Source organism: Saccostrea cucullata, unplaced genomic scaffold (assembly GCF_032062105.1).
Source record: "Saccostrea cucullata isolate Sc308-1 unplaced genomic scaffold, CSIRO_AGI_Scuc_v1 ctg3757, whole genome shotgun sequence".
In the NCBI taxonomy this organism is placed as follows: Eukaryota; Metazoa; Mollusca; class Bivalvia; order Ostreida; family Ostreidae; genus Saccostrea; species Saccostrea cuccullata.
Window position 1 is genome coordinate 1 of NW_026919926.1, and position 72089 is coordinate 72089.

The window sequence follows — 72089 nt, forward strand, 5'->3', positions numbered from 1 at the left end:
CAACGAATTCATGAAATATAATCCATATAATCCAATTAAAACACAAATGATTTTAACTGACCACACTGCATCGTCAGCATACATGTGCTAAATAATCTCATTCGACAAACCTTTGCTGATTCCATTGCCAGTATGAATTGGCCGAGGTGTGCCGAGAGGTGATATCTATAAATATGATAATGGGTGACGCAAACCCAATGTGAATGTAAAAAAATAAAACTGTTTAGTACAAGAACAAATTTCAAACTATCATAATAAACTAAACTATGTCTTTTAAAAAAAGTGACAGTGAGAGAGAGAGAGAGTGTGTGTGTGGGGGGGGGGGGGGAGATAGGCATTGACAAATTAATCGGGTTGTATTTTCAATGGGTTTTTTCCCACCAAATACTAAAATCAGTTTGCACATTTTGATAAATTCATCAAAAACGCTTTGTACTAAAATAATATTTTATGTCGTTGAGACAGTAAATTTAAAAAGTTCCAAATTATGGGAAAATTATTTTATTTGAATCTAATTAAGTAATTTACTTCAATCATTAATTAAATTCTGTTATTTCAGACTGGTTATGAATTAAGTATTTTAAAATACATATGTGAGGCTCAGAGTTGATATGGTCATCTGAAAATTTTATGTTCAATTTGACGAATACATGTACGGTGATAATTATAGAATTATTTTGACTTCTTCCTTGGAAAGTCCAATATGAATGAGTGTATATTTAGAGGTAAACACCATAGTGCGGGTATTACTGTCTCATGACAGCATCTAGTTTTTATGGCGGACAAAACAGACGATGATTATCGGCGGCAGTTGTCCTCAAAGCAAATTCAGAAAGAGAAAAGTAAGCCTGGAGATGTTTCCAACAAAAGCAGAACACATTCGAGACCAAAGAAAGGTAAAAAGAACAGGGACTCATTTGACAAAAGAACTTACAATTTAGACCAAAAACCTTAAGATGATTGTAAAATTTTGTAAAAAATATTATTCTGTTCAAAATTGCTAGATTAAACGTGTTATCAAATCATTTGTAAAAGAATTTTTTTAGAATCATTGTAAGAGGAGTTGTATGAACAGAATTTTGTATTTAGACGAAGTTCTTCTGTAAAACGGGCCCCAGGTCCTCTGACGATTCTAGTTCCAGCTCCTATGGTTCTAGTTCCTCCAGCTCATCCTCAAGCTCTAGTTCTGGGTCAGATTCTGGTCTTTTTGAGTTCTGCTGATACCACTAAATATAAACCATAAATCTCAACAACAAAAAATTTGTAAGCAAGTACACAACAAATTTATTAAATAAAATGAAAAGGCAAAATATTGCAAAGATTTGTCCTATACCTAATTTAAAAAAAAGCCTCAGGGTTTGTCTTTAGAAAGATTTAAAAAAAAAAATATTATTAAGGGGGAAAAATGACGCCAAATTAGAGAAAATGTATACAATACACAGTTGAAAATTTTGATGCTTTAGGGCCACTTTCTATTTTATGGAGCTAGGCATAGTGAATGAGCAAAACGGGTAAGGGTATTGGCACTTCTGATGTTATTCAATTTGTTCAGCGTATGGAATTGAGAGCTGAAACCCGCCCTCACCCGAACATGATAGTTAAATTAGATGCAAGTCTTTAAGGATGGTGTGGAATAACATTTACCCGGGTAGATGAATTTTAAAGGCAGACTGGGAGAGTCGTCATTTCAGGGACACGAGTTCCTTGAAATTAGATCCATAGATATTCAGTTAACTAAGAAGATGATAGGTCTTTGTTCAATAGACCCACCGCAACCTATATACGAGTATGTTTTTCCTTGGATATGAATGTTGTTCTCAAAAAGCTGTCTAATATACCTAGTGATGACGACCTTTTTATCTTACAACTTAGCAAAAAAGAGGTGCATGGGCCACATCCCTCACCTGAGTAACTTGGGTGATGCAGTTCTTTACAAGATTTTCTCTCTTGTTAAACCTCTCGTGTCCCCCTACCCCCTCCCCTTCATGATTTTAATACTTAAATACATATAATAATCTACACTATCAAAGAATGCTTCAACATAAGTTTCAGCATGCCTGACCCAGTGGTTTTTGAGAAGAAGATTTTAAAAGATTTTTCCTAAATAATTTTATGTAAAACAAAAATGAGGGTCATGATTTTAACAATTTAAAATTAACCCTTCACCAATATGCTTCCAAGAGGAAGATTTTTTTTATTTTTTTTCATTTTCTATGATAAACTTGGATTTTTTATTATGACCCCGCCCTACCCCCGGGGGTCATGATTTTAACAATTTAAAATCTACACTACCGAGAATGCTTCAACATAAGTATAAGCTTTTCTGGCCTAGTGGTTTCTGAGAAGATTTTTACACGTTTATTGTATATATTTCTATGTAAGACTTTGATTCCCTATTGTGACCCTGCCCAACCCCGGGGTCATCTACGCTACCTATGAATGCTTCCACGAAGGATTCAGCTTTCCGGGCCAAGTGGTTTTTGAGAATAAGAATTTTGAATGACCCCACTTTATTGTTCGTCTTTTGATTATTATCTTCCCTTGTAAGGGAACTTTGCCCTTCATTTTAACAATTTAAACTTCCCTTTACCAAAAATTGCTTTCTACCAAGTTTTGCTTAAATTAACCTATTGGTTCTTGAGGAGACGTCGAAAATTTGAAAAGTTGACGGACGGACGGACAATTGACCGACAAAATGTGATCAGAAAAGCACAATTGAGCCTTCGGCTCAGGTGAGCTAGAATCATTTTACTCGCTCTAGGGGCTTCAAATAGGGTTTCTGAGATTGGTATATTTGATCGATTTGTGGAAAAAAGGCGATAGTATTGTTTTATCTTTATAAGGTTTATCAAAATCTTAGACGAACGTGTCATGTAGACATGTTCGATAATGAAAATACATATCATCAATTACATCTTATTTATTTCATACGTGTGGATGATACAGCCCGTTGGATGAACCATTGCTTTATCAATAGCACTTCCGGTTTTTGACGAGATCCTTCGCTTCAACTGAAACTTTTATTTGTAAAACTTCTTGCCCTTGTAAAATGAATAGTAAAGAACAATAATGAAGTTCAAAGCAAGAAAAAGAGTATGTCAAAGAAGTGTCTTATTTTATCAAGCAGGGACGTAGCAACAGGGGGGTGCCCCCCCACTCCCACTTTTTTCCCCATCATTACCTTTACTATAGAATATGTTAATTGAAAAGAGGGATGGGGCCCGGTTGTCCCCTGTCCCCCACATTTTACCATAGTATAGTGATGAAAAAAATTGGTATTGAAATGATCTTGGCTTTCGAAAAGAGAAAAGATGGCCACTACCCCCTCGGCAAGCTTTGCGAATATATACACCATTTCAACTCGTTGGATAAAGCCAATATCAATTCACATGATCTAGAGATTTCAATTTGGGCCAACATAGAATCTTCAATTCTTACAAAGATACATATAATTTATTAATTTCACTTTCAGAAATTATATTTTATGAGGAATTTGCCTTCATTGAACTTATGGCGAGAGATACTGCAGAGGAAATACGATTATTCCTATGGAAATTGAATGCATTCAAAACTAAAGCTATACATGAGAAACAAACATCACACGCTGACGCATGTAGCCTAAAGTCATCGACTGGAACGGGTAACGATAAGTTTTTTCTAAAGACTGAATCAATATCTGTCCTATAGGTCAAAGCCTATTTGACCTAAAAGTGTTGATTTATGTCAGACCAAGAAAACTCAAGGTTTGCAGCTATATCTGTTTATACATCCTTTAGTATTTGAAAACAACAAAATATATTTTGAGTTTACAGTTTATTTACAACACTGCACAGCATAAGCAAAAATCACTGAATGTTAAACATACAAAAGTAATCTATAATGTCGTATTATCGAGTAGAGAATTCACAACTTTTTCAACCAATACGTTTTACTGTTTATATGTAATTTAATAAAAATATCCCCTCCTTTCCATTTTTTCTAATATAGTGTAACCCCCAACCCATATTCTCTTGCCATTCTTTCAAATTTCAAGCTTTTTAAAAGTTCAGAACTGAATCTTTTCCTCTAATTTATTGATATTGGACAATTTCCATTTTTTTCATAAAGGCGTCTTCATATTTTTTTTTGGCCATTCAGTCAATATCTGTCCAACTCCACATCCTACTTTCAAAATGCATACTACGTGTCTGTCAAATTCAAACCAAAGTTAAAGGAAGGCAGTGATTAACACAAAGGGAAAAGTGCATCTTCTAGAAGAACCGTGTCCTCAATCGTTCACGGGGCCCCAAAATATGGGTTTCTTGAATCCGAATTTGCTGAGCATGAACAAACTAAAAAATAAAAATTTATACATTTTAGAAAAAAAAATTAATCATTAAGAAACATAATTATTTTTCATCCTTTTAAAAGTGGTATGAAATTCCAAGCTCACAAAATGATATTTAATGTTAAATGACATCATTTAAATGTAGATAAGTACTTAATACAAATAAATTATGCATAACTAAGGAATATATGAATAATATGAATATAAATACTCTACTTACATGTATAAATAATATAAATACTGTACTTATAAATAATTAATTCTATACTTAGTAATATTATAAATACTGGGATGAATTTCAAAACGGTAGGACACGGAAAAAGGTCGGGGGTCTTACGGTTGCATAGAAGCCCCTAGTGGTTCCAGGGCAAAGCCTGAGTGGGGATCCGGGACAAACCTCTTTAAAATGGGGGAAATTCTAACAAATAATTTTCCTTTCGGTTTGGGATAGTACAAACAAAATTTCAAATAAGAAATTCAAAAAAGGGGGGGGGGGTGTTGGCCCTGGATCCGCCTTTGCTGTACTTATAAATACTGTACTTATAAACAATCAATGTTGTTTAATGTTTACCTAGTGACGTTTTATCAGCATCATCGTCCCTGCCACAGATGTCCCAGATGTTACTAGAGGATACCATGGGTCCGACCAGCCTGTCACAGACCAGAGACCGTTGAGACAGGCGTCAAAACAGCAATTCATCCACCATCCTAATTTCCAGTAAGAAGCACAGTCATACACACATTTGTCATTTTTTCTGTCTGGGGTGCTGAAAGCCATCCCTGACAGATCAGCGGAAGACCTCCTCGTTTTATACATTGAGTCCCCTGAAGAATAAAAAATTGAGGTACTGTGAGCCTCACCTAATGATACTTGGTACCCACGACTCCCATAAGATTGATTGATTGATTGTATATTGTTTAACGTCCCTCTTGACAGTTTTTCACTCATATGGAGACGTCACCGATGCCGGTGAAGGGCTTCAAATTTAGACTTTTACTCGGCACTCAGGGCCATTGAGCAGTGAGGGTTCTGTATCGTGCCAACGCCTACCGTGACACGGGACCTACGTTTTTAAGGTCATATCCGAAAGACCCGTGGCTTTCACTTCTAGTGCCGAGCGCTTGGCGAAGGAACAGTCACTACCTTTGTTTACATCTTAGGTATGATGCGGCGCTGCGATAGAGAATCGAACCCGGGCCTCCCGATCACGAAGCGAAGGCTCTACCACTTGGCTACCGTGACCGGTGACTCCCATAAGATAATCATGACAAAATGCATGTTTTGCTCATACAGGTAAACAAGTCGGACGGAAAAAGAAAAGTACATTGTAACTCTAAAATAAAAAAAAATTGAAATATTAATAATATGTTCTACAGTGCGACCATTGGGGCGAGCGCAGTTATTTACTATCAAAAACCTATAATACATACTTCGTCTAGTAGCTTTTACTTGCACTGCCTATTCTCAGTTCAAAAAAAAGAAGAAAGGAATTTAAAACAAGAGGCCCAAGGGCCATAAATCGCCGTAATGATAAATTGTACAACCTATCACTTGTATTTGAAGCTTGTAACCCTAAGTATCCTAAGACCCAAGTTGTATCAACTGATTGATGATTCTTAGCCAATTAGGACTGAAGATATTTAATTAAAGATATTAAAATTAAACCATGAGTAGGTCATGGTGACCTATTTTAAGATTGAAGTTTTCTGAGGACTCAAGTGCATTAATAGACAAACTAAGATTGAATATTCTAAGCCAATATGTATTTGAGATACTCAAAAGTAGATCACCTTGACCTACTTTTTGGTCTACATTCTTGGAAAACCCAAGATGCATCAACTGACAAAATTGATTATTCTAAGCCAATAAATACCTGAGATATTCAAACGTATGTCACCGTGACCTACTTTTGGTCGACATTCTCTGAAAACCCAAGAGGCATAAGCTCACGAAGATTTATGATTCTAAGCCAATAAGTACCGGAGATACTTAAATATAGCCATAAAAATGTCAAAAGTATGTCATCGTGACCTACTTTTTGGTCGACATTCTCCTAAAACCAAAGATGCATCAAATGACAAAGTTTGATGATTCTGAGCCGATAAGTACTGGAGATACTGAAATATAGCCATTAAATGTCAAATGTAGGTCAACGTGACCTACATTTTTGTTGCATTTATCAGAGGCCTAAGATGCCTAAGATGCATCTGCTGACCAAGTTTGATAATTCTAAGCCAATAAATACCTGATATATTCAAAAGAAGGTCACTGTGTCCTACTTTTTGGTCGACATTCTCAGAAAACCCAAGAGGCATAAACTAACAAAGTTTGATGATTCTAAACCAGTTAAACCAGAAATACGTAAATATAGCCATTAAATGTAAAAAGTAGGTCACAGTGACCTACGTTTTGGTCGACATTCTCCAAAAACTCCAAAAATCCAAGATGCATCAACTGACAAAGATTGATGATTCTAAACCAATAAGTACCGGAGATACTAAAATATAGCCATAAAATGTCAAAAGTAGGTCATCGTGACCTACTTTTTGGTTGACATTCTCCAAAAAAACCCAAGATGCATCAACTGACAAAGTTTAATGATTGTAAGGCGATAAGTACTGGAGATACATAAATATAGCCATAAAATATTGAAAGTAGGTCACCGTGACCTAATTTTTGGTTGCCACTCTCCGAAAACCCAAGATGCATCAACTCACAAAGTTTGATGATTTTAAGCCAAGAAATACCTAAGATACTGAAATATAGCCATAAAATACCGAAAGTAGGTCACAGTGACCTACATTTTGGTCGACATTTTTCAAGGTGCAAAGATGCATCAGCTGACCAAGATTGATGATCAATGGTCTGAAGGTAATCAAAAAATGCCTTTTAAATAATTTGAAAACAAATGCCTGCAAAATTCTAAAAGTAGGTCACAGTGACTTACTTTTATTTAAATATGTTTAAAGGTTCTAAGATGCAGCAACTTACAAGATTTGATGATTCTAACCCTCTCACTTTCTGAAATAATGAGATGAAATGATTTAAAAAGGATAAGTCATAAAGTTCAAAAAGTAGGTCACGGTGACCTACTTTTAAGTTGACGTTGTTCAAGGACCCAAGATGCATCAACTGTTTGATGCTCATAGTCCCTAAAGTGTCCAAAATACGCCTTCAAATCAATTTGAGAACAAATGCCCGAATTTTTTTTTTTAAAGTAGGTCAACGTGACCTACTTTTGAGTTTAACATGATGTTAAGTCCTAAGATGCATCTACTTACAAGATTTGATGATCCTAGTCCTTATAGTAAGCAAAATATAGACATTTTCATTAATTGTAAATTAATTGTAAATTTAGGTCAACTTTCAAGTGACCTTGAGACCACGCCCTTGCCCCAGGGTCATGCCTTGAACAATTTTTAATCTTTCACATACCGATCCTGATTATTGTATATAAGTTTGGTGAAAATCTGTCTAGTGGTTCTGGAGAAGAAAAATTTTTTGCAACCAGAACTTTTGGTTTTGTTTTCCTGATTATCTCCCCTTGTTTTAGGGCCCTAACCCTTATTTTAGTATAAATGGTAGCCCTTGGACCAAGGATACCCTGTGACAAATTTGACACTGATTGGCCAAGGGGTTCTTGAGTTATGACCCATATTCTAAAAAGTTAACGCACAACGCAAGACGCACACTGCACACCGCACGAATGGCCATAGCATTAGCTCTTTTGAGCCCAGACATCGGGATCGAGATTCCGAACTTTTCGGAAGTTTCCAACAAATTCGGCAATACCCGAGCTTTTAAGTGACGCAAGTATGACGTCAAATAAAAAGTCCTGTTGAGTTAGAACGCAAGTTGTTGCTATATGTTTTAGCCACCATGTTGCTATGCACCGCAAAGAATTATTGGGAGATTTGAATTTTTTCACGCAGTGAGGTAAAACTATCTTGGAACAATGTGCAGATTTCAACTAGAATTTCCTCCGTTCGTTCACGTAAGTCTATTTAGCACGCTACGCGATGGCGCTTCGCGCCGCCTCACTGCGCTCACTATGATAATTAATAATAATTGAATATTCATTACTTATTATTGATTATAAATAACATTTTTAATTCATATAGGGGAAACCCAAAAATATGTGTCTTCAAAAGTAAAATAGGAGGTGCCCAATGGCAATATGTAGTTATGATTCTGTGAAATTTTCACAAAATTTCATTCGGTGGTATAAGAGAAGCTGCGGATTAGAAATGGGTACCTCAAAGCTTTACAAACACACAGTCATCCCGACTAATACTGTGAAACAATTTTTATTCACGTGCAAGAAATATCCTTGCGTGCCGAGATCTACTTAAATTCGCGAATATTAAACGCTGCAAACCATTCCTTTTGCTAAGGATTTGTAGAAAATGTTTGCTCATTCGCAGAAATTCAATCGTTGCGAATTGATTTTTAACTGACGAATCGCGAATAAAATATGACCCGAATAATAATGTATGCAGGGGAAAATTTTTGCTCCCGTTTTATTTTCACCCCTTTCGTTCTCTCCTTGATTGGGCGAATTTAAAACGGGGCAAAATTGTTCACAAGTTCAAAAAGGCGAAAATAACACGGAGTGAAAATAACCCTGTATACAGTAGTTGGTTTACAGTATATATATACACTGCCGCTTTTCAGGCGGGGGTATAAACAACATTCCTAAAAAAATCTTTTAAGCAAAAAACTTAAAAACCACGTGTTTTATTTATTTTATCATGAGTTTGTCTAAAAGGTGTTATCTGATTGGTCAGAAGGACTAGGGCCTTGTTTATTCTGTGTATTAATAGCAATTCACGGTTATCGTTCTTCACTTCCATATTTAGAAATCGTCCAGACCTGTTTAAGACAATGTGGAATGTATAGCGGTATTCATATAGACCAGTGTTTGTATTTATTTTCAATTCTCTTTCCTCTCTCTCTCTCTCTCTCTCTCTCTCTCTCTCTCTTTCTCTTTCTCTCTTTCTCTCTCTTTCTCTCTCTCTCTCTCTCTCTCTCTCTCTCTCTCTCTCTCTCTCTCTGGTTTGTAAAGTACACGTCCCACTTTTCACTTACCTAAAGTTCCCGTGGTTGGTCCTGCCAGAAATAGTTGATACTTGTCTGCCTCATCAGATATGGAGAATTGATTGTACAACTGGTACAGTGTTGTACCGTTCACAAGTGTGATGGAGATGTAGAGGGAGGAGTTCTTTCCCTTTGTTAGCTGATGGATGGCGTCATTTCCTGTATAAATTGAATTTTATAATTGTTAAATTGTCGAGAGAAGTATGTAATACTCGAACGTTTTATGATCGATAAATTATCCTTTACAACGTTTCATATGTAGATATTGAATTGTTATATCAAAAAAAATTAGTCTTTTAAAGTTAGCATTTGTTCTTTTATTAAATTTGTTGTAAAGTTACAAGCGGTTAATGAGTATTGTTGAATTTGTATAATCTTGTTTAAAAATTAGATCAAACTTTGATGTCAAATCTGAAAATACAGTACAAATTTCATTTATAAAAATCTGCAGCGCATAAAAGATTCGAATTTACCTATCCAAACATTCCGTTCAGGTACACCGAAACCATGCATCCTTATAGTCAGCCCAATTCTTTTCAAAGGACACAGACCCGTCTATTCGTTTTTGAATGGTCTTTAAAAGATAAACAAAAACAATACGAGTCCTAAAAGGATTTGTCCATATCGTTTAATAATCAGTCTATCTGTCTTTACGTCCGTCTGTCATTCTTCCGTCAACAACATTTCTCCTTTTTAGGACCCCCTAGTTGCTTTTTCCTAATTTTAGCTCTGTTGGTCAGAGACCAGAAGAGCGGATGCGATAGTAATGTGCCGTCTGTCTGTCTGTCTGGAGACATTCTTTTTTCAAAATGCTACTCCTTTTACAGTTTCTGTCTGATTTCAATATAACTTGGTACACAAGTAAACTAAAAAAGACAAAATATACTGTACATCTTTTTTTTTTAATTTCTATCCAAAAATAGTTTTCGTCTGATTATAATGCAATAAGGCTGAAACGCGGGTAGACTACACTAAGATACATTACTATCTTTTAAAATTTATTTTTGAATGATGTTGCCATGGTGACTCGCATTGATTATTCTGTAAATTTTTATTAAAAGCCACTCCTACATTACAGTTGTGGTCTTATTGCTATATTGCCACAAAAAGTGACTTAATCAAGGCTCGACATTCTTTTTATTGCTGTTTTAAATTTTTCTTCTCTTCCTTTGTTATAAGTATCAATCAGTAGAGATACAGTCTCGACAGAGACTTTTGCTGCAGTTTTTACAATCTGACATATTATTAAATTCACATTTCCTAAGCTGCATTCTTAGATTTTAACCCCTGAGCATGGCCCTTACTGACTAGTCAGTTACATAATTACTGTATGAGTACGTTATTACGAGTATTCAAAATTTAGTGTTACAACTGAGTATAGAGTTGTTTGCGTAATCATAAATTAGGGTTTTGTGTATTATATATATACAAATGATTTCTTAGCGGTCTTCAGGCATTAGCACATTGTTGTCTCCGCTAAAATATGAAGCCCGCTTTTTAAAGTACAAAAAAGTAATTTTCCAATTACTGTGTAGAACATTTGCTTGAAATATATGCATTTGAACAGGTAACACACTTAGCTACTGGACAACAAGCATCACACTAAGCTATGGACCACAGGTATCACAGTTACATTTACCTATTGGACTCTGCTATCACACTTTGCTATTGGATTAAAGGTTTCACACTCAGCTATTAGACCACAGGTATCACACTTAGCTATTTGATCACAGGTTTCACACTCAGCTATTAGACCACAGGTATCACACTTAGCTATTGGAGCAAAGGTTTAACACTTAGCTATTGGACCACAGGTATCACACTTAGCTATTAGACCAAAGGTTTCAAACTTGGCTATTGGACCACAGGTTTCACACTTAGCTATTGGACCACAGGTTTCACACTTAGCTATTGGACCACAGGTATCACACTTAGCTATTGGACCACAGGTATCACACTTAGCTATTAGACCAAAGGTTTCACACTTGGCTATTGGACCACAGGTTTCACACTTAGCTATTGGACCACAGGTTTCACACTTAGCTATTGGACCACAGGTTTCATACTTAGCTTTTGGACCACAGGTATCACACTTAGCTATTGGACCACAAGACCACACTTAATTATTGCACCACAGGTTTCACACTTAGCTATTAGACCACAATAACACTTAGCTATTGGACCAAAGGTTTCACACTTAGTTATTGGACCACAGGTTTCACGCTTAGCTATTGGACCACAATAAAACTAAGCTATTGGACCACAGGTTTCACGCTTAGCTATTGGATCACAATAACACTAAGCTATTGGACCAAAGGTTTCACACTTAGCTATTGGACCACGGGTATCACACGTAGCTATTGGACCACAGGTTTCACACGTAGCTATTGGACCATAGGTATCACACTTAAGTATTGGACCACAGGTTTCACACTTAGCTATTTGACGAAAAGGTTTCACACTTAGCTATTGGACCAAAGGTTTCACACTTAGCTATTGGACCACAGGTATCACACGTAGCTATTGGACCAAAGGTTTCACACTTAGCTATTGGACCATAGGTATCACACTTAAGTATTGGATCACAGGTTTAACGCTTAGCTATTGGACCAAAGGTATCACACTTAGCTATTGGACCACAGGTTTAACACTTAGCTATTGGAGCACAGGTTTCACACTTAGCTATTGGACTACAGGTTTCACATCTAGGTATTGGACCACAGGTTTAACAATTAGCTATTGGACCACAGGTTTCACACTTAGTTATTGGACCACAGGTTTCACATCTAGGTATTGGACCACAGGTTTAACAATTAGCTATTGGACCACAGGTTTCACACTTAGCTATTGGACCACAGGTATCACACTTAGCAATTGGACCACAGGTTTAACACTTAGCTATTGGAGCACAGGTTTCACACTAAGCTATTGGACCACAGGTTTCACACTCAGCTGTTCGACCACAAAATCAATGAATCTAGTAAATAGTTTCTAAATGAACTACATACCGTCCATCCTCCGCCCCGAGTTGTCACGTCGCAGTACACACGGACAGGGCGACAGTTCACACCAAAGGGATATATTACGTAAACTCCTGAACCATGGTGACCATTATGACGAATGTCCTCACAATCCACGGGAAGATCTGAAACGGAAAAAAATCTGCCGACATTCATTTTTATGTGTGTAATTACACATCATAAAAATATATAGTAGATACACAGGTGTATACAGGAACAAAGAAGTAGTTACACAGGTAAATACAGGAACTAAGGAGTAGATACACAGGTGTATACAGGAACAAAAAAGTAGATACACAGGTGAATACAGTAACAAATAAGTAAATACAAGGTAAATACAGGAACTTAGGAGTAGATACACAGGTGTTACAGGAACTGGGTACATCCCACTAATTATTTTTAGAATCGGTAGGAGAAGAAAGTAGTGCAGAAAAATTTCCAAGTTCCTTAATTTGCAGACTTGCATAAAATAAATTGGCCAGATGTACTAAACTGAGCCTCACACTTGTTGATAAGGAGTATCTTTCCTACCAAAAAAGCTTGGAAAATGTAATTTATCAAGAAGATCAGCCGAATTATTTTGTGTATTATAACGCCAGTTACAATTCTGAAATTCCCCTACTTTCACTTTCATTTTTAGAGGTTCCCGCAGACAGACGCATTTTGCCGGAAAATGAATCTGACATGCCACCTCGAGATTTTAACCAAGGAAAGACAAGTTGATGTGCTTTGATTTGAGGGGTCACTCACTTCTGAACGAAAATTAGGGACATCGCTATGAGAAGAAACGTTAACATTGTCGCCTATGGGAAAACAATTAGTGGACTGTACCCATATTAGGAAGCCTATAAGTAAGTGAAAGATGTCATAAATCTTGAATTTATTTTTTCAAAGTTGGTGTTTTCTATTATTTTCAATTGTTCAAATTTATGAAAAACAATTCTTGAATTGTTGATACACATTTTTAAGCAAATTGATTCATAAATAAAGTGTCTAGACCTCCCCCCCCCCCCCCCCCCCCTGAAACAGACATCATACTCATACATGTATCACCCATTGTTTACCCATGTATCATGTAGATTAAATGTATCGATTTATAAAATTTATTCAGAATCATAAATGTATAATTTGATTAAGAAGCAATTATATAGAAGTATATGCTCCACTGTGGTTTATTTTCAATACACAAAAATTCACAAATATGTTCGGGATCGGTATTCAATCGGGGTCAAGGTCGAAGTGAAAGTAGACTTAGCAGAAAGTTGTCAAAACTGTTCAGTGCATTGTTTAGCAGTATATAGGTGATGGGAATTTGTATGTTACACAGGAGGCAAGAGGTATACCTTAGTACAATATTTGTAAATAACAATTTAATGTTTTTTGGAACATGTCGATGATCGGCACGTCACATACATGACATACATCATTTCAGATCAGTTGCGCGGTGAAGCTGGTTACAGTTGTTTGGGAGTTAAACGATGTGTGTGAACATGCACATTAACTGGTTTCTCTCATATTTTTTAGCAATTGCATTACATGTATTTGTTGAATGTACAATTATTGTCAGTAAAACATGATTTTTACCTATTCTGTTGAATTAACTTAATTACCTATATATGTTAACAGTGTGATTTCAGGTGGAAGCCAATTAATCATTTTTTAATTAATTTTAAATTAATTAATTTCAAGTAATGGGCATAAAAGGAATATGGTAAAATTGTACGTGTTGAATGTCTGTGTTTCTGTCTGTCTGCAAATGTGATATTGTGCCATTTATTGTATTGAATTTTTTTTTAGGTTCATGGTGATTGGTTCAGGAAAAACATGAGGTCCATGCAGATGGTGTTTAAAACTATTGGCCAGCAAATGCACGCCCATTTGAATACATCTTGAAACAGCACCAGCAAAGTGTGACAGTCGGCAAAATGTGTAAGTTAAAGTTTTCTAAAAAAGAAATTCATTGAAGTGGGGGATGGGGTGGGGGTGAGGAAATTTACATATTAAATAGGTGATTAGAATGTGAAAGTATTAATCTGTAACTAATCTGTACATGCACTGCTATATACATTTTGCAGCTCATATACAATTTATTTTTTTATTTAAGAATTTCAAATTAATTAGATCTACATCTTTGTTTTGTAAATTATGCATTATTAAGATTACACGGATATAAGAATTGAAATTTCATGAATATTTGACAGTCAAAATTATGCGATTTGTCAGGAAATTCAAAATTTTGTCTCATTTTCCTACAAATTACAAAATGGTTACCATGGAAACAAAACAACTTTAGTGGATTATTTATTTAATCTGCAAAACCATATATTTTCATTTTTTTAAAGTTAATAATAGTATATAAGCACTGATTTTGTCTTAAATAAAAAGTACAGGAAAAGTAATGATACACATGCATTGAGGTATCCATTATTATGATGTCATTGTGACGTCATACATGTAGATGAGTAAATTTGCATTGGTATAAAAATTCCTTTGAAACAAATGATTCTATATAGGATTATAAAGGCTTATAACTTTTTTATTCATAGACCAAATTTCATGAATGATACCTCAATGAACAGGAAATAATCAGTACTTTTTTTATTTTACTACTTTCGGGGTATTTGTTAACTTCATTTTTTTGTCATTTCTGGAGAAACTATGAATTAGAGGGTGAAAAGTGGTCATATTTTGTGCGGAAATACATTAATTTTTTAAAATAAGTGAAATTGACCCAATTAAAGGCTTGATTATGATTTGACTATATGTATTTAAAGTTATGAAGGTGATTAAGAATGATATAAATGTGTTAAAAGGCTAAAATTTGACTTAAAACTTGGGTGCAGTTTTGGCTAGATTGGAGCAGTTTTTAAGGATATTACACATAGAACTGTAAATGCTGTAAAATCTTAATTAATTGTTGAATTTTCATGAAACTTGGCCTGATCTCTCTACTTATGCTCTAGATTGACAAACAGTGTGAAATATTGTAAAATCAAAGAAATGCTTTTCCATATTGGGTACATCCCACTAATTATTTTTAGAATCGGTAGGAGAAGAAAGTAGTGCAGAAAAATTTCCAAGTTCCTTAATTTGCAGACTTGCATAAAAAAAATTGGCCAGATGTACTAAACTGAGCCTCACACTTGTTGATAAGGAGTATCTTTCCTACCAAAAAAGCTTGGAAAATGTAATTTATCAAGAAGATCAGCCGAATTATTTTGTGTATTATAACGCCAGTTACAATTCTGAAATTCCCCTACTTTCACTTTCATTTTTAGAGGTTCCCGCAGACAGACGCATTTTGCCGGAAAACGAATCTGACATGCCACCTCGAGATTTTAACCAAGGAAAGACAAGTTGATGTGCTTTGATTTGAGGGGTCACTCACTTCTGAACGAAAATTAGGGACATCGCTATGAGAAGAAACGTTAACATTGTCGCCTATGGGAAAACAATTAGTGGACTGTACCCAACTAAGGAGTAGATACACAGGTGTAAACAGGAACAAAGGAGAAGATACACAGGTGTATACAGGAACAAAGAAGTAGATACACAGGTGTATACAGGAACAAAGAAGTAGTTACACAGGTGTATACAGGAACTAAGGAGTAGATACACAGGTGTATACAGAAACTAAGGAGTAGATACACAGGTGTATACAGGAACAAAGAAGAAGATACACAGGTTAATACAGTAACAAAAAAGTAGATACAAGGTAAATACAGGAACTAAGAAGTAGATACTCAGGTGTATACAGGAACTAAGGAGTAGATACACAGGTGAATACAGGAACAAAGAAGTAAATACAAGGTAAATACAGGAACTAAGGAGTAGATACACAGGTGTAAACTTGATAAATTAGATTCGAGAAATAGAAAGATATGTGAAAAAAATATCCAATAAGCCCTGATGTTGAATATCGGGAGGGGTTTTCCTGTCGACAAGTATATGTGGTGCCCTGTTTACAAAAAGTGTGTACGCTTTATGAGTGTGTTCGACTTGCTAAACTCTGTACACAACACTAAAGTTGGATTGGTTGTATGTTGTTTAACGTCACTCTCGAGCATTTTTCACTCATATGGAGACGCCACCACTTGTCGGTGGAGGGCTACAAATTTTGTGTTATGCTCGGCACTCAGGGCCTTTAAGCAGTGAGGGATCTTTTTCCTGCCAGCACCTACTGCGACACGGGGCCTCGGTTTATACGGTCTCATCCAAAGGACCGGTCTACACGTCCAACGCTAGGATTCGAACCTGCGACGTAAGGATTGAATCCTTACTTCGCGATTCTAGAGCAGACGTTCTAACCACTGCGCCACGCGGGCGACTCACTAAGGTTGGAATGACGATAATTGTGAAGGGGTTTTGCTCTACTCTTTAAAAATCTTCTTCTTTACTTCTGGACATCAATCAGCCAAACTTGTGAAATTCATGGCCCAATGCAAGGGTAAGGGGTTCTTGTGTGAGGTGTGGGCTAAAACGAATTATAGTGAAAATGCATTATTTCTTCGAAAATCTTCTTCTTTGCTCCTGAGTAATAAATAAACTAACTAAATACATAGTTATGATGAGCAAGAGTGCCTGAACCAAAATTGTGAATTTTATGGCCCCAGGGTCAGAAGTTTTGGTGTAAGGGCTGGGCTTTCTATTGATTATATAGTGAAATACATGAATTCTTTGAAACTCTTACTCTCTGCTCTTTGGGTATTAAATAAACTAATTAAGTACATATTTTTGATGACCAAAAGGGCCTCTTCAAAAATTGTCAATTTCAAGGCCTCAGGGTGAGGGGGTCTGATGTGAGGGTTGGGCTCTATTGATTATATTGTGAAAATACACGAATTCTTTCAAAATCTTCTCCTCTGCTCCAGTGTAATAAATAAAGTAACTAAGTATATAGTTATGTGGAGCAAGTTTGCCTCTACCAAATTGTGAATTTTATGGCCCCAGGGTCAGGGGTTCTGGTGTTAGGGTGGGACTCTCAATTGATTATATAGTGAAAATACATGAATATTTGATATTCTCTGCTCCTGGGTATTAGATAAACTATTTAAGTACATAGTTATCATGATAAAGAGTGCTTCTTCCAGAATTTTGAATTTGAAGGCCCCAGGGTCAGGGGTTTTGGTGTTAGGATGGTGCTGTATTGATTATATTGTGAAAATACATGTACATGAATTCTTTGAAAATGTTCTTCTCTGCTCCAGGTTATTAAGATAATGAACTTCTTATATAGAAACGATGAGCAAGAGCCCTTCTCCCGGAATTGTGAATTTCAAGGCCCCATGGTCAGGGGTACAATGGGGGGGGGCTAGCTTCTACTCTTATATACAGAAAATGAATTGTTTTAAATCTGCTAGTTTGTATTAATCAAGTATTTTTTATAAGCAGTGGTGTCTTTAAAAAAAAAATGTGCAATTTGTGGACCCATGGTCAGGAATTCATGTGGGGTAGAGCAATTACTGATTATTGCTTAATATTACTGATAAGTTGAAATGCATTTTTTGTACCCCTGCATTGCCTATGGGTATTAAGTAATCAAACTAAGCAATTTGTTAAGTATATATTTATCATTAGCAATGGTTCTTCTTTCAAAATTGTGAATGCCATAGCATCTTGTTTAAAATATGAACCAAATTCAATCACTGGAAAGTTGTTGCATGATACTCAGGTGACCTATAAGGCCCACTAGCCTCTTGTATCATACATTTTATTTCATCATAAAAAGTTAATTAATACTAAAGAGCAGTTTTCAAAGCATTAATTTTTTTTCAAACTATGTACTCCCCCAAATACCCCTGACCAAGGGGGTATGAAATTAACCATTTTGCTAGATCCACCTTTTCCCCATCAGAATTATATATATTTAGATCATCATCAGGAAATCGGAGAAATGAATAATAATTATACGAATCCGTTTAAAACTACAAATATTCCAACCGCTAAGATTTCGAGTAATCTAAGCAATATTACAGTACCAATGCTGAACGAGAAGGACAAATTTACGTTAGATGAATTACCTACACTTGATGAATGCAAAAATGCCGTACTTGAAATGAAAGGAGAAAATCAGAGAAGAAGGACGGCATATTATTAGTCTCCTGGCTTAGATGGTATACAATGTGGATTCTACCAATGTTTTTGGAGCTATATATATTATTGGGCCCATTTTTTTTGACGCACTAAAAGAAATCTTCAACAAAAAGAAATGTCTGAATCTCAAAAGCTGTCTGTGATATCTGTAATACATAAGAAAAGCAAAAAACAATTGTTAAAAAATTATAGTAAAATCAATTAGCTTAACAAACACAGATTTTAAAACCAAAGCTTTTGTTTTAACTAAAAAGTTACAACATATATTATCATATAAAATCGATAAAAATCAAACGGCTTATGTTAAAGGCAGATACATTGGTGAAAATGCTCGACTTATTTTTTAATATTGTAATCAGAGAAGAAAGACGGCATATTATTATTTCTCGACTTTGAAAAAGCTTTCGATTCTGTAAAATGGAACTTTCTTCTTGAAACATTAAAAAAATTTAATATTGACGATCAATTTATTACATGGGTGAAGATTTTATATAAAGGAAAACCCTAATTCAAAATGAAAAATAACGGATGGTATGACAAGAGGGATCCGACAGGGATGTCCAATATCAGCTTTACTATACACTCAAGTTGCGTCCCTTTTCTATGACGTCATACGAGGAAGCCCTAATCACATAGTTTACGTATAGTTATCACTACCACAGACACCTATCTTTACTTATTTTTCTTTTAATTAAAAATAATATAGCCCTTACCTTGTGTTTATATTAATAGGTAGGGGTGTATTATTTCTTATTAAAAGAAAGATAAGCAACTTAGTAACGTTAAAAAATTACGCACTTTGAAAAAAAAATTCAAAAGTGCGTTAAATTTAGGACCAACTCAACGCACTTTGAAAAAAAATTCAAAGTGCGTTAAGAGTCTACATCAATATATTTTACCATGGAGACACTTAACGCACTTTTGAAAAAAAATCATATTTTAGCCATTGAAAGATTTTAACGCACTTTTGAAAAAAAATCATATTTTAGCCATTGAAAGATTTTTTTGTTATTTATCTTTCAAAAAACTAAGCCTAACCCTAACCACAAATTGAATTGATTTTACTCCTGTCGAAAAGAGGAGAAGACGGGTATAAGATCCCTAAGTCCAAATCTTTATCTTTCCAATACATAGGTGTCGGAAACAAACGAGGGAGGGGAGCAATAAACCTAAGAAGGGTACGCTGCATTTTCAATGCTTATACGATGTATATATCTTCGCCCAGTCTCAATGCCTATGCTATACTCATCGCATTCATATAATTATGTATTTACCTAAATGGTGTGACGTTGAAAACTTTCCATAATAAATGAGTTAAATAAAACAGATGAAAACTAGAAAATTTTACGTACATTAAAATGTATGAGAGAGAAGGAATTTTCATAGTTTTGAACAATCAAATTGGCCCCTTTTTATTATGATAAAGGCTAAGTTGCTTGAAGCTTTCCTCTGTTAGTACCCCCTATACACCTTTACATCTCCTTATCAAAGACTAGAATTAAAAAAAAAAGGAGAAAGGAATAAAGGAACTTAAACAATCGTCACTCTTTTTTTTCAAGACCCTTTTATTTTATCAAAACTTTAAATATATAAAACGTCAATATCTCAGGTCCTACAGTGACTTTATCAAAAAAAAACTTATCAAACCAGGATCTTTTATTTATCATACCGATTATTTGAAGGAATATTGATAAATCTTTACATTTTTTTTCAAAGTGCGTCAAAATGGTCGATATTAACGCACTTTGAAAAAAATTTTTTTTTTCAAAGTGCGTTAGCTTGGTCCCAAATTTTAACGCACTTTGAAAAAGTTTTTCAAAGTGCGTAATTTTTCAAAGTGCGTTGTAACACTGGTGTCTGTGATCGTTATCACATGTTCATGATGTTGTGTTCATCTTCACATGATTGCGGTACATGTATATTGTTATTGATGCTTTTAACATAATTTAAAAATACAATTAACCCCAATGACATGTATGAATTGGCGGAAACTTTGGTAAGTGCTGGTACACAGAATCATTTACTTTCGCATACATTTGTATATATAATATATAAACACCCCCCTTAAAAAAAAATAATTAAAAAAAATGGAATTAAACAAAAATAAAGTGCCCTTCCACAGCATGATACGCCCGTCAAATATTGTTCAATAATCATAAATTGGTTAGGATGCAAGAAAATCAGGTAGGCTTGATCAACAGATTGACATAGATTTCATTGATTTCATTTCCATTTCTTATCATACATCTCTAAGAGACTTGCAATGTAGGGATTGATTATAACAAATACTCATATAACTCTAAACTGGTTGCGTTAGAGCATAACAAATATCCATCTGCAGCTTACTTTAACTTAAATTGTTTATTGCATATTTCATGAAATAATAGAAATGCAACAGTTTAATAAGAAAAATCAAACATAAATTATAATTTCTTCAGACTATAAAATTCTAAGTGAGACATGACTTCAATTTGTTGCAAATAGATCTATATAAAAATTGAAATATATATATTTTTTCAATGAACACATGTATAATTAGTTTTAATTATATTATACAATACTAATTTATTTTTAATCATACACTTAAACACAAATTTGTTTTAATTCGCTGCATTTCATTTCTGGAAATCTGCATAGCATTTCCGACATTTTTTTATTTCATTTCCGACATTTTTTGTTTTCATTTCCGACATAATTTTGTTTTCATTTCCGGAATTTACCTGTGCGGCAATTTAATGTTTTCCTCGTCAGTGAAAATTAAATTTTAAAAGTATTTATTGCAAAATATGGAATGAAAATATATCTTTAAAAATCTATTAATATTATATACATGTATGCATACATGTAGCTAGAAGTCTAGATTAAAGAATTCAATTAACATAAAAAAACATTTTTTACCTCATTTAATGTGCACTAAAATAAATGTAAGTGACAGCACCAAACTTATGTCCAAGACACTTAATGTACTCTAATCTAGTTTTTACTCCAGCTGATAACGCATTTATTACACTGCTCTACACAGAACTTTTTTTTCGCTAATTACATCTGCTCATGCAGAGTACTTCAGTAAACATTGAGTAAATCTCTCAAACTATAATTCACCCATACCAAAATAAAGTACAAAATAGTATACTTTTATGCTACTTTTTTTGTAATAAATTTGTGCTTTTTAGAAATAGGTCAGAAAAAGTATACATTTGTTGTACTTGGCCAGAGAGCCTCTGAAAGCTGATGTACTTTTTTCGTACTTTATTTGGACTTAGTTTTTTTCCACAGTACTTTTTTGTACTTTATAGGAGTTAGTTTTTTTCCAATGTACTTTTTTTGTACCTGATTTAGATTTTTTTTTCACTGTACTAAAAATGTACTTTTATGGGACTTAAACTTTTTTGGCAAAATTAGAAAAATAAGCAGGTACTTTTTATGTAATTAATTTGAACTTAGTTTTTTTCCCATTGTGTTAGAATTAATTTTAAAATTTTATATAATTTTTTTTTCAAATCTTATCAGTAAGCAATTTTTTCAAATAAAAATAATTATTAAAGTATTTTCATAATTTAGGAAAGTTTTATTCTAATTTGAGCATTCATAATTCAACTATAGTGTTAGCATGAGAGTATGACTATATTTGTTGCAGGGAAAGGGAGGGGGGTGTCTTATAAACATATGTATCTGTATTTCTATCAAACTGTGTCTGTTTTATGTTTAACAGAATTAAGTCTTTAGCACACTATAATCATCAAGATTAAGTAAACCTGGTGAAAATTACATCGTAGATCTGAACAGAAATACCCCCCCCCTCTCTCTATCTCTCTGTGAAAATAAATTATTTAAAGGTAAAATTTCTGCAAAGACAGTTATGTATATTAACATGAACAAAGTGTTCCCTTTATATTTTACATCTCTCTCTCTCTCTCTCTCTCTCTCTCTCTCTCTCTCTCTCTCTCTCTCTCTCTCTCTCTCTCTCTCTCTCTCTCTCTGCAAACGATGTTTATTTCAAGTGACACGGGGTTTATTGTGTAGACGGTGCGGTGTAAACTTGCACATTTCACAGAAAGTTTCTGTGAAAACGAAATCACTCGTGATGATTTTGGCTATCATGGTAAACAAAATGGATCAACACTGTTTAATGAGAAATCCAGGTTCAATTAATAAGAGTGAAATATAGTTGATAAACATATAGTTGATAAGTGTCACGTAAGTGTAAAAATGAACAGAAATAGCAAGGTACGAATATAAATACAAAAGCCTCCAAGATGCACCATGCCTATCGTTTTATTTATCACAAAAAACTTTCATCATGTTTACAGGTATAAAAAACGTACGATTTATAAGCAGTTTGTGCAAAAGTCCATGCTGTATAAAAGATATTTCTACATAGAGATTGAAGACGGAAAATTTGATTAGGATTTAAGCAGTTAACAAGGCATTCAGAATTTCTTGTGGCTTTACAAATTAAGGACGCGATTGTAATACGGCGTTGAAATCAAAACAAAAACAAAAAGAATGTTTGCTGTACACAATATGGCGGTCACGGTATGTTAAAGCGTCATATGTTTGCGCTCATGACAAAAGGGGTTTATTTTTCTGAACTAGAGAAAGTATTAAAGATTTTACAATGCACTGAGAGTGTTGGTGAAAGTTGATCATATTTTTTTTATCTACGTGCATGTTTTACGATTTGAAACGTCTATCTATGGTATATCTCTGAACCTTGAAATCTATTTCATTAAAAATCAATTTGATTTATATCTTGAGGTTTATACATTTAAAAATAAGAATTTTATTTAAAATTGTTGTTAATCATAGGATCTACATCTATATATAGATAATTTCCGATAAGAGATTCAGACAGCGTGATTTACTAGATACATGTATAAATATTGATGAACGAAGGCGATTTTGATAAACGTGTTACGGTAAAGACCACTTATGCCTAGAAGACATATCTTTCAAAAATATCGCAGAGGATTTTCTTTTCTCCTATAAGATCTTTAGCATTTTCAGCAGTGACATCGACGGTGTAAACATTCAATCATCGTCGCACATATATTGTAAACGATGTTTTGTAAAATGTTTTATGCGTATTAAACACAACACATATATCTGAAAGAATACCGGGGAAGATATGTACATAAATAAATAAAAAAAAATAATCATGCTTATGGAAATACATTTGAAAAAGTTTTAAATCACATGAACATTAACATAGATGTTTCACTCCAGCGTATATTATAAAGCGACGGAAAGTTATTTCAATCAATGATTATTTTTTTAAAATCAAAACAGTACATCTATACTTTTGACGTCAATTGTGTCATTGTGACGTCACAATGGAAATAGCGCTAATCCATGTACAGGAGAAAATGAAGTGTACTTACTTGAAAAGAATCGGAGGAAAACTATTTGTAAATGTGAATATTTAGAATTATAATAATTTAGCAAATAGGATAATTTATGGTTGAATATACTTATTTAAAAAAATATATATAATGCAGCTACAAGTACAATGTAAAATAACCTCTTTTCATTCAATGTGTTATAATGTCTGACCCCCCCCCCCCCAATTCCCAGATTCCAGGTTACTTAGAAGAAACATCGCTGAGCGTTCAAAGCATGAGGAATAAGGCTTTTGAGGACTGTGCACTGGTTTTCAATATATTATTAATATTATACTGATATAGTAACAAAATGAATGTTTTGGAGATGAAAAACTGAGTTTGAAAAAAAAAGTTATTTTCGTAACCACTGTCGGTGATAAGTAAAACATTGTGCTTCTTATATAAAATGAGCATCAGCTGCCAGATTTTCAGAGAAAAAAGTATTTTTTTTTATCTATACATATGGTCTTTATTGTCTTTAAACAGACTCTGCATATTTAAGGTCAAACAACAAACCATCAGATGAAAATCGGTGAAATATTTTTACATTCTAGGAAAGGGGGGGGGGACTGAAATGCGTGTAGCTTCAAAGTTAATCTGATTACCTTACTTCATATTTTAACCATAAGTCACTTATAATGACTATAACAGCATATATTAGTTTTGGGAAAATTCATTGGGTTATTTTTTGTCTAGACGTCAAAAACTGCTATTGATGTGAAAATATTACTGCAAATTTACAATTAATACTTCCCCAAAAAACAATGGCATTACTACATTTATCAATAGTGTCCTAAACAATTTTTATTTTCAATAGATATAAAGCATATTTTTAAATACCTGCTGGAAAATATTTAATTTGCTTCAATTCTGTTGCGTGTATGGCGGTATAAAACATTCACCTCATAAATATCAAAAGATTAAAAAATGATGGTTGCCATGGCAACCATAACTTCCTTATAAGCCTGATGATCATGCTTGATACTTTGATATAATGGTATCATTGACATTATGAACATGATATGTAAAAATGAGAAAAATTCATTGGGCAGAATTTTTTCACGGACCCGTGCAATCCTTTCCTTAAACTAGGTAATATTTATTGAAAACAAAACAAAAACAAACCAAATGGCGACGACGATTATTACACAATATGGCGGTCACGATTATGGGAAAGCTAGATATGGAGTAATGCACAAAAAACGGCTTCAAAATAAAATTCATGATTTTAAAAACATTATTAAGAGAATTTCTGATATTTTTATTAACTAATTTTGTAATTATTTATTTCTTTTTTTTAATCACGTGACTCTTTCGATATCTACGATTGGTCAACAAAGAAGCGCGGATTTTTTCAGAGACGATTTAAAAATTGGTGTGATTGAAATGCTGAGACCAAAAAAGGAGATTTTGAAGTCGGTAAGGCTATATTTATGTTTAAATTTTGGATATTGTTTGTAGGAAATGTATTTCACCACTACAGAAATATATTAAATGAAGAAATTCAATGTAGATTTTACGTAATGTGGGCATTTGTGTTTTCGATTTCTGGTTTGTTTTGATCGGTATGACAATGTATATAATTTACATTTGAGTTAGCATAATGAAACACGTTTTTCTTTGGCTATGTGAAACATGAATCATTTAATTTCCTGTCATATCTAATTCCTAAAATGTTTTAATATAATATTTATGCAATAAAATAATAATATATCAGCACTGGACAGTATCTAGAACGTTCATTAGGCCACAGCTGCATAGCCTCGGCATATTGCTTTGCTGCTGTCTGTCGGTCGGTAGGTCTGTCGGTCCATTGAGTTTCCCTTCATTTTCCTCATAACCAATGCAAATACTGAAATAAAATTTAGTATACAGGTATAGCAATATTATCTAGGTCAAGTAACTTTTTGGGTTGCCACCATAATTGACAGTGTTATGCCCCTTGGACTTAAAAAATTCCATATTTTTGCAGTTTGGGTTAATTTTCTTTCAAGAGGAAAAACATGAAAATTGAAATGGAATTGAGGATACATGTATATCAGACCAAAACCATAAGAAAAATTGGGTATAATTGCTACATAATTGTAGAGTTATGCCCCTTGGAAAAAAATTCCTATTAAATTTGCAGTTTTTTTATTTTCTTTGGAGAATTAAATTGAAATTTAATCAAGTAAACAAATTAGTCAGATGAATATCTTATCTGTTAGTTTTGAAGTTACAATACCATATTTTGACAGAACGCCCCTTGATGAAGAAAAATTCCATATTTTTGCAGTTTGGTTCATTTTCTTTGGAGAGATTTCACACATTGAAATGCAATTTTGTATACAATATATCAATATAATATCTGTGTCAAGTTCTTGTTTTTAGAGATTGGATGATAGTCAAAATTAAAAGTCAGAGTTATGCCCTTTTAATAAAAAAATAAAATTTGTTGGGAATCTACATTTAAGGGTGTATCTAAGGAAACAAAATATTTTTCAGGTTTTTAAGCATATATTTTCTGAAACATATTTGAAGGGTGAAATCACATAGCATATTCAAATAAAGATCTGAATTTTTTGAGAGAGAAAATTTGGGTGAATAGATCTTATAAAATTGATCATTAGTGTTCAATCAGTGAAATAGCTTTTTTTTTTAAAGTGCAAGCCCATTTTAAAAAATCAGTTTGAAGGGCAGGGAACATAAAAACTCTTGGTTCCAACCATGTAGTGACCAAAATGAAATACAGAAACTGTTATTCTATAAAATTATATGTATATATATAATCCATTCGATGATTTTATATTCCACATTTAATAATAATAGTCTCTTAATTATTTATGGAAGATTTATAGGACTGAAAATAATGAATGATGTAATGCAGATATGTCACATTGTCAAAATTACATGATTTTGAATTACAATTCTGTAAATTGAAGATTTAGTTTTTGGTATATCAGAACTTAATGGTCATTTTTCTACTTTCTTTGTTCCCGCAAAATAAATGGTCAGGGGGATGGGGTCTTTTTGATTATTTAGGGTTGGTGCTTTTTTCCTACTTTTTTTGTACCAACTTAAAAGTATACTTTTCCCATGCTTTCATTTTGACATTTTACTGTACTTTTTAAAACCCAATCTAAAAGAAGTACTATTTTTATACTTTTTCTGCATATATTTTCATACTTTTTTGCATACATTTTTGTACTTTTTTTCTGGAAGTATACGTTTTTTGTACTTTTTAACACCTTTTTTCATACATTTTTTGTACTTTTCCAGAAGTATACTTTTTTATACTTTTTCTAGGAGTGTACTTTTTTGGTACTTTTTCTAGGAGTGTACTTTCTTTGTACTTTTTCTATAATTATACTTTTTTTGTACTTTTTCTAGGAGTATACTTTTTTTGTACTTTTTCTAGAAGTCTACTTTTTTTGTACTTCACAGATATCTATATGCTTGTCTAAAAGTATACTTTTTTGTACTTTTGTATGATTGGAGTTTTATGGAGAGACTTACTTTTACAATCGACGACTGACTTTTACATTTTATACAAAGTCAACACCAATTACAAAAATGTAAAAGTCAGCTGTCGAATGTAAAAGTAAGTCTCTTCATAAAACTCCTTTAATAGTTTTAAGAATGTACTTTTTTTTATACTTCCAATTGTACTTTTTATGTACTTTAGTCAAATATAGAAATGTACCAAAATTATACTTTTGTTGTGCTTTTTCTCATAAAGCACAAAAAAGTATACTTTTTTTACTCAATTTGGAACGACCAAATCCCTTGTTTCAAATTTAGTCGAAAAAAGTATACTTTATTTGACCTTTTTTTTACTTTTTTTGTACTTAATTTGTACTTTATTTTGGTATGGGCAGGTACTTGCCTACATTTTGCCACTTTATCATTGATAAATTAACAAAAACGCAGAAATTGGATTTCAATTTTTTTATTTATATACGTATGTATTCCTTTAAATTTTTCATAGGTAGAGTCTTCAAATCTGTTAAAGGTACTATCTGAAAACTGTCGGAAATGAAAAGAAAAAAAAAATGTCGGAAAAGAAAACTAAAAAATGTTGGAAATGAAAAGTTCTACACTATATATACACGATTCCATTTTGTTTGTACTTTTATTGGTCACATACATTGTATGTATATTTACATTTTGTAAAACATGAAAAGTCCAGGGTCTTGATCAATTACTGTCATAAGGCTACATGTTGATAAAGCCCTTACTAACCCAATTGAACAGGTGTGATTTAGTTTTTGCCTTTCTTTTTTTACACAGACACCCCGATTTTTCCGCGACTATTCAAGCGCAGTTTTCGATCACTTTCAGGTTTAAAAGATAACACAGGTGCCCGGATATCATCTAAAGTTAATCTAATATTGAACATCAGGAGCAGCTTACATTGTCCGTTAGTTCTCCCAACACCCGCGATTGATCCTTGACTTATTACCTGTTTTATCTAAGGATGTTTTATGTTTATGAATGGACTTTGTTAAGGAATAACTGTCTGATTTTGTTTATTCCATAATGTGATCAATCGCGTGGCTTATGTGATAATTTGCATAAAAATTGGACAGTCATTCCTTAGATTTACATGCCCTTGATTGGACGCTTATATATTAATCCATATGCTACAGGCCACGCACGTGATTTTTTTTTAACCGCGCCTATTGATAAAACAATACATTCATAAAGAAATAAAGTACATTAACTATTTGTAATTTTGTCAAAGTCATTGGAAATGTAAATAGTTGAATATAACAGACTGTATAATATAATGTGTCAGTACTCAGTTTCTTATTCCCCAAAAACGGGACAATCATTTAAAAAAAAGGAGGGAGGGTTGGCAAATTATTCGTCCTCGACTGGACATGAAATAAATAATTTGTGCCTGATCAGTGCTATTACATTGATTTAAAGGTAATGTTACGGAAGTTAATGCTTGATCAAAACTTTTTTAAATACATTTTTTAATGCTGAATTTGACCATTTTTTTGGAATCCGAAATTAAAGTAAGCAACAAAAGGAAAAATTTTCAGCGATAGGTAAAATCAAAGCTTGTTTAAGGATATTAAGCAAAAGTATGGAGCATTCCGCTCCCAAAATAGAAAAAAAATGAATACTTTCAATGCAAAAACTTTTATGAATTACTGTTACAGAAGTGATATTCTTATGAGACAAGTTTTTCTGTAATTCATTTTGTTACTTCGAAAATTTATCGTCTAATTTACTAGAAGCTGGCTCGCTACTAAAATCAAAATCCTTTTTTTTTTGAAATTTGCATTCTGTTCGCTTTTAAAACAAAATCGTTACGGAAATTAATCGATTTTTAGTGGCAGGCAATGATTTCGCATGAAAAAAGATTAATGCATTTCTTTGCGAGAAGTCGGATGATTTCTTATATAGAAAAAAAACCCTTTTTTAACAGTCATTACAATCTGTTGGGAATTCATTTACGACTGAAAATTCCATCTTGAAATTGTTTATTAATGAATCGATATGAATATTTGCAGACGAATTCGTTTTATAACATAACGTTATTTAATTATCGAAATTTTACCTCATATTATATTTGTAAATATGTACAAGATGTTAGACCAGTATATTTGTAAGCGACATAGAAGTATCTTAATTAGTCATGTTTCTGTATCTCTCTAATGACTGACGTATGTAATGCATCATTTATTCATTGTTTGCACAACAATGGTCGCAAAAATGAAAGTAGAATAGATTTAACCTGTTCATTGATTGTCAACATCTTCATTTAATTCACGTTAAATACATCGGATATAAAATATGAAAACGCAAATTCTCTAACAAAAAATTGTTTCCATTTAAGTATTAACGTTCAACTTTAATTTTAATCTTGTGCATTGTGGCATGTGTGAATCTTACGTTTATCCTCGTTTGACGTCATCAATTCATAAGGTAGGTAACTCTCCCGCAAGAGGGCCCGACTTTTTGGAATCGTGTATAGAGGCGACTGTGACGAAAATGGATGAGTCAATCGTACTTGAACAAAGCACTAATAAAATTTTATGTAAAGCTAGGTAAATCCTTCACGGAAATATACGATGATTGACATAAAGTTTAGGGGGAATGTGGGCTTTCAAAAGGTACAATAAGTAAGTGGATGAAACTTTTTTTTGAGGGAGGGGAGACGGGGAAAGCTGATGATAGATCTGGGCGCCTGCTGAACGTAAGTACCGAGATAAACGTGTCTGAGGTTGAACAATATGTAATAAAAGATCGAAGAGTTACGATTAGGAAAATAGCTAATGATCAGCATGTCTTATGGAACAGTTCAAGAGTAAGCTTAACATGCGGCGAGTTTGTGCGAGATGGGTCCCTCGCCTCCTTCTGCAAACGAGGGTGAGAGTGAATGCGTGCCGCTCCTACGTTAGTAGATATGAAAAGAACAAAATTATTTCATGAATAAAATCATCACATGTGATGAAACTTGGGTACATTTCTATGAGCCAGAAAGTAAACAACAAAGTTCAATTTGAAAGCATCCTTCCTCGCCATCACCAATAAAAGCACGCGTAACCAAGTCAGCAGGGAAGGTTATGCTCATAGTTTTCTGTGACATCAACGGTATAATTCTAAATCACATGGTACCACCCAAAACTTCAGTTACTGGGGACTACTATACACGGGTATCAAATCAGATTTGATGAGAGCAGTGAAGAGAAAGAACCCAGATCTGATAAGATCTGGATTCATTCTGCGCCATGATAACGCACCTAGCCATAAAAGTCGGGTTGTGATTGACACCATAGAAACACTGGGTATAGAAAACCTAATTTGTGACTTCTGGCTATTTCCAATAACGTACGGGGAGAAAAATATGAGTCCCGGGAAGATCTTGGTACTGCTATGAACAATGTGCTAAGGGTCATGTCAAGTGATAGCTTGGATCACGTGTTTCGCGCATGGGCAGACCGATGGGAAAAGTTCATAAAAGCTAGAGGGGCCTACTTTGAAAAAGAATAAAGTCAAAATCTCACTTTGAAAAATGTTTTAAAAGTTATTCAATTAGTTTGCGAACTTTTTGATCACCCCTCGCATGTAGGACACGATAAAGAAGAATGCTAAAATAAAAATTGGATGAAAATATACCACGACATTGAAAAGTTATTGAATCTTGGAAACGTAGAAAATTAACGGTTTTTGGGTAATCGTGTATAATCAAAACATAAGAAATTTCAAAACTAGTTTATATTGCATCTATATTGTCTATATTAAATAAAGAATATATCTGTAAGGTCCAAAGACTTTTATTTAATTTCTTATGGGACAAATCGGAAAGAATCAAACGAAATACACTGATAGGCGATTTAACTGACGGAGGTTTATCGATTACAGATATAGAAAGCAAGTTTAAGGCTCTGAAAGCAGCGTGGATACCGCGACTGATATCTTCTAAGGGCACTCTATTTGAAATCTTTGAGAGTTTTTTAAATAAAGTGAATTTAAATCTGAATTATGTCTTACAATTTTCTGAAACTAGTTGAAATGCACATAGACAAACTTCCGCTTTCTACAAACAAATTCTAAGCTCATTTAACAAATGTAAAAAAAAAATTAACTTCGAAAATACATCACCTAATGATATTTTAAAACAACCCATTTGGAATAATAACAATATCAAAATTAAGGAGAAACATTATTTTTCAATAACTGGGTCCATAGTAATAGTCTCTATTTAAAAGATTTAATAGATGATAACGAGAACATAAAAACACTACAAATGCTTCCACTGTTATTTTAAAAAAGTCAAACTGGCTTTGAGAAAATAAATTTTACTATCAACAATTAAACCATTGTGTAAAAATTGTGTGTGATTGATCAGTGTTGATCTAATGCCAAATAATTAAACATAAAGAATGAAATGAGATTTCATTTCGCAACAGGGGTATCAAATCTAAATGGTAAGAAAGGCCAATTCTTTTATAAAATTTTAATACATAAGAAATTTGTTAAACCGTCAGGGTTCTCCATGAGCTGTTTTACTGTGTTGCTCCCGACACAGTATCGATTCAAATGTCATGCATGCGACACTGTAAATTTTTTGCCGACACAGTAAGAGTTGTGATAATTAGAAATCTTAACACACAAATTCTCTATGACTGAAACTTTAATCAAACAATTCTACCGTCTTTCAATTCAAAAAGTTATAACACTTAATTACCAGGGTTTCACCTTGAGTAATCAATCATCTCCTAGACACGACAAAACAAAGACAAACAAATTTTCACAGTTCAATGTACCGGATGATGGGTAGTTGCAATAAAATACATTGTATTATTTATGAAAAATATTTAAATATGTCTTTCCTATAGAACTACCGCTAAAGATTCATGTAAGTACTGTAGGTCAAACAGAACATCGTACCGAAGTCATTTAATTGATATAAATAAATTGCCGAAAATTTTGAAATTTCAGCATGTTCAAGGAACTCTTTAAAATATTTTACTGTTCTGAAGTTCCTTTTTTGTATTGTGGTAACTCGATCCAGAAACCTGATAAATAAACACGGCAAGTCTACTTTCAAAACTGTTTAGTAGTTCAACTATCGGTCAGAATTTCCTCTGCTTTTCAGAACGTTTTTACCCTTATCTCAGTATGTACGACCATATCATTTGTGTAACGAATTAGCGATTTTGAAATAAGTGCATGCTTGTAATATATTGTAATTATAATGAATTGTGATTCAGTTGCGAATTTTGTTCGCGAAAATACCGCAAAATATATGTGCTTCGCGTTACCTCTGCAACACAGTAAAATCTCAAATGATGGAGAACCCTGAACCGTGTTATCAAATCAAACTTTCTCAAGAGTTTTCAATTCCTGCAAACGACTCAAATATATGGCAAAATATATACAGGAGAAAAATTAAAGATATAAATGATAATAAAATTGCTGAATTTAATTATAAAATGCTCCATAATATTCTCTGCAACAATACCTATTTAAGTAAATGGATAAAGGACAAGGCAAAACAACTGAAACCACAGAACATCTACTTTTCTTTTTGAATGACAAATAGTTGAACAGATTTGGACAAAAAAACTAGGAACGCTTTTATCTATGGATATAAAATGGAAACACATTACTCTGGGCTTTTATCTAGAAAAAAACGATAAGATTGAATCTGAATTTATTAACATCCTTTATTGCATATAAAATATATAAATACAAAATGTATTGTAGAATTGAATCTCTGAATGAAACCGAAATAGATTTCTTAAAAAAATGTCAAAAATGCACTTATTCAATATTGTTCTGTATTACGTCTTATGAAATGTGATAAACAGCATATTTTTACAAAATTTGCAGACACATTATGAATATGATGTAAATTGTTTTTTTTTTAAATTAAGGACGCGATTGCACGGCGTCACGTGATCACGTCATTTGGTGAATAAAAAAAGAATGTTTGCTGTAACTATTTCCGGAATAAGGAGCGTCATATGTTTGCACTCATGACAAAAGGGGTTTATTTTTTCTAAAGTAAAGAAAGTATTAAGATACTAAAGATTGTTACGATGCACTGAGAGTGTTTGTGAGCGTTGATCATATTTTTTTTTTATCTACGTGCATGGTTTATGATTTGACACGTCTATCTATTGTATATCTCTAAACATTGAAATCTTTTTAATAAAAAATAAATTTGATTTATATCTTGAGGTATATCTTCATTAAAAAATCAAAATTTTATTTAAGATTGTTGTTTATCAAAGGATCTCTATCTATGTATAGGTAATTTCCAATAAGAGATTCAGACGGCGTGATTTACTATATACATGTATAAATATTTACGATCGCAGGCGATTTTGATAAGTTTTAACGTGTTACGGCGAAAACCACTTATGCCTAGAAGAAGTATCTTTACAAAAAATATCACAGAGGATTTTGTTTTCTCCTGTAAGATCTTTTAATTAGCATTTTCAGCAGTGACATCAACCGTGTAAACATTCAACCATCGTCGCACATATATTGTAAACCATTGTTGTAAAATGTTTTATGCGTCGTATTGAAACACAACACTTTTTCTGAATGAATAACAGGGAAGATATGTACATAAATAAAGAAAGGAAACATGTGAAACGTGCTTATGGGAATACATTTGAAAATGTTTTTTTAATCACATGAACATGAACATAGATGTTTCACTCCAGCATGTATCATAAAGCAACGGAAAGTTATTTCAATCACTGATTATTTTTGATTCAAAACAGTAGATCTACAGTTTTGACGTCAATTGAATCATTATGACGTCACAATGGAGATAGGGCTCATCCATGTACAGGAGAAAATGAAGTGTACTTACTTGAAAAGAATCGGAAGGAAAACCATTTGTAAATGTGAATATTTAGAATTGCTATAATTTGGCCAATAACATTATTTATAAATGATTACATTTATTTAAAAAAGTATATAATGCAGTAACAAGTTTTATAAAAATAACCTCTTTTCATTCAATGTGTTCAAATGTCTGAACACCCCACCCCCACACCCCCTATTCCAGGTCACTAAGAAGAAACATCGCTGAGTGTTCAAAGCATGAAGAATAAGGCCTTTAAGAACTGTGCACTGGTTTATTATATATTATTTATTTTTACTGATATAGTTACAAAATGAATGTTTTGGAGATAAAAAACTGAGTTTGAAAAAAAGCTATTTTCGTGACCACTGTCGGTGATAAGTAAATCATTGTGCTTCACAAATAAAATGAGCATCAGCTGCCAGATTTTCACAGAAAAAGTATTTATTATCTATACATATGGGCCTTTATTGTCTTTAAACAGATTATGCATATTTAAAGTTCAACAACAAACCACCATATAAAAATCTGTGAAATCTTTTCTTATTCTTGGGGGGGGGGGGTTACTGAAATGCGTGTAGCTTCAAAATAAATCTGATTACCTTACTTCATATTTTAACCACAAGTCACTTATAATGACTAGTACAGCATATATTAGTTTTGGGAAAATTCATTGGGTAATTTTTTTTCTAGACATTAAAAACTTTTATTGAGGTGAAAATATTACTGCAAATTTACAATTGATACTTCCCCAAAAACAATGGCATTACTACATTTATCAATAGTTTCCGAAACAATTTATATTTTCAATGAATATAAAGCATATTATTAAATATCTGCAGGAAAATATTTGATTTGTTTCAATTTTATTGTGTGTATGGCATTATAAAACATTCACCTCATAAATATCAAAAAATTAAAAAATGGTGGTTACCATGGCAACCATAACTTCCTTATAATCCTGATGAACATGCTTGATACTTTGATATAATGGTATCATTTACATTAGGAACGTTATATGTAAAAATAAGAAAAATTCATTGGGCGGAATTTTTTCACGGACCCGTGCAATCCTTTCCTTAATCAACTACTTCGAAAGAACAGTCTCAAGTAGCATGGACTATTTTGTGGTTTTAGAACCCCGGTGGACCATAATTGCTATTTCCATTCTGTTTCAGTATATTTTATTATTTATACTCTGCTACACTTCGTCTTTAAAAAAAATTCCATTATATGTATATGGACTATAAAAAATGTTATAATCGAAAGGAAAAAAAACAAACATCTTCTTTACTTATTATTATTGTAATAACTTTACATAATTAAGAAAACAATTGTTATAACATATATATAATCATGTTTTTCTATTACTATTTTTGTACTGTTTTTTTTGTATTGTTGTTATTTTAAATCCTGAATAGAATCTTATTAATTAATCTTTGACTGGATGCATGTTCACTAATTACTTTCAAAGGATGAATGGATCATAACTTTATACTCTGTAGTGCAATCAAAATGCACAATTGCATGTATCATTCTGAAATTCAATCTGAAAACAAATTTTGTAAAAATTTGTTACAAAGATTTATACTGAATTTTTTTCTGTTATCAGTTGATGCATTATTTCTAATAAGGTTACTGCATGATTCTTAGATGTGTAGGGACTATCTATCAAACTTTATTTTTTATTTAAAATACTTGATTTATTTGGATTTGATATCACATTTAGTTTAGGCTTAGTCACTTAAACTAATTTAAGGCTGATTCCTTAGCCCAGTTCCCAAGAGACAGATAACAACTGATTGATCATAGATCTATCAGTTAGCTTCTTACACTAAACTTATCATTATTTTCCCTCTAATTTGACCACAATCAAAATTCTCCTTGAGCAGTGCTTGATAATTAAACCCTTGGGAGAGGAAGGTTTTTCTCTTATAAAATGAAATAATATTTGTTAAGGATTGCTGTAAAGTATATATATCATAAAAATATTTTCTTAATTTAACATGTTTTAAATAGGGATACTGCAACACTCTTACATTTTTTTGGATTGTGTAATTCAATAGTAAAACAATGGGTTTTTTTTATTTCACTTTGATTAAAGGTCACGGTGACCTTAAAATAGGTCATGACACACCTTCTACCAAGATGCATAAATTGGCCAAGTTTGATGATTGTAAGTGTAATAGTTTTATAGTTATGAGCCAAACCAAACAAAATAAAAATTCCTGTATAATGCATAAATATCATCCAATCATGATGAAAATACTAGATGCACTTCTTCATATAGTGAATAACAAGTGTACGAATTTTCCGACAAATCCATCAAATAGTTTCTGAGTTACAACGCTCCAAAAAAATCTTGTCTACAGGTGGACGGAAAGACAGACAGCTAGACAGACAGACGGACAAGCTGATTCCAATATACCCCCTTAATTTCGTTTGCGGGGGTATAAAAACAACTGTTAAAGTTCAAGGATGTGTCAATCAAACCTATCCAAAATTTGAAGTTTTAATAACTTTTAAATGAAATTAGATTTAATATTGTTTAATGTGAAATGCTTTTGCAAAATTTAAGTCGTGATATTATACACAAAAAAAAAATCAACTTCAAATCTGTGTTAATGCACCTAAAATACCAATGAATCGTTTGACCACTTTCAGATGCAATTATAAGCAGTGAGACGTTTTACTTATAATCATTATTCATTATTTGTTAGAGAAAGTAATACATACAATGATGAGAAAAGTATCCCCATCCGGTCTCCTCTGATATTCCGGAAGTGAAGTTCCTCCTGTGTATGCGACAGTTTTTTAATATTGTATTGTAACCAAAGAGGCTACAGGTACACTCTCTTTGACAATTCAGGCCACAATGGACTAACGACTGAGAGCTGAATTCTCTTAATAGTCCATCATTTGATATTTTATTATCAAATTCCAGTTTTGCTGAAAATTTCCGCGAAATAAAGGAACCATGGGATACCATAAATAAGACAACAGTCAAACAGACAATACACAGATAACTCATTTTGTACTATGTGTTTAGAACAAACTAGTGCGTTCCTGCAAGAATTTGAGAATTGTAGTGTCAGCCACAGAGTTTAAATGTGAGAGCCTATTACGAGAAAGTGATTGGCTACACCTGGCGTATTCCTTTTTTTAACTTTAACTGAAATATCGATATTTATCGGATGGAAATGATCTATGGTCCTATGAAATTGCGAAATCCAACAGACATTAACATTGCAATGAAATCCAACATTCAACGCATTAGATCAACCTTCGTATACGTAGGAAGCAATTTAAAAGGACACAGCTAAACATTAAAACCTTTTCCGAAAAACTCCTTGACAAGTAAAAGAAGATATATACTATCAAGTAAAAATTAGTAAATTAGTGGAACTTGACGTTGCCCTGTGACCCCATTTTTGCTGTTCTAAATCTCTGATAACTTTTATAAGTATTCTATAAATATTAGGATATATTACATTTTTTTACTTAAAATATTGTTACGGATTTCCTCCATGACCAAAATAACCCACAGATTGGATCACCCCAATTATGCCCTGAGTATTTAATCTACATATCGTAATTTTATTTGTAGATATCATGGGAATATTATCAATCATCGTATGTTATTAATGTATGCTTTATAATCCATTGTCTATGTTTATTTCATGAATATCGTTTGGTTTTATTGTACAAACCCGAATTTCCTCCATAGATCAGCCCAATCGTAAATAGCAAATGGCCGCCTAGCATTGTTATTCAATCAAGGTACCCAAATCCAACTTGGCATCGTTTCCAAAACAATTCCCAAACAACATATCATCCCTTTTCCCGCATTTGTAATGCTAAAGCCTTTACTTGATGCAAAAGTTATGAGTGTTACCATACAAACGTCGCGCGAATACTGGCGGTACCGCTTGTTATTCGCGCGTGAACTAATTCGCACCGGAATACCGAAAGGTATATAACGAAGGCACTTTAGACTTTTTCTTCAGTCTGGGGGGTTGGTCAGCCCCTTTAACATCTGACCAACTCAGAGTCCCAACTCCCCATCATTGGGTAAAAACTGCGGCCCTCACATTGGGTAAATTAACCCAATCAACCCAATTATTATATATCCTGACCCAACCATAATCAGCTGAACAGATTGTCCCATTGTTGATATTGAGGAACCCAATCAGCTGACTCTTATATATATCCTGACCCAACCATAATCAGCTGAACAGATTGTCCCATTGTTGATATTGAGGAACCCAATCAGCTGACTTTTATATACATCCTGACCCAACCATAATCAGTTGAACAGATTGTCCCATTGTTGATATTGTGGAACCCAATCAGCTGACTATTATATATACCCTGAACCATTATCCATAAGAATACTCTGTATTTAATTAATCATAAATTATTATTGTTATTGATTGAATAAATTCATTTTTTATAGATAAACAAGTCTTGTTGATTAATTTGTGTAAATCACAGGAAGAAGAGGACCCACATAATTTTTGTAACACCCAAGATCGGGTCACGTTACAATATATATATTCAAATATGTGTACCAAAGGATTTATTATGACTTAAATAAAAAAGTTGGGACAAAGCTCTTAGAACTTTAAAATAAACCTCGTATTTTTAGACGAGCTGATCGTCAAGCAAGAGATCAGAAAGATCGTATCTGCTCCTCTCATTTTAAGATGATATGAAGGAGAGGGATCCTGCATATTCTTCATGGAATGAAGGAAACGACATGGATTTCTTTGATCCCGAATGTACAAAAAGGTAAGAAAAAAAAAAAGAATTTTTAAAAATACACATATATAACATCTTGTCTTTGGATGGTAGATTATTTTTTTTTTTTTAAAGGAGGAAAAAAAAACTCAAAAGTGAGGTGTCTCTGTCATCTCCACAGATGGACCAACTGTAGATTACACGAGCGTCAGAATGTCAATATCAAGAAGAGGTCAAGCTTCTTTAAAACAGATTTGATTGATTGATTGATTGTTGCTTAACGTCCCTCTCGAGAATTTTTCACTCATATGTAGACGCCATCACTTGCCGGTGGAGGGCTACAAATTTTGTCCTATGCTTGGCACTCAGGGCCTTTCAGCAGTGAGGGATTTTTTTCGTGCCAGCGTCTACTGCGACACAGGACCTCGGTTTATACGGTTTCATCCCAAGGACTGGTCTCCACATCCCACAGTGGGATTCGAACCCGCGACGTAAGGATTGACTCCTTTCTTCGCGACTCTAGAGCAGACGCTATAACCACTGCGCCACGCGGGCGACTAAAAAAACCTATTTGATCACACATGACCGACATAAAAAAAAATAATTTAACAGTTTACAGTATATTTTCTGTTGATATCAGATCACACATGTGCTAGAGCATCCATGGATGCAATTGAAACTACTCAAGACATCCCAACACATATGAACAATCAGGTTATAGCATAAAGAACCACAGGCCTTTGGATTGCTTAAAACAATTTATGTGAAAAAAATAAAGGTATGGAACTCTTACACTGGGTACCTAATTTCGCGAATAAAATATTTTTTTATTCTAATGCTCTAAAATTCTACCTTCTATTCAAAGCTATTCATAGATAAACATTCTTCAACTCTACCAAGGGTCATTCCAAAATTCCATACATTTCTTGAGATATTCTGAAATCATTGTCAAAAATGACCTACTTTCTTTTATTTGACATTAGCTTGGGTCCCTGGTCATTCACATATAAGCAGACAGTGTTTGAAGTGCGGCAAAGAGTTGCATAGTATTTGCAAAATCTTTCAACAATTTAAAGTTGATTTCTTAATCCAGATTGTAACGTTAAGTCCGTAATAATATTCCTTTTGCGAAAAATTAATTTGAAAACGTCTGCAGCAACATCTGCCGCCATGTTGATTATGAATGTAAATGAAGCCATGGTAGAACGAATGCATTATACCTTTCGATTTTCAAAACAGTTATACCGCTAAAATGTTGTTTGTGACTTAGTTACACCATATGATCAAATTAAAGAAAAACCTTGTAATGCTCGAATGCAAATGAGCAAATATTCATTGACTTTTGAATAAATTCCTGGGAAAATTTGTCCCGTCGTTCCCGCTTTACAATTCGTGAAGGCCCTAACTGATGTCGAGTAAAAAAAAAATGGTCGATTTGGAAATTGATATCAGAATATCTCGAGAAGTATAAGGAATTACGGAATTTACTTTGGTAGTAATGAAGATTGTTTATATTTGAATAGATATGGATAGAAAGTAAACATGTAAAGCATTTGATTTAAAAGAATTTTATTGGCGAAAGTAGGTACCCCATGAAAAGAGTTCCATACCTTTATTTTTTTTCAACACCTCATTTTTTTTGTAAGCGATCTAAAGGCCTGTATAAAGAACGTACAAAAGTCGCCATTCTGTTAAAGCAGTCTCTTGAGTCACGCATAAGATTTTGCATAAATTCTGCTTCATATGAATATAAAAATACATTTATTATATAATTTAATTATAATTTTAAAGTTTCGTCGAAGGTCAATATGCATAAAAAAAATATTTTTACAATAGCTCCAAAATTATGTGTGGTATAAAGTCAATACCCAAGAGCAGAGAAGAATTTCAAAGAATTTATGCATTTTTACTATAATACTACAGTGTATATATAGCCCCACTTTTACAGTTTATAAATATATTATTGATTAATACATGGAAAGTGTCACTTGATGAAAAATAATTTTAAAAAGATATTTTTAAGAAAAATTTTATCAGAAAATGTGCATAGTTAAAGAAAAATGCACCTGCTTTATTCTGTCTTTTTTGTGAAAACCATCATTGCAGAAATAATATATTTTTATCATTAAAGAGCAAGTTGGACGTGAATGGTCTCTGAAAGGCTGTTATTGAAAAAGACAAAACCCTATAGAATCCGCCATTTGCAATGTACTTTCACTTTCAAGTCTTAACATTTGGAAAAAATAAACAGGAAAAACAACTTTCTAGAGGCTATCCAAGTCCAACTTACCCTTTATTGATAAACATATTATGTTTCTGCAATAATGGTTTTTACTAAGAGCGATGAATTAAGTAGATGTATTTTTTTTAAATATGCATTTTTAAGAAGAATTTTTTTCAATTAATAATTTTTCCATGTATTTTTTTTCATCAAGTGATACTTTCTTTCTGTTAGTCAATGAATAATTTATAAGCCGTAAAAGTTTTAACTTTATACCTCACATAGTTTTGGGGCTATTGTAAATATAAATTCTTAGACATGTTGACCTTTGACGGAACCTTAAATCTCGATTACATGTACCTTTAAAGTACAACGCAAAAAAATTAATGTTATTTTCAAAAATGTATTACACGTTAACATTGAGAAAAAATTCCTCAATTCATTGATAAAATAATAACAAAATTTGATATTATTTTTCATGTAGTAGGTATATTAGATTAATCATCATTGCTATTTTAAATATTCTTATAAGCCAGAAACTTTGAGATGAATTGTGACATCACTTCATTCAAGTACAAGACTATCTGGGCATTGTTAATCGGAGAGAACAGAATGCATAATTCGAGATTTCGGTTTACTTTTCCTTTTTATTAGAATTTTCATGGTCTTAGTAGTCTTGACATTTGGTTTTGCATCTTTCAACACATTTAACATGAATGACACGCTTTGCATTGTTATAAAATTCTAGAGATGCAATATATCTCATATATCAAATCGTCAAAATACACAATCCGATATTTCGGATTGTAATCCGTTCTCTCAGTTAAAACTATTCGTTCGCTCGGAATCTAAATGGTTCCCACAAATAAATCATTTGTTTCCACAGATCTCTATATCATACGATGCGCCTTTTATGCGCTGGTTTTCTGCATGAGTGGGAGGTCAAAAACTTGTGAAAGGAATGTTTCTAATGGATGCAAAATTTGTTAACAATATAGAGTACTTGAACGAGTAGGGTTTCATAGTTTCCGGTAAGCATTTGTAACATTCTGGGTTTTAAATTTTAGTTTCTAACATTAAATCGGGAAAACTGGTGTATACATGTATATACTTATTGATGATTTGTTCATACACAGAAAACATATATTGAAGGCATTTATTTTGTATAATTCAATTCTTCATTTTGCACATAAAACACTCCCACCTCTAGTTTAATTTAGACAAAGGCAAAGATGTTAGATTCATTTTCTGTGATATTTCAAAGGCTTTTGATAGAGTTTGGCATAAAGGTCTACTTTTCAAATTAGGATCATATGGTATCCAAGGTACATTATTGAAATGGATTGAAAATTACTTAGATGACAGAGTTCAAAGAGTGGCTTTAAATGGGTTCTTTTCAAATTTTAAACCTATATCTGCGGGTGTTCCTCAAGGGTCTGTTCTAGGTCCTTTTCTTTTCCTCCTATATATCAATGATATAACTCATAACTTAGTTAATAATACAAGGCTATTTGCAGATGATACATCACTATTTATAGTGGTAGATAGTGATGTTAATGCAGCAGCAATATCACTTACATCAGACTTAGATAAAATCAGTAAATGGGCTTCAACATGGGCTGTAGATTTTAATCCAACCAAAACCTGTAATGTTAATTTTACAAGAAGTTCAAATAACCATCCGCCAATCCATTTTGGCTGTAATGGTAGTATCCGTTTTCGTGTGTCCTTCGCTTCTTCTCGAAACCACTCAACCAATTTCAAACAAATTTGTAAGGCATCTTATTAGTGAATCTAGAACACACTGTCATCTTGGACTTCTTTTCCAAAGTGATGCCAAATGGTCCTCTCATTTAAATAATTTATATGAAAAAATTTGTTCTCGGCTAAATCTTTTAAGAATGCTGAAACATCTACTAGATAGAAGTGCATTGGTAAAAGTCTATTTTGCTTTTATTCGACCCATTCTAGAATATGGTGGCATTGTTTGGGATAACTGCTCACAAGAACTTTCAAATCATTTAGAAAATATTCAAGTGGAAGCTGCCCGTATAATAACAGGACTTAGGAAAAATTCATCTAGAAAGGCTCTGTATTTGGAATTAGGTTGGGAACCATTAAATAAGAGAAGGGAAACACAAAAACTCTTGTTATTCTATAAAACTGTTTATGGTATAGCCCCTCTCTATTTAAAAGAAATGGTCCTTCCTTTTGTACCACCAAATCATGGTTACAATCTTAGAAGTAGTAATAATTATAATTTTGTCATACCTCAAGCAAAGATAGTCTCATATTTCAACAGTTTTCTGCCTTCTACTATTCAATTATGGAACAATTTACCATTAGAAATAAAATGTATTGAATCTTATTCAAGTTTTAAGAATGTCCTCAAGAAACCTACTGTAGATAAAATAAAGGATGTCAAGATTTTTAATTATGGCAGTCGCAAGGAAAACATTTTACATTGTCAACTAAGAAATGAATCTAGTAATTTAAATCTCATCTATATCAAAGTATCTAAGTGAAATAGCATCTTGTACTAAGTGCGGATATCCAAACGAGAATAACTATCATTTTTTCTTAGAATGCCCTCCATATAATAATCAGAGAAGGATACTTTTTGAAAGTCTTCAAAATGTAATAGAATTAGAAAGCATGCCTCCTGGTCAAATTTTGAATACTTTGCTATTTGGGGATAGGCAATTACCTTATAAAATTAACTGTTCAATTTTTGAAGCAGTCCAACTGTACATCAAGTCTTCAAAAAGATTTTGTAGTATTTCATTATTAAGTAAAATATAAATCCTGATATTTCTTATAATTACATTTAATTTACGTCTCAGCATTTCCATGTTCCATGTATATGTTGTATTTTTCCTTTGGATAATTGTCTTTTCACATTTTATTTTATTTTTGTTTGTTTTTCTATTTTATTTTTCCTCACTCAGTGCTGTTGCTTAATTAATTATTTGTCTTTTGTAAATGTTACTCTTTCTTCAGCTTTGTATTTTTCATGCATATTTATCCTTTGCACTTTATTATTTATTTACTTATTCTGTTTGCTGTTTGTTTGCACTTCTTTTACTTCCTTATCAATTATATTTCATAGCGAGTATACAAACTTATTAATAATTCTTCTATATAACTTAATCTACTTTTTTTTCGTTTTGCTTTCCCATATATAGTTAAGAAAAGAAAATGATGTAACTTAATAAGTATTATTCTATCATTGTAAATTATTGTCAATATTCTTTACATTAATTTTGTAACCTTGACCTTGGAGAGGACTTATATAGGCCATGCCTGATGTCCAATCCAATTATGTAATTTAACATAATAAAATATTGATTAAATTAAAAATAAAGAATAAATAAAAACTCCCACCTCTAAATAATCCACACTTTCCGCCTAGTCAAAGCTGTGCGACAAAACAGCAAAATTCACAAGTAAATTAAGACAAAGAACGTGGGCGCTTTTGATGGGCATTCGGCAGGAATCTGGGCGTACTTGAAAAGTGAAAATTTTATCGACATGCCACATGAAATTTTAACATTTTTTTTTATTTATCGGGTTCCTTTGCAACAGGAAAGGAAAATATTTTCCTGAAATTGAGCTCTGATTAGCTAAAAAATAACTTGATAATTGGCCAGATCAGACATTTAGTACAAAAAGGTATATTTTTAGACACGTTTTTCTAAAGATTTTTCTATCTCTGGGTCTTCTCTCCATGATTTTGAAACGTTATTCGTGTGTATTTAAATTCAAAGAAACGAATACACTCTTTTAAAAAATGGAGAGAAGACCCAGAGAACACGAAAAATTAAATTTTCCCAAAAAAATCCAAATGTGTGTATGTGGTGCTTCTTTGTCCTTTTAAAATTATTGGTATACGTGTAGCAGTGATAGCTCAGTAAGTTGGGTTACCAGTTCACTGAACTCGAAGCGAAAAGTTTTTCGTTCGAGCCTGGCATGGGACGTTATTTTTTTTTTTCATGTAAACAATCATTTATTTTGTCACTTTCATTTTATGTACTTATGTATTAAAACTTTGAATTAGATAAATTTTGGTTCAGTTTGGTTCTCGAGCGAAATCAATTCAGAATCTAATCTTCTATTCTATAATGTACATGTATCATGCATCCATGCATTAAATACTTTAGGTGTTTATTTTTTGTAAAACATTAATATGTTACAGTACCCACAGGAAAAATGGAAATAAATGTTACAATTTCACACGGTCTTTCAAACTAAATGAAAAAAAACCTATGGACGTGATTGAAAAATCTGATCAGCTATGTTCAGCCAACCAAATCCTGGACATTTAAACCATAAATGTTTCGTACGAATGATTCCTCACATAGATTACTCGCCAAATGCGTCCATTTTCTTTAAAGATAGTGTATTTTCCTGACATGTTATATTCCTAGATACAATGTCAAGATCTAGACCTAAAACGGAAATGGAAAAAATAGTAGTAATTATTCTGATCGGGTTGAAGAGAAGATATGGAGATAAAGAGCAATATTCAGTCTCAAAGTCCATAAAACAATACCAAATAAGAGCAGACGTCAGTCAGCATTTGACAAAAACGTCAGTCAGCATTTGACTTAATGATAAATTGTATTTGCTGACAAGCTCATTGTATCGACCATCCAACTTACGAAATGATGACTTGAAACGAGACTGCTGATATTTTAATTTGCTTTATCAACTTGCTTGTCCATAGTTTACCTCGTTTTAGAACTTTTTTATACGTAGAGCATGCTCTTGCGTATCAGATTCGACACTGATAGCCTTCCTTTTGTAAATAAAAAAAGAAAATCAACTCTATGATTGTTTGGAATAAATGCAGTGTTAAACTCACAGTAAAATTTAATCTGTTGCAGATTTTTACTAGAGAAAACAGGCTTGTCTGTCTTCTATGAATTTGATATTGTTACAATATCTTTAATGTTGAATTAATGGATAATGTTCATGTGTATGTAAATAATAAATAGACAAGAAACATATTGACGCAAGCTTCAAAAATCGGCTGCAAACTAATTTTAAAATTGTTCCTTTCAGAAACTGAAATTTGCGTTATCTGTTCTTTAAAATGTCTTACATTTTATCTGTAAAAATATTCTAGTCATATGGACAAAAAAATACATGCGACAATGCTGATTTTCTACATGCATAATGCATGTACAATATCACATGTATAAGCAATTAAACTGTCCATAGCCCTCTGCGTCTCTGCCCTGAGTTTGGTACAAACGAACTCTGGTGGAAGTTTGCCGTTTATATATATAATTCTCCATCCCTGAAACACATTGTACAATATACATGTAATTATAGTGCAAATACATTTACAAGCTTTGATTGACAAGTCATAATTCAGGGTCCATTATTCAGGGGTGGATCCAGCTATTTTTGAAGGGGAGAGGGGGTTCCAGGTTCGATGCCTCATATACTTATTCATAGAATGACACAAAATGCACTCCCAACTCTTAGCAACGGTTTTCAAAGGGCCAACCACGAAAAGAGTCCAGTGGGAAAAAAAAGTAACAAACATTCAAAATACAGACAAGCAACTACAAAAATGGAGGGGGGGGGGGGGTACGTCCAACTTACGTATTAAAACTATTAAACATAAGATTATTCTCAGAAAATTAATTTAGCCCCAAATCCCCCCTGCATACTATTCAAACAATTCCCTTTATTGATTAGAATATCCCCATGATATAAAAAGTGAAATACAAAAGGTCTATTTTGCACACTTCATTTTAAAAACTTGTTATGACGATAGTATGTAGATATAGCATATATTAGCCGGAAATCCTCCACTGATGTCAAAGTGAACCCTTGCATGTTACCTGTGGGTAGTCGGGGCCGGGGTTATAAAGGTACATCATGTGGAGGATATAAAATGGGGAAACTCTATCTAGCAGGCAAAAAGGGCACCGATTGAATAACTTTACTTATTTAATTCAAAATAGTAGACTTATAAATATATATGTTTTGAAAAACATTACTCGCTATGACTGGGGATCAACGCCCCCTCCCTTGATCCGCCAATGTTTCTATTCATTTAAGTTTTTATTATGAAAGAATGTGGAGAACGCTGCATTCATTTATGCATTATAATTATAGTACGGTGTACACTGCGTGTATAGTACAATACTTCCTTAAAAATTCAGAATAACGTCTTCCTATCTTAACATTTAATAATCCTCCCAAAGAGCTAGTTTCACTTTTAGCTCTCCAAAAATACATATATTGGCAGACCGGAGAGCTACAGTGCCACCCATTTGAAAAAAAAACTGTATATTTATTGCGCACAAAAATGTGCGCTGTTTCTCATTTATTTCTCCATTTTTTTAAAACTGTCATCTCATTATGTTACAAGCCGTGTGTTCCTAACATATTCTTTCACTATTTTCACAACAAAACATACCTTACAATAGATGTTTAAAGCCCTCCTTGCCCTGAAATTGAGATCATAGAAAATTTCGCCTATTTAAACTGCCATTTCGGTTTGTAAGATAATTCGGTCCAACGCGCTTCATAAGGATGCAAACTACGAAAGTACTTGATAGAGGAGTAAGGGATCTTTTAAAATAAAGGGGTTTTTTGCTATTGGGTAAAGAATTTGGAAGAGTTTCTTTAAAACCATGCGCACTTTTATTGCTCAATAAATATAGTTTCTTTTTAATTGGTGGCACTTTAGCTCTCCGGTCTGTCAATTTATATTTTTCGTAGAGCTACAGGTCTGCAGCTATGTTCACTTTATCATAAAATGACCCTGAACTGATGACAGAAATCAGTTTAGTTTTCTTAGTCATACATGTAAATATGTACTAAGATCATTGGCATAATACCCAGGAGCTAATTAAATAAAAAGATTTTCAAAGAATTCATGCATTTTCACTATATACACACTAGAGCCCCACACTAGCACAAGAAGCTTGAAATTCACAAATCTTAAAGAGGCATCCTTATTCCTCATAATAATTAACATAGCTCATTGATTTAATATCCAAGTGCAAAAAAGAAGATTTTTAAAGAATCTAATTGCATTTTCATTATATAATCAATAGAGCCCTCCCTAACACCAGAACCCCCAGCTCAGGTGTCATAAAATTCACAATTTGGGAAAAGGCAAACTTATTCAACATAATTATGTGTTTGGTTATTTTATTTGATACCCAAGAGCAGAGAAGAAGAATTTCAAAGAATTATGCATTTTCACTATAATACTATATATAGCCCCGCCTTAGCACTAGAACTCCTGACCCTGGAGCCATGAATTCATGATTTTGGAAGTGGCAGTCATTTTCATCTCAACTATGCACTTGGTAACCGGTGGTTTATTTTATGCTCTGGTGCAGAGAAGAAGATTTTCAAAGAAATAATGTTTTTTCTCTATATTATTTATTTAGTCCCGCCCTAGTACTAGAATCCCTGACCCTTCGGTCATGATTTTCACATTTTGGAAGAGGACGCAATGTTGATTACAATAATGCCACCACTTTGACTTTTTGATGTCTAGGAATAAATAAGATGATTTTATAGATTGCACTTATTTTATTGGTTTTTGCGTCACCCAACTCCCGAGGCTCCAAGGGGGCAGGGACCATGAAATTCGACAATTTTTGTTCCCCTATACCCATAGATGCTATATGCCAAAACTGGTTGAAATGGAATCAGAGATTTCAGAGAACCTGAAAATGTTTACGCACGACGTACAACGACGTACAAAAATGGATAGCAATGAGTTTACTTAAGTGACCTAAAAAAGTACAGTAATGACGTAGAATGGTGTATGAATGGATAAATTAGATCAAGACATTGTATATCCATAGAACTATATTTGAACTTGAAATAATCTTTTGATGAATTAGATTTAGGCTTGAAATAGTTTGTTTAGAGATTAATTAAAGTTATAATTCTTCGTGAAGCAAACGAGCAGCGAATAAGCTGTTTCACCCAAAATGTAATAATTTATAACATCATTATTATTTTTTCTTTAGAAACATGTTTTTATAGCCTCTGCAGTTAACCCATTATGTGAAATTGTTTGTTAAATATTAAAAAGCCAATGAAAAATTAAAGTCCTGTTTCCTGTATCCTATTGTATTTACTGGGTATTATTATCATCTTCTCCACTCATTTGTAACTAGAGTCATAATAATCTGGCTTTCTATTTTGAAACGTAATGTCAAAATCCGACGACTTCAGAAACATATAATGGACCTATCCGCTATATTTTTTAAAAGTATTGATTGATTAATAGAAAACTAAATGCATTAATGGACCAGTTTTAAACTACGTTGATTATATAAAGATTAAATGTCACAAGTGTTTTAATTATTAAGTTTGAAATGAAAAGGCGACAGTATTGATCACAAAATATTATTGTTCCATTCCTTGCTTCTGTGTTACCAGAAGTTTACCTTATAAGTCACCTGAGTATCATGAAACAACTTTCCAAAAATTGAAGTAGGTTCGTGTTTTAAATCGGATGCCATTAAATTCACAATATTAAACGAGGCACTATTGCTTATCAAAATTATACACGTAAAATGATTACTCTTATTATTTAATACCCAGAGGTAGATCCGAGTAAGTTAGAGAAAATGCATTTTCTCTTTATAACCAATTGTGCACCCCACCCATAGGAACCACTGACCCTGGAGACACATATTGAACAATGTTGGAAATTTTAAGGCATATATTGAACAAGAAATCTGTGATCCAATGCTCACTACTAATACCCCAGCTCTGATGTGAATAAACACTGCCGTGTTAATTTATATACATAAGCTCAATTACGGGCAAATGCACAGAAAAATATGAAGTTGACATCAGATTAACATCAAAATGAATTTCATGTCTCAACAAAGAGTGTACTAATATTTCGAGCATCTGCGATGAGTAGTTGCTGAGGAAACTGACGAAAATTTGTTATGTATGAAACGAACAGACGCACAAACAAACAGGAAGTTGACATCCGATTTGAACAAAAAATTATCCCAACTTGAGGCATGACTCAGAGAGGATTGTATTAAAATGTCAAGCTTCTACAATGAGTAGTTGCTGAGAAAACTGCGACGAAAATCTGTTATGGACGCACAGACAGACAGACAGACAGACTCCAAAGGGTTAAACAGTATACCCCTTGTTAAAATATTTTCACAGAATTTGGATATAATATGACGATCAAAAAAAAAAGTTACGACAAAAGTCTACGAACTTTTTGAATAACCCTCTTACATAAATTAATGCAGTTTATTTTTTTTTACAGAAATCTGTACTTATTCGATTTTGCAAAATGCTTTGTATTCGTCCGGCTTTCCGGAGATTCGATGAATGGCCACAACATCAGTGTATTGAATTTTTCTCCCAAGCTTTTGCCAACGCATTATTAACATTTTCCAAGGGATTTTTTCTCTCTGGGTCTCAAGGAGACAGTGAATTTGATATTATGTTTCTGCGAATATTGCTTTTTTTGGTTAGCCTTTCACAGGGCAGCTTTTGTCACATTTCATTCTCCTCAAGTCAGGTTGTGTAAATCTTTTAACGCTAAATTGCTCTTGTCAAGTTCACGTTTAATTGCCCTTTTACCTGCTTCAAGCTTTTCTTTACTCTCTTTCAACTGTCGATTTAACTGTTTTAAGATCTCAGTTTTATCATTCAACTTATCTTGAAGTTTTTGAAGCACATCCTCGATCAATTTTTTTTATAAGCTCCTTCACATCGTCAGCTTTCAAAGTTTTATATAAATCACTTTTTATTTCTTTCAATTGAACTTGAATCCGTGTACATTCATTCACACCTCCTTTTATTGGTGTTTTCAATACTGAACTCGGCTTTGAGCTAGATTTATTTGGTCTTTCGCCCACTGTGCTGATATTTCGTGTGAAGACACCTGCCGGACTAGTCGACATTGTCTATTTTTAGTAACAAATCTCACTTATTACGGCAGATCTACACAATTCAAAACTTAAAACACTTCTGAACAAGCATGCAGCATTAGTCCAGCAGTGACAAAGGAAGCTTTCAAAACTTATGAGGGGACATCTTTACATAACACCCATTCCTGGCGAAAACTCCGAACCCTACATAACACGGCTTCAAGCGCCCTTTTAGAACTCCTCAGCTTAGGTTAGTTATTGACAAATAGTTGATGAAGCAAGAATATCAGCAGTATCGTTAAAAGTCATAATTCGCACGTTCTCAATCGATACAATGACCTTGTCAAGAAATTTATCATTGAGTAGATTTCTGACTAACATTTTTCATACTAATGTTTAGGCCATTCTTTTCATACTGAAATGTAGCTTGATTTTTCTGTTATTTCAAAAATGAAGACAAGGAGCACACGGCAGGTGTGACCGGTGGACAGGTTATGCTCACTCCTGCAACATACCTGATCCCACCTCTGATGTTTTGGAGGTCCGTGTTTGCTCTGCTCCTGTTTTGTATTGTATAATGGACTTTGAGGTCAATTACTGTTCGGTCTCCATATATTTCATTATTTTCATCAATTTTGCATTATTGTTCAAGCAGGACTTATCGTTTAATGTTCCCTCTCGGGGTTTAATTCTTTTTTTAAAGACAAGCGCTGAGTAAAATTGTGCAACTTTACTTAATATTATTAAAAATGGGATCATCTTGTAAAACTCAAATCATTGTAGTTTAAATGCATGTAAACACAGTGGTTGCCAAAACGCTCTGCTACAATGGAGTTTGAAAAAATATGCACTGTCCAATTAATTCAAAGCGCTTTAAATTGAGACCGAGTTATTTCTTTCAATGTAAAACTTCGATCCCTCTTGTGGTCTTACCATACCTACGGAGACCGTGGTCTAAATAATTTAAATAATATAATTTAAATTCTTAGAAAGCTTACATCTGCAGTTTTTCAGTATATAGATTCTTGATTATTGTTTTTCCTATATATTCCGATAGTCTCTATCGTTATGTTCTGAAAATATTGACATGGAAATAATATTCATATTGTCAGACATAATTTTAAACAGTATTCCTTTAATTTCAGAATCAAACGAAAATCATTACACAATAAACCGAGGAACACTGTACCTCAGGTTCATCATCTGAAATTACACAAATAACATATCATTTATAATGAAAACATAAGATTTACAGCAACATAAAAAAAAATAGTATCCATATAAAACAAATCTGAAAAGATACATGTGTTCAGTAAAACTGAAAAAAAACATAGTTTGTATGGAAAATCGTTACAAATATTTCTTTAGTTTATCTATCTGAGATCATATTAAAACAATTACATCTCTTCATGAGTAAGTGCATTAATTCTTAAAAGTGTCGCTTCCCGAATCTTGTGATATAAAATCTGTTGTAATGAAGATTGAAAGGACTCCAGTGATCCCGAATAGTCCCCACAGATTTGTTGACAAATACCTAGGATTTGCCATGAAATATCTCGTCCATCAGTGGGTACATTAATATCTTCATCATAGAGCAGCAAAGTGTGTAGATCCTGTAGAGATTGTTGTGACCTTACTGTGTTACCCAGTCTGTGGTGAGTCAGTATAAACAACATGTGTAACATCACTAGAGGTGGAATTTGTAAGAAAACCACACCATACTTCTTACTGATCTTCTGCTCTACCACTAATTCATCAATATAAATGTAACCACTGTGTTATGTTATTATTTTAAATAAAGCTGTTATTTTTTTATCCAGGGGCATTCCACCCATACACTGTATGTACTCATATTCATTTATAACATTATATATTATATATTGTGATGACATTCTTTCCTGTACTCTTTGTAAAATACTGAGTGAAAGTTCATACCTACGTGCTCTGTAGAAGTACATAGCAAGATACAGAATGTCAGACACACAACCAAACGTGCAAGATACCTTCAACAACGTAGATATCTTGTTAGCTTTGTAATACACCTTATTGCGATTTTTATTCAGAGGAATCAAGAAGGCAACGTTACGTAAGACACCTGATGTTAAATATTGTAAAGTAACAATCTGGTGTGTTGTTGTTAAATTTCCAATAATTATGTTCCATATGTTTTTCAAATAAACTTGGAATTCTTCAATTGTTTTGATAGACATAAACATACCTGTCTTTAGCTCATTAAATAAGCTGAAATCTAACTTTGTGCTAGATATGATACTTCTCTCGTCTGTACAGACCCTCAATGTTAAAATATATAGTATATAAAATAGCCTGACTGAGGTAAGGTCTCAGGGTTGGACTTAATAGAAGACATGGTATACCCTTACAGTACAAACCATACAACTGTCTAAACAATCGAGTTTGTGCAGAACCAACAACTTTAACTCTAAACATGTTGTTTTGAGGAATGAAGAAGTTCGGACATTTTCCAATATGTACCCAGTGTAACAACAATTTAAAACATTTCCAGAAACAAAATAACAAGCTATCAGGTGTCCAGATCAAGGATTTAACGTTCTGAATTACCCAAAATACAAGTGTTTTCATGAAATATGAACATAGAATAGTTGTACTATTTAGCATACTAATAACTTCTTTAAGAAATAGTTTGACAAGACAGTAACACAAAAACTGACAGTGATTCATTGAATACACAAGTATTTGTTCTGCTAGAGAGAATGAGATTCTCCATTCTTCTCCATTCTCAGGTGTGGTGCCGATAGGAACAACGTGGAAACCTCCACTTAATATTTTTGAAAGAACAAATTCGGAGGGCCAATCTTGTTGACGACATCTCTGTATCCAAGGGAGAGCTAATGCTGGCCAGTGATATGATTTGAAACAAAAAGCACAGTCAATTTTACATTGGCCGATTATGTGTGTAGAACACGGTCCATGATGGAAAGAAGAGACACCATACCTGGAATTGAGATCTCTTAAACGGATATCGCGGAATAATGCACTAGAAATATAAACATTCCCATTTATAAACACACTGGAGGATATGATATCTTTATTATTTGAGGGACTGATGAGATTAAGTCGGGTATATCCCGGTGTAAGATCATCACACTCCATCAGCATCACAGTGTGTTGTGGGATACGGTAGAGAATGATCTGAGAGAGATCACATATCACCTTGACAGCTAAATCCCATATCATCCAATCTGCATCCGATGTGTTTAGTCTAAATCCCTCGCGTGTACTTCCACTCAACATAATGTCACATCTTCTTTTCATATACAAAGGTTTCTTCACCACCTCCATAGTGTCCATCACTTCTCTCCTGATCCTCACTTCTGTAGGACTCCCTATCTTATGACACAGTCCCACATACACCGCCTCTGAAAGTCGCGGAATATGATCCATATTTCACAGATATTATTGAGAATTAAGTAGCAGAAACCTGTAAAAGAAAGTGATAGACTATTTATTCCACATTGAAAATGTTTGAAGCCCATCGAATTTTATGATTATGTAGAATTTCTTATGTGTAATAAATGCATGTGAAAGTCCATACATATTGTTGAAAGACGATTGGAATGATAATAATTTATCATGGTACCAGAACAATTTGACGGACATAAAACTTTCCCGGAATTATAGGAGGCTTTTTTCTGATCCATACAAACAACTATTAGAAGTGTTAAGGAGATAATGAAATCATGTACCTGTTCTATTTAATATTGGTGCAAAACATTAAATTATTAAAGCTTAATATTTTAATAGAATATTATGGGTAGTTTTGTGAATCATGAAATTCACATCTCAAGTTTTTACAGTAGGGCTACTTACCAATGAACGCACTCCCTTGAATTTTATTTATTTATTTTTCTATGCAGTGGCATGTTTTATTACACGAAATCTAAGAAAATATGTTAAAAAATAATACATATCAAAAAAAAAAGTTAGACAATAGACATTACCTTTATACATGTTATATACAATTAAAAGAAAAAGTATCAAATAACATTACAGTTAACAAGCTTAAAATGAGTATACTTTACGCAATTAATTTCTAAGAAGTTCCACATTTATCTAGAGCTACATTCAGAAAAAAAATTAAATTATGAGTAACAAATAAGTAAATATGTGTAACCTTAAGTCATTGATCGGAACATAACATCAACATGCTTTTTTATAAAGACTAAAACAAACCCCGGCCCTAAAAGTCAAAGCTCGATTTACATAATGAATGGTAATCGGTTACGTCAAAGCGGTTATGTGACACACTTCAAAAGATTATTAATTATGTAAATATATCGCCGAGAGAACTTAGTATATAGTTTTCCGTACTTATTTGTATAACATAAAAATGCATATCAAAACTGACCTCGCAATGCAATATTATATTTTGAATGCATTTTAAAGCTTGGGGACATGCACCTATTTTTCTTCTTTTTGTTTAAATTTCGTATGAAAAATCGTTGCAAAATGTTTTTTTGATTTTTTTTCTTTGTATTATATCATCTATCAAATTATTTAGCACATACATGTATACTGATACCACTTCTTTTCATTGTGTTTATTTCTACTTCTGTATTTTGAACCTAAGTCATGTATCCCCAATATAAGAAAAGAGTTTGAGTCGACAACCAGACAAGATTCGCTCAAGTGTTTCGAACTCATTTGAGCATATGCACATGTACACCTTTACAATAAATAATGGTATCTGAAACAAATATGGTGAAATACGGCAAGTGGGTATTAGGGGGCTGCATTTCATTTCCGGATTTTTTTTTTTCGTTTTGTAATTATCAACTTTTCATTTGCAACATTTTTTTTTAGTTTTCGTATTCGACATTTTTTTGTTTTTATTTTTAGATAGTACCTTAAATAAAATATTTCAAGACTTTACCTATGAAAAATATAAAGGAATAAATCATAAATAAATCATTGAAATCAAATTTTTAACTTTTGTAAATTTATCAATAAAGCGACTTTGAAAATGGAAAGAGAAAACAATTATCAGCACTAAAATTTGATTTATTGATTGATCGTATACTGTTTAACGTCCCTCTCCAGAATATTTCACTGATATGGAGACGTCACCATTGAGCGATTGACTCAATGTTTACTCTGCGCAGATGTAAAACAGAGAACTTTGTGTAGAGCAGTGTAATATATATGCCTTATCAAGCGGACTAAAAACTCGATTAGAGTACATTAGAGTACATTAAGTGTCTTGGACATAAGTTTTGTGTAGTCACAGTCATTTAATTAAGTACACATTAAATGTGGTTAAAAGTCGTATGCTCATTAAACTTTTTCACCTAGACGTATACTATATATATTACATATGTATAATAGAGGAATTTTTAATTTTCGAATCAATATTTTTAAATAAATAATTTAAAAATTCAATTTTTACTTACTTTGAAAACGTTAAATTTCCGCACAGGTAAATTCCTGATACGATGGCCATAGCATTAGCTCTTTGAGCCTTTGGCTTAGAGGAGCTAATTATTTTGATAATGGAATTTTAAAAATTGGATTTAAAAATGCTGGAAATGCTATGCAGATTCCTGGAAATGAAATGCAGCGATGAAAAAAGGCCGGACATGGATAAAAGTACCGGGCATTTAAGAATGCATGTCAGTTATATAAAGTCATATATAAAGTCATGATTATTTGACATAAAGCTGTCAGTGAATTAAAAAAAAAAAACGTAGTCTGTCTTGTGTTACATTGGCAAAATGTTACATTTATCTTACAATTGTCAATCGATATCAAGAATGTCAGTGATAATGAGAAGTTATTATGGGATATGTACTCAATTTAATCTCACAACTGCTTAATTCATGGGCCTTTGATGTCATATGCTAATAAATACAAGTATTGAAGTGTGTTGAATATCAGTGGTCGGCCAAAGACAATATTTGACATTTACAAATAGCATTGACAATGAACTTTTCTTTGTTTTCTGGCTATAGGGAAATATAATGTCACAAAATTAATAAATATTCTCAATTATTTAGTGTACTCGTGTTTAAAAATTCAAGCATTTGACGTCATTTATAACAAATATATCAATATATGTCAATGCACTTTAAATTAGACATTCTCAAAAATGGTGACATCGGGCGGTTATGTGGAGCACCATATTATCAAACAACACTATTTTGAGAGGAATATGACTCCTGTTAATAGAGGTAAAAATTAAACAATGCAAAATCACAAACATAAGTTTTGGAAATAGGGTTATCTTTATTTGGAGGGTTTGGTGTTGACTTGACTGCTTATTCCGATATAAGGCTTAGAGATAGACCACTAAAATGAAGAAGAATTGAAAAGACATGAACAAGAAATATACGCTTAAACAAATTCAATCACTTAGTTTTTAAACTACGCAAGCATTTAGTAACACTTTTATTTGAGATGTATGACTTAGTAATTAAAAGAAAATTTAAAACAATCGCGAATTTATGATTAAATGAATCTTATTAGAGGCACAATTTCCAGGAAAAAAAGTCACAAACAATACCAGCTATATTTAAATGTCGTAAGTGTTTCGCCGACCGATGGTTTGTTTGATGTGTTTACCCGAGAGGAAAATGTTATTTTTAGAGATATTTCATTGAAATTTTTAGGCATTAGTTAAAATATGTTGATCAAGATGTATGTCAATTTTTAACTTCATAGTCTTAGTGAAATTTCTTTATTTAACTAATGTAGATCATTAAGTATGCTTATTTAAAAATTTTAGTCTAGTGGAACAAAAGATATTGAAAATGTTCCCGATTTTTTTCTTTTACGAAAACCTCGTACAAAAATGTTTTTTTAATTACAAAACATCATGAATCACGTCTAACTACATATCATATTAAAAACATAAGTATTTATCATGGTTAGATGAAAATAAACCTCAATTCTTTAAACATGTAATTTTAAAATACTTTTACTTAAATGAGGTTAACATTTTGACTTTTTAAAAGAATTCTCTGAAAATTCGAGCAGAACGAGAGGTATAAAATTAAAATTTTTCATGAGCAGATTTAATTTTCATGCTTCATTTTGATACTTTTTAATTTAAATGATAAATTAAAGAGTTATCCTACTTGGCTGAGGATTAGAGTAACTTATCTAAAACCAGCGGGTAAGAAATAGTCTATGAAGCATAAGCCTCACATGATTCACTATGGTGCTATTGTTCTTCGTTACCTGAATTTTCTCTTGATTTGATCTCATATGTTGGCTGTATTCTTCCCAAGGAGTCATACTTTGTACAAACTCTATATACACTACCACATCTGTGTACACTACCTTACAGTGCTTTCATAGTAACATTTCTTTTCCTGTCTGTGTTTTTCTTGTTAAGAAGATTTTGTTTCGGATAGTCTTTTACAAAGTAAATTTGAGTTCATCTTGTGTGAACCCATTCTATTTTAAGAGGTCATGATTTACAATATGTTTAATCTACATTATGAGTAAATATTTTACATACTTTTTTATAATCTTCTGGCCCGGTGGTTCTGATGAAGAAAAAAAAATAAAATGTTTCTTTTATATCCCTTTCTAAACTTTGATTCCCCAACCCTATCCCCGGGGTTATGATTAACCTGTACAAAAAACCCAACTAAAATGTGATTAATATCTTTCTTTATCTTCTTTTTTATTAGAATGTTAAAGAGTAATTCCTGTATATCACTATGCATCTCTGATTCCCTATTTTGGAGCACCCTAGCATGAAGAGTTCTGATTTGAATTGTAAATTGAATCTACTATACCTTTGATGTCTCCACATCGGTTCTCCATCAGATTTTTAAAAATACCATTTAGTTTTCGCTTATTACTAATCATTTCAATTTCGAAGATTTCCTTTCACCCATTGATATTAAACGTAAGTTTGATATATTTTTTTAATTCGTAAACTGATTCTTGAGAATTCTATGATGTGCAATCTACAGATGGACGCCGAACGAAATTATTATCTGAAAAGCTCACTAAATATACATGTGTATGAGTAATAATAAAAAAAAGAAACCCGAAATACCATCATAATGTTGCATCGTTATATAACTGTCCCTTTGTATTAATTCACGGAAGCTAATAATTCACAGGCTACATGCATTGATTTTTTATGGGATAAAATAAGGGTTTCATAAATTCTAACTATGAGCAATATGATCAAATATCTGATCATACATCCAGGAAAAAAGTGAATCAAAAGCTAATTGACCGGTTTTTTTTTTATATCTCCTTTCTGCTTCCTGTTTAAAATGGCTCATGAAAGGAGTAAAAATAAATTTTTAGATTTGATTAATTCTAAGTTTGAATCTGATGGCATTTGTTCGAAGTATTATATTGATGAAGATTTATCACCTTGCTATCCATGTATGCGAAGCAAAATTAAACATAAAATATACATAGATATTTAATTAAACTTATCATACTTAAAACTGCTTTAAGAAAACAAAGAAATTTATGAAAACAAGCAGAGGTAACACTTCCCATGCATACTCTGGCTGCCTATTTTTGGACCACCCTACCATGAAGGATCTTGATTTGAAAATTTTGAATCTACTATACCTTTGATGGCTCAACATCGGTTCTCCATCAGAAGATTTTTAAAAATACCATTTAATTTTCGCATATTACTGATCATTCAAGCTTCGAAGAATTCCTTTCACCCATTGATATTTACCGTAAATTTTAATTTTTTAATTGGTAAATTGATTCTTGAGAATCTATGATGTGCAGAGTCTACAGATGGACGCCGAACAAAATTTTGATCTGAAAAGCTCACTAAATTTAATAAAAAGAAGAAACCCGAAATACAATCTTAATGTTGCATCAAAACTGCTCCTTTGTATAACACTCATGGAAGCTAATAATTCACAGGCTACATGCATTAATTTTATAGGGGATAAAATAACGGTTGTTTAAATTCTTACTTTGAGCAAAATGATCAAATATCCGATCATTCATCCAGGAAAAAAGTGAATTCAGAAGCTAAGTAATCGGGGTTTTTTTATATCTCCTTTCTGCTTCCTGTTTAAAATGGCTCATAAAAGGAGTAAAAATAAATTTTTAGAATAGAATAATTCTAAGTTTGAATCTGATGTCATTTGTGCGAGGAATTATATTGAAGATTTATCACCTTGCTATTCATGTATGAGAAGCAAAATTATGCATAAATAATGTATATATTTAATAAAATTTATCAAAACTTATTCAAAAAAGGAATTTATGAAAACAAGCAGAGGCAAATCTTCTACAACTTTACAATGTAATTAAAAGCATATTTCATTGTCCATTCTACATTTACATCATACAAACCTTTTCAGGTTTTTTCAGTGTCTGATATAATTTATTTTGTTAACATATGTATACACAGTAATATAACTTAAGATTAACTCCCATTATCATGCCAAAAATGTGCAATTTACGGCGCAAGATTATTTGCACACTTTTTGGGTGAATTTCTACTTTTCTCAACTTGGGTAAATCATCTACCTTTCATCCCCTTATTCCAGACATATAGAGACGACTATATAGGGTTGTTAAGTATTTAGAATATACAGATTAACGATTTATTTCAAAATTTGTTTCAAATTATGCAGGTAAAGAGAGACGATTCACCAATGTCGGAAAGTGGAAAATTCTCCAAAAGTTTTCGCAAATATTCTTGCGCCGTAAATTGCATATTTTTTGCATTATTGGATCTGTAGCATTATGGTAAAATACTAAATATATAAAACCATAACGCTACAGTTCTGCAGCTTGTTGTAGGTATCATTTATTTGTTGCTACTTAAGTAATATCCCTGTTGCTACAATCAATTTTCATTTAGAGTAAGATACGAAGAATTGATTTATGCAACAAAAAAGGTTATCATTAATTTTGTTAATCACTTGTACGGAAATTGATGTGTCAAACACGTGATTCACATTCATTTTTCTTTATCGTGCGATATTCAGTCAATCATTGTCATTTTTGAAAGAAAGGAGGGAGGCAACCTTTAGGACATATGCATTGTAGTATGAATTTTTTTGTCTTTTTTCCATGGAGTTGAAAAGTTCCAATTCTCAAAAGAACTGTGTCCAATTTTTAAAGTCTGTATATGGTGTTGAACACTTCTTCTAAAACAATATTTGATGAAAGACACATCTAGAACATATGTTTGGTATTTTTCAGATATTTTTATTAGAATCCTTAAGAAATCATGTCAATTGATATCTTTCAAACCACCATGGTATTGCATTTCTCCTTAAATAGAATTGACAACTTGCCTGCAAACACCTTCACAAGCAAAGAAAAAAGTATTCGGAAAATAAATATACTATTCCTTTTGAAACCTAAATTATGTATGCATTTCCGATCTTACAACAAAAAGTGTATGTATGTGTGTGTCGGGGGGTGGGGGGTGGGGAGGGGGCTAACAGAATCAATAAACTATCAATAAACACAGGTTTAGATCTGTTATCATATTACCTGATTTAACACTCCTCGCAAATTGAATGAAATGATATGCTTAGTTTTCAACTAGAAACTTAATCTACCTTTGAACAAGTCCATTTTGTCCTGATGCAATCAATCAAGCCTTAATTTAGACAGCATTAACTTTTTTCAACATTAAGTAGAAATAAAGATTGCTACGATAAATTATTGCGCATTAAGTTGGTCAAATGTCTAGATCTTTTTATGTACATTAATTTTAATATCTTACCATTTTATTATTCCCTTTTTGAAACAAATGTCTCAAGCATTTTATCATTTTTAAAGAAAAAAGATGTCAAACATTTCTACCTCGAAAAAACTGTTTTTCATTTGTGTAAAAAAAATCCACTACTGTTGTTTTCCGTGTAATATTATTAGAATACAAACTAAAACATCTTTACATTAATCAGGAAGTCAGGATTTTATTTTAATAACTGGTAAAAACAGAAGTACCGAGGGATACTGGCAGATATCCTTTCTAGTGACAGGGTAAAACATTTCCAAGGAAGTATCTAAATATATATCATCAAGATGTTAGGTTTTTCGTTATCTGAATAAATGCAGAATTTCTACACAAACTTATGTTGTTCACCTAATACAAGTAACAAAAGTCACATATTTCATAATGCTTTTGATGTTCTTCCTTGATTTTTTTTTTAACATTCAAAAATTTACTTGTGCATGAAGCCTACAGATAGAGACCTGCTCCGTGTCTCGAAGATATTGGAACAATTCTTGTTCTCGTTCATAAACCTCTTGATTGTTGTATCCCCATATACCAGGCATTCAAAATGGAAGTCATTTATCTGTCCAATATATCCTAAATAAATTAACGAGCTATTGACAGACCGGAGAGCTACAGTGCCAGCCATTGAAAAAAAATGCAAATTTATTGCGCACAAAAAAGTGAGCTCGGTTCTGGATTTCTTCTCTAAATTCTTATCTCAATTGCAAAAAAGCTAGATTAAATTTAATTTGTTACACAGCCAATTGTGCCTAACGTTAATTTAGTGTTAATCTCAATTAACATTAAATTAACGTTAGCTTGATGTTAGTTTAATGTTACTTTCGTGTGAAGTTAACATTAAAAAACTTAACATTAAATTAACGTTAGTTTTTAACGTTAATTTAACTTAACATTAATTTCATGTTAATTTTTAACGTTAATTTAACTTAACATTAATTTCATGTTAATTTTTAACATTAAATTAACATTAAAATTTTAAAAATAGCTTGGGTTATGTCTTTAAAAACTAGAACCCAAAATATTAACATTAGATTAACGTTAATTAGTTAATGTTAATTTCATGTTAATGTGAATTTAACGTTAATTCTTTAATGTTAATTTCATGTTAATTAGAATAACACGAGATTATAATGTTATTATTCAAATTTTAGACCTAATTTTAAACAATACTTGCCAATCATTTTAGTGACATTTAATTAATTATTAAGACGTTCATATGTGGATACTCAAAACCGCCGGGGGTTGGGGGTTGGCGGTGGAGGGGGGGGGGTCGGAAATAAATTTTTAACCCCAATATATAAAGATAACAGTTGTGTTAGTATTATACCATAGGTTCAAAAAGTATTTCCGACACAAGTGCCTTTGTGTTTGAGTAGGGTGTGGGAAAGGGGGGTGCTTTAACTGTTAGCACCCTTTTCACCTCGTCCATTTTTTTTATACATTCTTACAAAAAGTAATTTATCTATACTTAAATTATAAGCTCTATGTCTATCTTTCAAAATGTCAACTTGGAGTTGAATTTTTTTCCGGCTAAAAATGGTCCGTAGCTTTTCTCAGGATTGGTTTTGTTTTTATCGGACGAAACTGTACGTCATGATTGACGTCATCGGCTGTAACAGAAATTGAAAACACAGCTCAGAGGAAAAAGGATTTATCAAGTCTCTGTTAAAAGTAAGTATTTTGTAGTCTTTGTAATATTACGTTTTTGAGAGTTTTATAATTTCAGAGGTCCCTAAATGTTTGAACTTTATGTACAGCAACATAACGCATAATTACTCAACAGTCCTTGCAGGCTATCTGTATCTGTATGTTTAAATTGATACGTTGTAGTATTTTTTTTTCATTAGTATTTACGGTCGTAGGCTGTAATTGCCTGTGAACGACGTGCCAGATCTCTGCTATGTTGGTTATTTGTATATCAGCATTACTATTTTTATTAGGTCTATTTATTGTTCAGTTGGTTAAATTTGTTTGAACACTGAAGCCTACTGGTACAGCTGTATACTGCCGCCCTACGTACGATACGGAGAAAATTTGAAAGTGAAAGTAGAAATTGTGTACAAGTTAACAATAGCAATAAGTTGAAGTTAAACACGCAATGTGAGCGATGTTTTCCCTGATTCTAACAGTTCATCTTCATTGGTTTCATCATTACCGAGAAAAAAAACCGATTTGATATTTATTTTTATTGTATTTTAAACAGCTGGAACTCGGTATCACATCTGACTCGCACTTCTGAAATGGATCAAATCGGACTTTGTCGTCGAGACTCGGAAGAACCCAGCTGCCTCAATGATAATGCCAGTGGAACTCAAAACAGGTATTGAAAGTGGAACAAAATGTAAACAATTCCCATAGTAACTGTAATGACAGTGAAATTTACATTCACATACCCCAACTGATTTTTTAAAGTACCAATTAATTACTTGTCACTTCTTGACACTTGTCAATATTTTGTTCAGAAACACTTTATAAGCATTATTTCTTTTACTGCATAATACAGAAAAGATACTTGTATGCAAGACATGGAGAAAAGAGAAGACTTGGTGCCTCCATGAATTGATGTTTTTAGGATAACCATGGAGGATATCCGAGGAATAAAGGTTATTTATAAAATAGTATATACATAGTGTATTCATAATTTTCATTTAGAAAAATTTGATAAATTGATCTAGAGTTTATGCTAAAGAGACAAATTTAAAGCCAAGTTGCTTTCACTGTACTAAAAGTTTGCTTTGAATCAGACACTGCACATAAAATTTGGTTTCTGTCTATGAGTATCGTATATGTTGAAGATATTACATTTCAAATAAATGATCTTTAATTATTTTTTTTTATAATTGTAGGTTAACTCGGTATAAAGTCTTGCTGACATGAACATGATAATCACAAGAAAGTGAATATATTTCATCACCTTAAGCAATCTTCAAAATACCAGGTAAAAAGCATTTATTTTGAACACATACTGTATATCAAATATTTAAACCCATTTAATATGTCAACCCTAAATTTTTTTTTAAAGTATAATGGAAACACAATGTCTGTTTGCCAGTCTCTCTGTATACTATAGTAATATATATGGAAGTATATAGATTTTAAATACTAGTAGCTTTTTAGTTCACCTGAGCCGAAAGCTCAAGTGAACTTTTCAGATCACATTTTGTTCGGCGTCTGTCTGTCCATCTGTTAACTTTTCACATTTTCAACTTCTGCTCAAGAACCACTGGGCCAGGAAAGATGGAACTTAAATGGAAGCATCCTCAGATAGTGTACTTCAAGCCTCTTCAACTTGGGGGGGGGGCACAATGGACTTTTAGTCTTACTTAAGAAATAAGGTATTTTTAAACATCTATCCAGACATAAATATCGGTTGGTCATGACTTACAAGATTAAATTCCATAAAGCCTGAAGGGCTTTAAAATGAATTTAATCTCATACCAACCCGTATTTATAGTCCGTTGGATGTTTTAAAATGATACCTTATTACTTATATTTTCAATTGCGACTTATTCATACTTTATATTTGCCTGATCACGCTGTTTGTGGCTTTTAACATGCAAAATGCATTATTTTTCAAAACCAGTGGCATGTATACAAGACACTGAATGCGTGTCGACCCTTTATGACGTCACTGTGAAATTCCGTTGAACATTTATTGATACGCATATCTATGACCTCTTGTCCCCTGTAGTGTAGATTCAAATTTGTTCCCAAGTTTTACATAGGAATGCATAGGAAAAACCTTTTTAAAATCTTCTCCAAACTTATGTGGAATCATCCTCATGTAGTGTAGATTCAAGTTTGATCAAATCATAGGATGGGGCCACAATGGCCGACCAAAATTTTACATAGGAATGCATAGGAAAAAACTTTTAAAAATCTTGTTCAGAATCATTAGGACAGGAATGATTAATCTCATGACGTGATTTGGAAGCATCCATAGATACTAAATGTAGATTCACTTTGTTCAAATCATGACCCCCGGGGTTAAGGTGTGGCCACAATGAGGGATCACAGACTTGCATAAGAACTTATAGGAAAAAGAATCTTCTCCAGAACAGAAAAAAATTGTTTTGTTAAATTGACATGATCTGCAAGTAGTAAAAATTTAAATTTATTCAAATAATGCCCCATGGATTGGGGGTTAGCGAGGGGTCACAATGGGAGATCAGGTGATGTGTTGGAAAAATCTTTAAAAATCTTTTTTTTTCAAGTATGGCAAAATAATATATGTATGCTGTATTGTAATAGTGACATTTTCAAGTAATAGAAAATTCAAATCCCCCTCCCCCAATAAGTATAAAGTATTAAGCTTCTCAATACTTAACTGATCTGTGTTTTTAGCTAGCCCATGTGCTCAGGTGAGGGATGTGGCCAATGGACCTCTTGTTTCATTCATTATATTTTAGACAAATTTGAGTTGTTAATGTATTGCTGAAGTATTTTATTTTCATATAGTTATTATAATATATGTGTTTGCCTCTCTTCTTTTTCAGATTGGAAAAAGAAAGAAGATTTGTAGCATTGTATTGAATATATGCCTGATTAAAAGTGTTAATGGATGAATTGGTGTTTTTCTCTTTTCTTCAGAAAATTTGAAATCAGGCAAAGGCAAAGCTCAGAGTTTTAGAGATTTTGTTGAAAGAGCAGATGGGTCCCTTTATCCTTTTGGATATACTCAAATTGAAAAGAAAGTGACACCAGGGATGAAGTCAACATGCAAGCCTAGCTTTCTGCAGTGCTACAAGGAAAAGTGCAAAATTGATGAGCTTCTGGTGTACCTTTAGAGAAATAATTATGATTACATGTACTCTCAGTTAAGCTTCTGCTATGATGCAAGAACATATATTTTTCTTGAAGAATAGGAAGGAAAATTCCAAAAATATGCACACAATTTTTATGAATTTTAACGTTAAATTAGTGTGAACTAATTAACGTTAATTTAACGCTTAACGTTAATTTAACATGAAAATAACGTTAATTTAACGTTAAGTTTTTAACGTTTAATTCATGTATAAGCTCGATTGACGTTAAAATAACGTTAAATAACTAACGTTAATTTAACGTAATTTCAACATTAAATTAAAGTTAGGCACAACCGGCTGTGTACTCCTCTATTAAGAACTCTAAGAGTTGACATTTGTACGAAGCGCGTTAGACCGAATTATCTTGCAAACCAAAATGGCAGATTAAATTAGTGAAATTTAAAATAAGTAAAGGTTATGTTTAGAACTGTTTTTTAATACCTGATTAAATTTTCCTCGCGAATTGAATGTAATTATATTGTAAGTTTTCAAATAGAAACTTTAACCCGCTTAGAATAGGTCTTTTTTGCTCTGATGCAAATAATCAAGTCTTTCGACATCATTAACTTAGCTTTTTTTTACATTTAGTAGAAATAATAGTAGCTTCGATAGTTTATCGCGCATCAAGTTGTTCAAATATTCAATTCCTTTAATGTACACTATTTTTATTCTTTATCAATTTATTCTTAATTTTTTCAAGCAAATGTGTCAAGCATTTAATTTTTCTTTTTAAAGTAAAAAGATTTTTACACACATCTTCCATGAAATTTTTTTTTCAATTTTCCTTGTAAATAAATTCATTACTGTTGTATTCTGAGTAATATTATAAAATACATAATAAAACATCTTAACATTAATCAGGAAGTCAGGATTTTATTTTTATAACTGATAAAACAGAAGTACTAGGGGGTACTGGTAGAGAATTTCTCTAGTTTTCTAGTGACAGAAAAGGAAGAAAATAAGTCACAGTATCTATATATTTATCATCAAAATGTTAGGTTTTTCGTAACTTAAAATAAATGCAGGATTTCTATACAAACGTATATTGTTCACCTTATTAACAAAAGCCACATAAATATTATGCTATTCATGTTCTTCCTTGTTGAATTTGTTTTGAACATTTAAAACTTCCTTTGTGCATGTAGTCTACTGATAGAGATGTGCTACATGTCTCGGAGATATTGGAACAATTTCGTTCTCGGCCGAAACCTTTTGATTGTTGTAACTCTGTATACCAGGCATTCGAAATGGAAGTCTTGTCTTATATGTCCTAAATATCTAAATATTTTAACAAGCCTTTGTGCTAAACAGAATCCTTACAGCGATACGGTCTCTTGCGTCTAACATATGTCAAACTTTCTGGAACCTGAAAGTTGATTTAATCTTATAAGTTTCTTATCCTTCTTTCTGTTTTAATTCTCTTGTCAGAATTTAAACTCTTTAAAAGTATCCGTTTGACGATATTTCTGACAATTTTTATTTTAACACATTATTACGATTAGAAATTTTTCAGAAATATATATAAGTATATTTCAATTCTAACATATTTAAAACATATACTAGATTGCTATGAAATCGGCGTTTCTGATTAGTTGAATAACTTCAGGTTGATCGCGGGTTGCATGCTGTCAGTCTGAAAAAAAACATATGCTGAAAAATTGTAAAATCCTTTGGTTTCATATATCTCTTCCTGAATTTTTTTAGATTTGTCTGCGTGGTGATGTTCTAAAAGTATTTCGAATGCACTCTGTTGATGAGAAAATGTGCAGCTATTTTTCAATGAATTATATAAAGTAAGATGTGCCAACGCATATCAAAAACTTGCTCATGATAGTAAAATTAAGCAGACGAATTTATTATAACTCAAAACAAGGATAGTCTAATGTATATACAGAATAGATCTACTTTTTAAAAACAGTTTATTATTTTAGTTCTCGCTCAATTTCTCGGAGAAATATCTGACACATACAAGTGCTGCTGTGCCATAGGGGGTTATAAAACACCGATTCTGATATAAATCTTAAAAAAATCAATTACCTTTTAAAACTAAAATTATTGGTTCATTTATTTTTTTTTTAATTATATATTTGCAGTTGTGGTTTATATTGGCTCTATAAAAAGGGGGAAATCATACTCTGAAAAAAGAAGGGTGAATTTAGCTCCGGTGTGAGATTTCCCTACAGGGGAAATCCTACTCTAGGTTATGATTTCAGGGGGGAGGCTTGCTATGGAAGAAATACTAATATTCCATGAAGGTTTTGGAGGCATGAAGTCAATAATGACTTGACAAGGTAGAGGCAGACAAGTACTGTAGTTGTCAAAGCTTAATATTCAGGTTTTAAAAAATAATGCACTTGAAGGTTAAGAAAGGTTAAAAGTTAATAATTTTAAAAACAAAACTGGCCTGGGGAGAACATATGGTTTTCATGGACGAGGAATTTTTTCATGTATACCTCACTATCATGCAAAATTGTATAATGTAGATTATGTATGTTATTTAAAAAGTTTCACGGGTTATCAAAATGGTCAATTACATATCTGATTGTAGAGCGTTGTATTTTTACTTCCGATTATGTATATTAGATTCGAAATTTGGAAACGATTTGTAAAAGCCTTACACTAAATAGCTTAAAACATTCCTGAAAAATCTACCAGTATAAACTCATTTCTTTTTCTTGTTTTCATTCTAAAACACATACCAACTCAAGAAAATTAAATTGATCAAATATCCAAACTCGTATAGTACTATATCAATAATTAGTTTCAAACATACTTCGGACAAATTTCTGTCGAGCATTCTATTCCTATAAAGAAAAACCTGATGATTGATTTTTTTTTACTTCTCTTTCGAGAAGCCTTTCAATTATATTGATATAAAGACGTAGAATTACCCGTGTTCTATAATTCAACTCCGTATGAGATATTTTATTTATATTTCATGCTGTGTAATACAGATCTAAAATATATTCACAATTCCCGTTACTCCGGAAGTCATATTTTTTAATATTAAATTTGTACATTAATAGCTGTTTTTAACTGATGTACTAAGGGACAAATGTACTTAGTTCCATTTTGTGACTCTTTGAAAAGCATCAAATGTATCAATTTGTAAATAAAAGTCATCAATATATTTTAAAAGGTGATTTTACTCACAATATATGCAAGAATTATACGAGGGTCATTCAAAAATACGTAGACAATATTTTAATCATCCTATTATCATTAAAAGATTATAGATCAACATATTTTCGTGAATAAAAACATTTTTTTTTAGTCGAAGTGTGAATTTTATACCATTTTATTAAAAAGAATACAAGTCAGCCAATTTTTAAAGCAAAATGCTTTGTTAGTTACCACGGAGTACGATTAACCAACATTGTAACGTCAAAAACATCGTCGGAACGTTTCTCAAAATTACTCTGCTTTTCAATTTCATACACTGTCTGTATTGTCTACTCCATTTTAAAAAAAACATATCCATAATATTTGACATCTAGTTAATAACATTTGTGCAAATAGTTTTAATCAGATCGTCCACTTTTTCAAATTCTTTACCGCGTAATTCTATTAGTTCCGCAATGGTGAGTCCTTTGAAAAGATTTTTAATTATAACCTATTCTTAGCAGACTACCTGTCGTCCGATTCATAATTGCTTTACTCAAAATTATACTTTCTATTTAATACAAATACACAGCTTATTTTTCATACACTTCCTAGTATATACAGAATTTTGAAAAAAAATGTTTTAAAAAAGTATTATTGGTACTCGCTGCTCCGTGGCGTCCTCCAACGTCATGATTTTTTTCCTTTTTAAGTCCATATGTATTTAGAAACTGATATCTTTTGAACGGAGCGATATATTACGCTACCTAATAGCATTTTACGTAATACAGCAAAACTTAATTTTCTTTTTTTTATCATTTCAGCTTCATTTATTAGAGATGTGGATATATACACTTTTTATAAATATGAAGAAATTTGTACATATTGGATGTTGCAAAATGGTTTGTATTCGTCCAGCTTTCTTGGGAATCGGTGATTGGCCACAACATCAGTGTCTTGAATTTTCACCCCTACTTCTGCTAAGGCATTATTAACAATTTTCAATGGATTTTATCCCTGGGTCTCAAGGAGACCTGAATTTGATATTAATGTTTCTGCAAATATTGCTCGTTTTGGTAAGCCTTTCACAGAGCAGCTTTATCAACATTTCATTCCCCTCAACTCAGGTCGTTTGTGCAAATCCTTTAACGCTCCATTGCTCTTGTTAAGATTACGTTTTTTACTCCATTATCTGCTTTAACATTTTCTTTACTCTCTTTCAACTGTCTATCTTATTGTTTTAAGTTATCAGTTTTATAATTCAGCTTTTAAGAATCATTTTTTATGAGCTCCTTCACTTCGTCAGCTTTCAAAGTTTTATTTAAATCACTTTTTATTTCTTTTGATTAAATTTAGATCCGTTTACACTCATCCTCACCTTCTTTTGTTGATGTTTTCAATACTGGACTTAGCTTTGAGCTAGATTTATTTGGTTTTTTGTCCCTGTGCTCATATTTCGTGTGAGGACACCTGCCTGACTAGTTGACATTGTCTATTTTTAGTTACAACTCTCATTACATACGGCAGACACAATTCAAAACTTACAAACACTTTTGAACAAGCATGCAAATGAAATTTGTACGTTTGCAATAGTCCAGCAGTGACAAAGGAAGCCTTCAAAACTGTTTAGGGGCCCATCTTTACCTAACACTCATTCCTGGCCGAAACTCCGCACCCTACATAACACGGTTTTCCCATTCGAGCGCCATTTTCGAATTCCACAGCTTAGCTAAATTATTGAAAAACAGGTTTTTGAAACAAAAATATCAGCAGTATCGTTTAAAGTCATAATTTTGTAAGTTCTCAGTCGATACAATGACCTTGTAAAGAAATTCAATTTATCATTTAGTAGATTGCTGACTAACATTTTACTAATTTTTAGGCCATTCTTTACACATTGAAATGTCGCTTGATTTTTATCTCATTATTTCCAAATCAAGAAAAGGAGCACAAGGGTGTAAGTGCAGGAGATGCTCACCCCTGCAAGGCACCTGATCCCGCCTCTGGTATTTTGAAGGTCCGTGTTTGCTCTGCTCCTGTTTTGTATATTTTTAATAGACTTTGAGGGTAAAAACTGTTCTGTTCCCATATATTATATTATTTTCATCAATTTCGCATTATTTTTTCAAGCAGGTCTTATCGTTTGGTGTTCCCTCACGGGGCTAAATGTTTTGTTTGAGACAAGAGTATAATTGTACAACTCTACTTAATATTATTAAAATTGGAATCATCTGGTAACACTCCAACCGCTGTATGAATACATGTTAACACAATGGTTGTTTGTTAAGTTCTGTATTTTTGGGGAGGACTGGTTTGTACCTAAAATATATGATTGCTTAATTGA

At 32.5% G+C, this 72089-nt stretch overlaps 2 protein-coding genes and 2 long non-coding RNA genes across 5 annotated transcripts; 2 read left to right on the forward strand and 2 right to left on the reverse strand.

Annotated features, from left to right (window-relative positions):
* Window positions 1-1145: 1145 nt before the first annotated feature.
* On the reverse strand, window positions 1146-9938 carry LOC134240284 (fibroleukin-like). Its single transcript, XM_062722390.1, has 4 exons — window positions 9899-9938; window positions 9417-9584; window positions 4953-5152; window positions 1146-1226 (listed from the first exon to the last, which is right to left on the reverse strand). Exons 1-4 carry the CDS (start codon window positions 9936-9938, stop codon window positions 1146-1148), a joined length of 489 nt encoding a protein of 162 aa, XP_062578374.1.
* Window positions 9939-11214: 1276 nt separating this feature from the next.
* On the reverse strand, window positions 11215-12601 carry LOC134240310 (keratin-associated protein 5-2-like). Its single transcript, XM_062722418.1, has 3 exons — window positions 12434-12601; window positions 11750-11891; window positions 11215-11522 (listed from the first exon to the last, which is right to left on the reverse strand). Exons 1-3 carry the CDS (start codon window positions 12599-12601, stop codon window positions 11215-11217), a joined length of 618 nt encoding a protein of 205 aa, XP_062578402.1.
* Window positions 12602-13073: 472 nt separating this feature from the next.
* On the forward strand, window positions 13074-15925 carry LOC134240294 (uncharacterized). The gene is made up of 3 exons (XR_009986402.1): window positions 13074-13296; window positions 14243-14374; window positions 15724-15925. It is a non-coding gene; the product is annotated as an uncharacterized LOC134240294 (long non-coding RNA).
* Window positions 15926-63401: 47476 nt separating this feature from the next.
* On the forward strand, window positions 63402-66375 carry LOC134240299 (uncharacterized). Of its 2 annotated transcripts, XR_009986404.1 has the most exons (5): window positions 63402-63509; window positions 64042-64158; window positions 64342-64441; window positions 64685-64776; window positions 66335-66375. It is a non-coding gene; the product is annotated as an uncharacterized LOC134240299 (long non-coding RNA). The 2 variants fall into 2 exon arrangements; XR_009986403.1 differs by lacking the exon at window positions 63402-63509 and having other exon boundaries at window positions 63951-64158.
* The last annotated feature ends 5714 nt before the right edge of the window (window positions 66376-72089 follow it).

Excerpts from the sequence above, each read along its gene's own strand:
- LOC134240284 (XM_062722390.1), bottom strand. The coding sequence starts at position 9,938 with ATGCATGGTTTCGGTGTACCTGAACGGAATGTTTGGATAG. Across the intron at positions 9,585-9,898 it reads TGAACGGAATGTTTGGATAG|GAAATGACGCCATCCATCAG; the intron begins GTAAATTCGAAT and ends CAATTTATACAG. Across the intron at positions 5,153-9,416 it reads ACCAACCACGGGAACTTTAG|GGGACTCAATGTATAAAACG; the intron begins GTAAGTGAAAAG and ends TTTATTCTTCAG.
- LOC134240310 (XM_062722418.1), bottom strand. The coding sequence starts at position 12,601 with ATGAATGTCGGCAGATTTTTTTCCGTTTCAGATCTTCCCGTGGATTGT. Across the intron at positions 11,892-12,433 it reads CTCGGGGCGGAGGATGGACG|CTAAGTGTGAAACCTTTTCG; the intron begins GTATGTAGTTCA and ends TTGGTCCAATAG. Across the intron at positions 11,523-11,749 it reads CCGTGGTCCAATAGCTAAGT|CTAAGTGTGATACCTGTGGT; the intron begins GTGAAACCTTTG and ends GTGGTCCAATAG.